The following is a 61,533-nucleotide window of genomic DNA, read 5'->3' as shown; positions in this document are numbered from 1 at the left end:
TACAGAAAAAAAAGCATTTCTTCTGCCTAAAAGCAATCCGTTGGTTGCGAATCGTGAATATTTCACGCGCGCCTGATCTATATAAATATCGAATCAAACTGTACCAACTGTATAGGAAGCCTTGTTAAATGAATTAGAATATATAATTAGAATGCCATTATTTGCGCTTATGGGCTTTAAAAAGATATGGCAATAAAAATGTTTCTGCTTTGTTTAAAAGAAATTTTTACTTCTTACAAAGCCTTTTTACAAAATTTATATATCTTTCATACTTCACAAGTTATTGACGATCAAAACATCGGCGACTGTAGAGATGTATCCGCCATCTTGTCATGATGAAATCAAATTACTTGACATCAAATGATCAAAAGCAGGGTTGAGGATTAAAAAATAACAAGTATAAAAGTTTACGCTCTAGTTTAGAACTCTTAAAATTCATTTGCTATAATTTCAGATACGTGCATGCTATTGTAATACCATAAAGCTATCACTTCGCTGGATCGTTAATTTGAAGTAACAAAGCGAATTTTCACCCAGCTTATGATCTAACGCATATCAGAGCAAGAATATGCATATCCAAAATGAAGAATAGAAGATAATTTCATTCGAAAATATCTTGAGAAGTAATAAAGATAACAAAAATCTGTAAACAAATTTTGTAAATATACATGACCTTTCTTTCAAAATAGTCTAAGATAATTTTATTGCTGTATCCCTTTAAGGTTTAAGGTTTTTGACAGACAATTAACCTTTTTAATTAAGTATATTCGCTCCTATATGAAACATTTTGTGTAAACGTGCCCTTCACTTAGAAACAAAGTGGTTATCTATTTCCACTTCCAACGCATAAATTTTACTCGCGTTAATAAATATCATTCCGAGTGAACAAACTAGCGTCAAAATAAAGTGACCAAACGTCATAGCCAAACTGGATAAAGTGTTGTATTTGTAGTGCGTGATAATTTGGAATGTTTATCCATTCACCATTAAAATTAGGCTACCCGTTGAATCTTCAGCACAACGACATTCGAAAAAATTATAGCAGAATCAATTGTGAAAAAAATAAAATATTTTCGATGAGCGTTTTAAAGAAAGATAATTGGCATCTTTGAAGTCAGCTCTTGAGATTAAGACGTTAGGCGCCGTCTATACGAGATAGCGGATTCGCTTGTCACGACATATCTTTTGCCTTTAAAAGGCAATAGTTAATTTAATAGCAAATGCTCATATTAGTTTGATGGATCTAATATCTTTGCCTTTAAAGGGCTTCTGAGAGCAAAATTATTTACCGCCTTTTTGATATCTTCAATAATATATATTTAAGAAATATTTTAATTGCAAACATGTTTCGACATATAACTATAAATTTATAAGTGTTTTCATCTTCGTGGCGTCCAATGTCGCGTCCTTTGTTAATACCATAAAGAAAATGAACAGCATGACCTGAAACAATTATATATCAAATAGCAAAGTTGAATGAATCAACCGGATTACATCAATTAAAATAGCTGCGACATGCATGCAGAGTTCTAAGAATGCTTTTATCCATGCATTCACCTGACAGTCAGCCAATAAATAATAAATGATATTTTTTATCTTTGTTCTTGAATTCCAATTGGCAATGTAAAATCTCGTTTTTGACGTTAGCTTTATCAGATCGCGTTTGAGTGTTCATTTGATATATCCAACAGAATTTCATGTAAGTACTTGTTTACTGCTGTATTTACTAATATTTAATGCAATACATTTTACTTAAAATTCTCATCATAGAAACTTCTGGCAATATAATATCATTGATTTTGTTATTATATTTACTAATCCACCCAAATTACATATATAACGAAACAGCTTTTTCTATCTAGTTTGATTCAAGTTACCATGAAGTCAGCAGTCATATTTGTCGCCTTTTTCTTGTTTTGATTGTGAACGCAGAGAACAATCGAAAATACATGAAGAGGTATGAAAATCTAGTCGGATTTTTGCTGTGTGCTGAGTTTAATTTTGCTTTATTGCTAATGCATGCATATACATTTCAAATTTCAGTTTGTGTTCAATAAGGCTATAAAGCACTTTGCCTACTAATTTTTGCCAGCCTTTAGCTACATCTATATTTGCAGAAAACTGCACAACGACATGTAAGGACGAGACTCCGTAATGTCAATATCAATATAAAAATCACAGTCGTAAAAATCATAGTCGTTCCAAACTTTGCCTTGTATAGCTCAGACGGTAGAGCATCGTTCTAGAAATGCGAAGGTCACGGGTTCGATTCCCAATAGAATTTTCTGCTTGCCCGTTTGGTTATACTTGTAGAAGAACATATAAAACACATATATATATATATATATATATATATATATATATATATATATATATATATATATATATATATATATATCTATTAGCAGATTGATATAATTAGCAGATTTCAGCAAACCAGCTAAAAGTTGAATTGTATTGCATGTCTATAGATCTCTTGAAATTTAGGAACAATGAGTAAAAAATAAGTACAATCTTTGGAAAGATCTGGAGAACAATGATTTGGCTGCCAGAGTGAATGCATGCATGGCTTGTATTGATTCCTTAAAATTTGTTAATTGATTTGTTGTTTTAATTATTTCGATTAATGCCGATTCATTTATTCTTCTTTATTCGTTCCCATTTGCGACTGAAATTGGGCTATAGGCAATGGAGATGTAGAATTTTCGATCTGCCGAAATGAATGGTATAAAAGTTCATTTCTATTAAGTTTTGAAGATGAAAACATATTTGATGATGGCCATGCACTGTGATAAATTCTGTAGATGAACAATCATGAAACTGGACTCAAGCGTATGCCCTGAATTGAAAAAATTACTTTAAATCATTTTGAAGAAACAAAACAACTGAATTGGCAAAGCCGCGGCACACACAAAAGCTCCATTAACTAAATCTATTCTTACACTTGTATTTATACAGATTTCTACAAAACAATTTTTGATACATTTTAGCGATTTAAAACCTGAACAGAAACCGGAGATCAAAAAAGAAGAATGTATTATTTTTTTGGTGGTGCAAATCATAATCCACATTATATCGATATTATTATCCTGCAAAAGCTGGGCGCAGCGTTGGACGAAGAGGCAGGCATTTTGGTCGTCGCTGATTGACTTAATGTTTAAGCATAACACAATTAAGGTCAGTGACGTAGGAAGCCCGACATTTAGTCATGCTATCCTAATATTTAGCATTTACTGTTCATTTACTTTGAAAACAATGCATTTCTAAGGAAATGAATAATGATATAATTAAAATTTGCATAGCATGACTAAATCGTCAGGCTGGTTGCTGCTATACATTGCCATCGGTGTTATTGGCTCAAAATTTTTGACAATAAAGACCGCATTTGCAAATCACCTGTATATTGCTATTTGCGAAGAATTGTTCACTTTATACTGTTTTATCATGGCATTCAATATTTTGTAAAGATAAAATTATAATAAAAGTTCTCTTTAATTTTTAGGTTCAAACAGCAAGTTTTACATTTTAACTCATTAATTTTACCTATTTTATATAATAACTTCATTAATTTCATGTATTTCAAGTCTGCTTTAGTAATCTGTCAATTTATTTACGTTTTATACAAACTTAAACAATAAATGAGTGTTATATGTGCCCCAAGAGTTTTATTGTCCAAATATTTTGCTATAGCTCGCCTGGTTTTAATTTTGATACTTAATAATTTTTCAAATTTGACTGCACAGATTTTGCAATTGAGCAGTGTGCATAACTTTGTACTGTTTCTCGTTTTAATTCAATTTATATCTCAGAGGGAAGCACTTATAGAGAAAATATATGCAGACCAGTTTTAACGCATTGATTTTCTCTGCAGTGCGTGACAAGCCATAAGTTCGCGTTGTGAATTTTCGATATTAAGTATGTTTATATACAAACCCGAACCATCAAATAGGTGTAAAATATTTAAACTTATTGACTGATCCCGGGAGAAAAATCATGTTCTGTTGACCCAAAACCACTAATGTGGTCGAGGTTCCACAAAATTGTTGTCGAGTGTTCACAAATAATTATGATGTTAAAGAGATCAGTCAATTAGTGTTTTATTATAGCAAGTTTCAAAGGAAACAAGTCAAACAACGGCTGAAAATACGCGACAAAACGTAGGCAAATGAATATAACTGGAACGCTACCTTCTGACAGGAAGTTGAAGCTAAGTCACCCCAGTCTTTACACGCAAAAACAAACACGGCCAAAACAATGTTTTTTTTTGTGATTTCGTAAACTTGATAAAAACTCCCCAAAAATAATTTTTAGGGAGTTAAATAACTGATTTTGTTAGTTCTTACAGCCGGCTGAGACATGTTGGTAGAATGCATTTTATCGACCTATTATTGGAAATGCGGAGTAAGACGGTTCTTTGCTGGGAAAAAGCGTAGAGCCTAGCGTGACAATGCAGGAATATTTGTTTTACTTTACAATTAATACAACTTTTTTGCCATCTAGTCACTTGAAATTAAATAAATATAAACTTATAATATTAAACAATGTCTACCAAGTGTATTTTGCGATGAAATTTTAGCTTTAGGATATCCGTTTCGTACAAATATTGTTGTCAAAATTGCACATCGCTATAAACTTGTTCCGTTTAAGAAAATTTGTTTCCAATCTGATCGGCAACTACAGTTGTAATTCGTAAAACAGCTCACCTGGTTGAATTTAAGAGTAAATTTATTATAATTTCATAAAAAAACAACATTTAAAACCATGAGACAAATAAAAAATCAAATTTCTTTCAAATTCGCTCTGCATCTGCAGTATCTCGCGAGTCACGCGCGAATGAAGCCAAAAATTTTCCAAAATTTGCGAGACTTAACCTCCAGACACGCGTGTCTAGAGGTAAAGTCCCGCAAATTTTGGCTTCACAAAAACAATGAGGAGGTATCGTTCCAGTTATTTATTATAGTTCACTGGGTTCAAGGTCTCATTTTTATTAAAGGCTGTTTTCCACTTACGCGTTTTTCATACGCACGTACACGCATGCACGTAAAAGTCTAAATCCTTATACATGTTACCTTTGAAAAAACTAACTCAAGTAACTAACTCTGCGTATTTTAGTATGCATTAGTTGACCTAGATGTTAAATAATAAAAATTTAAAAACATTTAAAATTTTCCGTACGTGTACGTGCGTATAAAAAACGCGTAAGTGGAAAACAGCTAGCCTTAACTCTCGGTGGTTAAAAGCATTAACCCCTTATCAAACTGGTTCGATCAAACCTGAAAAACAAGATCTTGCGGTCAACATTTGGATTCCCCTCTTTTCACGTATATAATAAAATAATATATCCTCCACATGCAGTTCAAATAGCCGATTTCTCTAGAACGTGATCTTGTAATACGCGTTAATAATGCTCTCATTTTCGGTGACGTATATTCAGCGATGTAACAAGCAATATAGAGGGTACACGATGCAATGAGCACAAACAAACTTACAATTAAAGACTTATACAACATATTAAACTTATAGTTATAGATTTTCGTTTCTTTCAACGTTTGCCGAAATCTGATGGTTTTGGGGTCATGTAGATCCAAAGATCCCTGTTTAAAAATAAGACCAGGGGCCGATTGTATCAAAGCCGGATAGCGCTATCCGCCAGATAGTGATATTTTCAACCGTTCTAAAAATTCTCGAAAAGCGATAAATTTTCAGCTTGGAAGCAACAATTTATAAAGAGGATCCTCGATTTAGGAATAATAAGATTTAATCAAAGTTGTGCCAAATAACTGGCGATTTTGAAGCGATTGAAAAAACCACTATCCGGCGGATAGCGCTATCCGGCTTTCATACAACCGGCCCCAGTACACTATAAACTCTATCATGCACATGCAGGATCCTTCATGTTCATTTTCATTTTACATTTAGAGAAAATCTACAAACGACTGCATGCCCTATTGCAAAATCGAGTGTAAAGTTATAAATACTTCTCTTCCAAAATATACGAAGAAGGAATTCGTGGAAAGAATAACCCTTTCCTTTAAGCAAGTAAAAACTGTTCATATATATAGCATTGGTTCTACTTAAAATAAAGTTTATAATTTTATTTCATCCAGTAAACAAAGTATCTGTCTGTTTGCATTCGCCATTTTTGAATTCCTGGATTGTCATTCTCGATTAAAAAATGTAAAACATAGCGTGGTAATATCTATTGCAATGTGAGTGAGATTTGACCATGAGTATAGATTCTAAAGAAATAATATCTAAAGCGTAACTATATAGATGCTGTTTTCGTTTCCACAAATTTTCCTAAAACATACACCATCACAATTGCTAGAATGATGGCCATGCCTGTGGCTTTTCTTATTATTTCTGCCCTTGAAGTAGTAATTTGTTGTTATTGTATTATAATTAACATTATATGGTTATTTAAAATACATTTATAAAATACGTTATTTTCTTCAAAAGTATTTCTTTAATATACAAAGAACCTCACAAAACTACTTACCGTATGTTCCTGCATGGTATGCTTAAGAAATCATCGTATAAGTCATATATAGTTATATTAAAAAACTTAAACAAAAATGCAGTAAAATTTACAACGTTTGCGTCTTTCTGAATATATCGCGCCTTGAATAAAGTCTCGCGTGGAACGCGTGCTTACCCAAAAGGCAAGCTAAGCCCGTTTTCCGTGACGTAATATTGATGCTCTCGATTGTTTGGGATGCTTTCGATTGCTTACAGAAAAAAAATCCGCCGAGTCGCCATTGAGCTGCCTATGGACGAACGTGATATTTAAGTGACGCGTAGATGTGCAGTCAGGCAATTGCACTGAAAAAGGCCCGGGTTCATGCACCGAAAGCTTTGCAGTATTAAATACTTAGGTGATGTACCTACACGTTAATTTACTTATTGATGTCACCATGCAAACTTATAAGAATATTATCAGCAGACTCGCTCGTAAATTTTTGGTCCTCATATTATGTACACATGCAAGCATACCTAGGCCTGTCCTTCTCTCCTACATTCGGAGTTAGCTTCTGTTACGTAGACTTCGATTCACTCGATCTTTTCATCAAATGGTTTTAATTTACATAAACAAGTATATATTTACAAGGACATTGTCATAACACATCGCTTTTTAAATCCTAAAAAAAAAACACTATCCCACCCTTGCCACGCCTACTTTTCCTACCTCGTCCCAGTGTTTTTACTCGGCCAAAACCGTAATTATATTCTTAAAAAATATAACCTAAATGTTAACTTTAACTTTATGAGTCATTTAAAATATTGTCAGTCTTCTCAACAGCTTCTTTAGAATATTCTGTTTACCAAATTGATTATTCAGATATTTCAACTCGAGCAAACTACTTCAACTATCTCAACGTTCAAGTCAGCCAATCTTCCGCTCTTGTAAAAACTGAATGTTAAAACAAACCGCTCCTGAATTTTAACATTCGTCGTCTGAGATAAATCTTTTTTGATCAATGTAATTTGGTTAAAAAAAAATTGGTTGTTTAACCAATAAAGGCTGGTCCAATAAATTAATCTGAGGCAACGCCTTGGATAAGTTGACGTTACGATAAGAGTTACTAACTTCTGAAATCTCTCTAATCTCTCACAAGTTTTTATCAGAACCATAGATTTGCTAGGCGTCAACAAATGACGTGTCGACATTATTCTGCTCTCGACTCGTCAAACAGCCAGTGGTGTAGCTAGCCCAACGATTTGTCCCAATATGCTAATATTTTGGTATTCGTTGACTGTGAAAACACTGATTTCTAAAGTAACTCAATATTTACATAGCGGGACAAAATCGCCACTGGAAACGGCCATTCCTTATTTGACATTCGCTACCTGATCTTGCAAATTGAATGCCCTCGTCTTTTTCAAATCGTCGTATTCAGTAACAGGGTGCTGCAAAATCATCAGCTGAACCATCGATTCTGTACGATTCTGTACGATTCTGTGTTAACTCCTGCGTGCCGTGCTCGTGCCAGTCTTCAATATCTGATCATAAACAAAACAGTTCATACCAATTTAGATGCTTTGCCAACCTAAATGTTGTTCGATCGCAAAATTCAGAAGCACTTCGTACTTTTAAAAGTATATAGAAGTTCAATTGTTAAAAAATGTAAATAATCCGCATTATACTTTCACTTTGTCTTACACTTTGCCTTTGGAATTCGCGCTTATATCGTTATATAAAATTTTCAATCCTGTGCAAAATGCGACGTGTCATGCATCGCGCCCACACACGACCACTTGTTAAACCGCGAAATAGCAGCGATATTATTAAAAAATAGGACTGAATCTATATGTATTATATATATTCTGACCGCAGTTAAATCTAAACTTAATCGAAAGATCGGTTTATTTGTTCCTCTTTGGGGAATTGTCGTATCATGCGAGCGAAATCAAATTGCGCATCGGAAAATTAGCTAAAGCTGTGCACCACAACTCTTGGGAGACAAAACTGTGACGTAGATAATTACGGTAGCATACACATTTCAAATACTAGTATAATTTGCGCCAAAACACACTTGCGACGACGAATTATAAAAAAAAATATATAAGAAAAACAAAAACAAAACAAAAAAAAAATAAAATTTTCAACTTCGCCGCACACGCAGGAGTAATTTTTCGATATCTTGGGTTTGCATATATTCTTGCTTTGATATTCACGACGTAATAACCTGTGTAAAATATGCTTTGTAACTTGAAGTAGTTCTTTTGGGGTATTACTGACTATTACAATCGCACGTATCCTAATTGTGACTTTTGCATTATAAGAATTCTAAACAATTGCGGATCCAGTATTGAGCAAGATTTATTACACGTGCATGACGGACACTGTTTTGGCCTTATACCAGTCGTCGTCAGCACGAAAAAATCCGCCATGTTTCGAGTTTTGTGAGTCAACAGCACTCCCTCCAGCAATCACTATATAGTTCAGTGGCAACATGAATAATTAAAAATTTAATCGGACCCTAAGATTACTAAAATTTATTATCTAAAATATTCGTTTAGGTACGACGCTGTATCGTGAATCCTTATGATGTTTTATGGTATAAACAATTGAATTGAAGGTACGATATTAATAAATAACGTCGAATAATCAGAGTAATTTGCTTCAGCGCGACAGGACTCAGATGCGACTGTATTATCATGTGCTCATTGTTTAGTGTGAGGCATTGTGTATCGCTACATCGCGTTATTATATTGTATGTTTGAATGCCAAACAGGCCTGACTGCCACAATAAATGGGTTCTTCGTTGGGTAGATTTCATTACCAGAGAGGAAGCTTGTTAATTCAGACATTATTGTCGTGCAGTGCGTTATATTCTGCCGGTTGTTCGTTTAACAGTTCGTATAATATTAATAATGTTACTATGCATTTGTTTATTATGGTCAAAGACGAAGTGTGCAATATTTCAATGTGCAATTTTCGAACATAATTTATTTGTCTGAAAGTATATTGTGCGTTCTCGTTTTATTCCCAAATTGTTCAGTGGAAATTACTCGATCACTTGATATCGATTCTGCCACAAGCTCTGTATAGTTTATATAATCAACAGGAACTCATGTTAAATTATAACGGCTTTTGACTTTAAGTCGATCAGTTCAGAAAAACATGGAAGTTCGAAATTTCGCACTTTAAATTTCTTTATTTTCCACGAAAGTCACTCAGTGTGTAAAATAAACAGTAATATTTATATTCTTTTATTAACATAACTTTTAGATGGGTGATTTTAAGTTTAATCGATTCAACCGAGTCCAAAGCTCCAATATTTTATCAAAAAAGAGCATTTGCATAAGTATAGATACGGTAAATAGCATTTCAATGCCAGTGTAACTAATTTTAGCTATGGGATTTTAAAATACGTTTTTTTCAATGTTATTTGAATGGCCACACAAATTGAGTTAAAATACAAATTACAAATGCTGATAAGTTCGATTGTAAATGGCTCAACTAACCGCAGATCGAGGTCAAAGTTCGATCGCAGTTATCACTAAAATATTATTGTTTGTTTCATGTGACAATTCACTTTATATGTGTTTCGTCGCTACCTCTGCGTTAAAATTACGTTGTTGGAATGACGTGCGCTTGCGTCGCGTGCAGACGCGGAGCTCTGAGCTCTGTATCAGGGGCAATTTTGTACGCATTTGCCTCGAATTTTTGCTACTGTCACTGTGGAAACGGTTTGATAAAGAGTTTGTGTTCCTGAATTGGGAGAATCGTGAATTATTCTAAACATATAAAGTGGTTTTTTACCGCAAAACGTTCTGGTGAGTGGATATTTTGGAAATTTAAGTTACGAGAGCACATATAAGAATCGGTTGATTCTCGCGCAAGCTAACGAACGGTGTACGCCATAAACGATCATCACACGCTAACGCACGCGCTATAACGGTTGTTAGATACATCAGAACAATTTGGAGCCAATTTAGAACTTATTAGAATCAAATCGTATTATAAATGGGCAAGACACATCTGAAAACACGACAAAACAAGTTTAATGGATGGCCCTTCTTACTCGTTATAACTCTCTGGTTATCAATACGTCTGAAACCTATAATAATCCATCTCCATATCAAAACTACTCCTCAAAACATCTGTATTTCCTCTCAACTTACAAGCCTACCGGACAGATTATGTTTTCTTTGGACTTCTACTCGTGATAACAAGTTGCGGAGATCAAACCATGCTATCAATCTCCGCTATGGCCTACAATTCCAAATTAAGCAAAAGGCATTACATGTTGTCCTTCTCATCCTACTCGCTGGCGATATTGCCACCAATCCTGGACCCCAAACCACAACTCAGCGTTGGCTATCATTTAATGCACAAAGTCTTCAAAGCTTCAACAGAAGAGAAGATGGAACATTCTCAAGTAATCTAAGATCGTTTCAAGACCTTGTTTACTCGGAAAATCTCGATGTAATATCAGTCACTGAAACATGGCTTAATGACAGTGTGAGTGATCATGAAATATTACCTTGCTCTGAATACAACATCATCAGAAAAGATCGGCCATCCAACAAACGTGGTGGCGGTGTACTATTAGCTTTACGTGAAGGAATAGAGTACAATAGAGTTACCTCGGGGACTTGGTCTGACCAGTTAGAAATTGTAGCTGTCGAAATTGTCACTCGAGAACAAAAGAAGTGTATTCTGTGTGTTTGCTATAGACCACCGAACTGTGATCATGAAGAATGGCGTATCCTGTTTGAATCATTCTTACAAGACGCTGAGAAATACGAAAAGATTATAATAACGGGAGACTTCAATTTTCCTGAATTAAATTGGAACTATAACACTACCTCCAGCCAAAATGTTTCAGCGAATTCTATAAAGTTCCGAGATCTCGTAAATGACTTTTTCCTTGAACAAACTAACCCATTTCCGACGCGAAAAAGAAACATCCTTGACTTGATCCTGACCAACACTCCTGAGACCGTTACTGGTATATCGTGTATATCGCCAAAGGCTATGGACGTTTTCAGCGACCATAATCTTCTGTTTTTTGAATATAACGTATGTGCCAAGTTATCGTCCTGCGTCACGCGAACGGTTCTAGATTACAGTTCTGCAGACTGGAAGGGTCTATTCAAAACGCTATCATCAATTGACCTTTCCTCGTCAATAGTCTTAGATAAATATAATAGTGACAGTTCCGGAAAACTCCCTAACAACTCCGACAACCTAGAAAATAATTCGAGCGACATTGACGATGATTGGCAACGTTGGTGTGATCGTTATATGAATGCTGTGTATCGTCACATTCCTACCAAAGTCATCAAGAAACGCAAATCTCCACCTTGGTTTGACAGTGACGTTCGACATCTACTGAAGAAAAGGAAACAGCTAGACGAAGAGCGAAAAGAACATCTAACACCTAACACTGGGAATCCTTCCGTGAACTTCGCCGTTGCTGTAAATCCCTACTTTTACAAAAACGTAAAAAATTCTTCCAGAACTTACCCAACTTAACGAGATCTAACCCGAAGAAATTTTGGTCGCTGTTTAAATCCGTGTCAAAAACGTCCACTGTGCCAAGCAAAATGACCTGGAAACGAAGTGAAGAGACTATAACAGCTGAAAACCCAGAGGACATTGCAAACCTTTTAAACAACTACTTCCATTCCATGTTTAATCCTCCCCTTTCCCAGGACGAGTATAATAATCATCCAACTCTGATCACCTCATCCTGTGAACCAATTACAGATATCCACATTTCCTCTGATGCTGTCAGACGTGTTCTCCTCTCGCTTGATGTCAGCAAAGCCACAGGCCCAGATAAAATCCCTGCAAGGTTACTCAAATACAGCGCACCCTATATCTCGTCATCGCTAGTGATCTATTTAATAAGAGCTTACATGCAGGAAGAATACCAGCGGAATGGAAGATATCAAATGTAACACCTATTCCTAAAAGTGGTCAAAAGCATGAAGTCTCAAATTATCGGCCAATCTCTCTGCTTTCCATTGTATCGAAAGTCTTAGAGCGTTGTATCTACGATCAACTAATTAACCATCTATCCTGCCAACTGCATAATCTCCAGTTTGGTTTTCTCAAGGGAAAGTCTACAACATCACAGTTACTTCAAGTTCTTCATGAGATTGGCAAATCGCTAGATAAAAGAGTTCAAACAGACATTCTATACCTAGACTTTGCTAAAGCATTCGACAGAGTCGATCATAAACTACTCATCAAGAAATTACAAAGCGTTGGGGTTGGTGGTAACTTACTGGCCTGGTTTGAAAACTATCTCACTGACCGCTATCAGCAAGTTACAGTTCTAGGCAAAACATCTCAACCAATACCAGTGCTGTCAGGTGTTCCTCAGGGTTCAATCCTTGGTCCATTATTATTCCATGTTTATGTGAACGATCTACCACAAAAGGCGACTTCATCGTCGGTAGCGCTATTTGCTGATGATACCAAGTGTTATCGTGCAATACAAACAACAGAGGACGTTAACAATCTTCAAAGTGATCTAGACGAAATCAACCAGTGGTGCCAGACGTGGCGTATGAGCCTCAACCAGTCTAAGTGCGGTGTTCTCACTGTGACAAGAAATCGAAAGCTAGTTCCATCAAGCTACAACCTGACAAATCACGATCCTACAATCACATCAATGATCAAAAACCGAACTGTGCAAAAGGACCTCGGGGTTTTTAACCTCAGATCTCAAATGGAACCACCAAGTATCAGCTGTATGTACGAAAGCTAACAGAATGCTGGGGTTTGTAAGAAGATCTTCTAACAACCTGAGTGATCCTCGTATCCGCTGCACACTATATAAGACCTTGGTACGAAGTCAATTTGCATACAGCTCGCAAGTCTGGTCACCACAGTCTGTTTCTCTTATCCTTGAAATGGAAAAGGTTCAAAGACGTGCAACAAGAGTCATCTTGTCGTTGCCGTTTGGATCCAAAACAAGCTACAAAAACCGGCTGCTAAAAACAGGGCTACTCCCTTTGAGCTACTGGCATGAGTACCTGGACCTAATTCACTTCTTTAAAGAAATGAGACACAGTCAAAACATAGATGTTAAATTAAGTAATCGTGTCACAAGGAGCGAGACATTGAATAGCGTTAGTATAAACATACCAAGAGTAAACACCTTAACATATCAAAATAGCTATTACAACAGAACTCCTAGAATCTTCAACAGTCTACCGCCACATATACGTAGATCAGATGTTACCATTGGACAATTTAAGTCATACTTATTGGATTATTATAATAAGATGACTGAACTGGTATATAACATTGATGTTCCGCAATCTTTTAAAACTATCTGTGTTAAATGTCATTCATGTCGTCCGTTATGTAAACTTGTTGATAAAATGTGCTGTAGAGGTTGATTCGCTGACCTCAGAATATTTCTAATGAGCTTCTCAGCCTTCACTGTTCAAATTGGTAATATTCTTGAAACATATTACTATATTAGGAAACTAATACAATTTGTTCAATGTCTGGTTGTTTCTATGAGGGCAGCGAAATAACCATTATCTTGTAAATGTTGTTTGTGCATGCATAATGTAATTTTAGGTACCAATAAGCTCTGTAGGGATCACTGGTCAGAATTGACAAAGCATGTAAATAAAAAAATAAATAAAAATTGATAAAAAATGAACCCTGCCAGCTTGATGGTTTAACTTCTTAATCCTGGGCGAAGTGCGAAATAGCGTGACGGATGTGACACAGTTTGTTGTACAAGTAGAATATTTTCTTCGCAGACAAAGGCGATATTGTCACGATAAACGCCGACACTCACCCGACGCGATCCGCCAACGCCACGAGAATTTTACGATTTTAATCTCACGAAGTGGCGAGCAGGGCCGAAACTCGGCGAAACTAGAACGATAATTGGGGGTGCTTGTTCGTATATATTCAGTTCTGCCCGACAGATTTATTTTGTACCTGCATGCAATAGCTTGCAATTAAAATTCGTCCGGCAGAACTAAATATACGAATAAACACCCTCGATGATCGTTCTAGCTCGGCCCTGCTCGCCATTTCGTGAAAATCGTAAAATTCCAACCCAAGCAAACAATTACCTGAACTAGCTGGAACTAAGCTTAATATATTATGGCTACGCAAGGGTTTATTATGATCAGGATATGCATGCATACTGTATTAACATAATTGTAAAATTAGGAGATATCACCTTCCATGCGTGGATGAGTATTTGATTTTTGCCACTGGAACATATGAGTAAATATAATTTTTGGCTTTTCGCAAATATCAAAGACTTTTCCTTCCAAGCTAGACAGTTTCGGTGAATAATTAATGCAGTAATCTTAGTGTCAATCATTTTGTCCATCTGTCGTAAACATGTAAACCTCCTCTGCAGGCCGTCTTCGGGCAAATATGGCGGGTAAAAGTTTGCGTATCTTTATAGCCCGAGCGAAGTTAAATAGGTGCTTTAGGCAACTGCAAGCTCTTATGTCAATCAATTGTGTTTTATATTCCTCGAGGTCGAGCATTTTAGCAATACGTCGAGAAGGCTTAATTCGATTAAAATAGTACTATATGTAGTTAAGTCGTGAAGTGAGGTTCACAGAGGACATGTTTGAAAATTTTATATTTGTTGATAAAAATTTATTTAAGTTATCAACGTCTTAAGTATTGATCGATTGAGCAAAAGACTGTACGACAACGTCTTAAAAAAACAAAATATAAGAGCTGGCGCGAGCTTCTAACGCCAACCTACATTTCTTGCTTACAACGCTGATTGGTTGGATAAGGATCAGCCCACTCTGGTTGATGGTGTGTCCCTCAACCTTCACTTTAAAAAGAAGTGCACAACACCAGAATCTTCAGAGTGGACCAGAATCGGAGTGGACCAACGGAGTAAAAGACATATGAAACGTCGAGGAAGCTTAATAAAACAAAACAGACAGAGAAAACACGAGAGTCACTTTAAATTAGATTAGTTTAATTTTCCTCCCACACATTTAATCCCACAGGGCAATATAAGTCATTAACTTTTCAATTTTCAAAAATTTCCGTCATTTCAATCAGTCAAATTTTTACAAGCAGGTCTAAATTTCCCGCATCACACCATAGGGAATTCCTATTGGCAGACTTAAGGTCACGTGTTACTTTAAATACCATATATGGTATTCCCAGTGGTAACATTACCGTGAGAGAATAGAATGGCTCCCAGGCCTTTTGCAAATACTCCAATTTTTCGGCGAATATCGATTGAAAACATACTGGGAAATAAACTAAGTATTAAAAGGCAGTAAGGCACAAGGCGAAATAATGTGTTTTTAGTATATACAAATGGCCGAGTCAACTGAATTTCGCTGCGATTACTGTAATTTTGTATGTTGCAGCGGACAAAGTAAGCTTTTTTTTGATCACTTGGTTAGAATACACTCAAACGAGCCGAATTTCAAGATATTTTGTAACAGCTGTCCACGGTCGTTTACAAAGATAAACAGTCTCCAAAAACATTATTACAGACAGCATAAGGCTTTAACAGTGGAAGAAGACTTAAATGATGGGGAAAATGAGAACCATTTTCAGGAGATGTTTGACGAGGGAGAAGCACGAAGTCTAATGCAACGCCATGCTGCCAAATTCCTTTTATGTTCCAAAACAAGAGGTATGCTCACCCAGAGTGCCGTGGACTTGGTCAAAGATTCAGCGAAAAATCTACTAACTGAGTATTTGGACATAGTCAAAAAATCGCTTGCCGAAAAGATAAACAGTAATCCTGGTCAAGAATTGCAATTTGACCAAGATGTGGAAAAGTTATTTTCAGCAGAGAGTGTCTTCGACGGAGTTGATTCAGAATACCAACAAAGATCATATTTTAAGCGTCATTTCAATTTGGTGGTAAGTTACCAACCTACCAAACCTGAACCAGCTGCCAGCTTTGTCAGCTTGCTTTATATTTTTTAACTGATTTGCAGGAACCAATAGAAGTTGAGATGGGAAAACAGTGGAGAAGTGATTTTCGACAAGGGAGAAAAATACTTAAACGTGTCACAGTTTTTGGTTATCAAGTTCCATTATTAAAGACTTTGGAGGTATAAATATGTTTTATATGAAAGACTAGCAAATAATTGATGTCACTATTCTGGTGCTAAATGCCATTACTTTGGCTTTTCAAGATTCAAATCACTGGATGCATCCATTTGTTGCTAATATTTTTTTCAAACATTTTTTTGATCATATATTTTAGGCACTTCTTCAAAACCCAGATGTTTTAAAGGAAGTTGAAAATCCACATTTTTCATGTGATGGTGTTCTTCGAGATGTAATGGATGGGGATTTTTTCAAGAGTCATCCAGTATTCTCCCTCCACAGTGATGCCCTGCAGCTGTTGGGCTATTATGATGATCTAGAAATAGCCAATCCTTTAGGTTCAAAAGCAAAGATTCATAAAATTGGTGTGTATGTTATGTGTCTTTATATTATGTCTATGAATCTATGAACAGCTTATTTCATAAGCATGTTAGCTGCCCAATCACATATAAAATTTGTTTTTAGGTGTCTTTTACTTTGTGCTGGGCAATATAAGGCCAATGTTTAGATCAAGCATCCGCAGTATACAACTTATAGCTATTGCTAAAACAAAAGACATCAAGTCATTTGGGATCGATAATCTTTTGATGCCATTCATTGAGGATGTCAATTGTTTGGCGAAGGTATTTTTACTTTATGCATTACAGTATTGTATGTATATAAGAAAAAAAAAAGACAAAATTCCTCTAGTATGCAAATTTGTCCAACATTATAGCTTCCTATATTTTAGGCTAATGGTCACTGTTTTACCATAAATGGTGTTGCCCGTGTGTTTCGAGGTGATCTGTTATTGTGGACTGGAGATACACTTGGTAGCAACTATGTCAGTGGTTTCAAGGAAGGTGTTGGAGGAGCATTGCGAATTTGTAGGCATTGTATGGGAACAAGACTGGAGACCAACAATAAGGTAAATATGCTATAATTTGAAGAAATAGCTTTTTTCCCTGACTGTAATTTGGGAGATATTTTGCTGAGCAATAAGGGCATTTTTACAATTTACACAATGTGCATTTGGATTGCCTTTCTGTTTTAGTTTTTATCTGAAGACTTTTCAGAAAGAGATTTGGATAATCACAGACAAATATGTGCATGTATTGAAGATGAAGATAATGCATTAAACATCCGTGAACAACTTTCCACAACCTATGGGGTAAACAGATTAAGTGTGTTGGATAAGGTGCAACATTTTGATGTTTGCATTTGCATGCCTGAAGATATAATGCATATATTGTTGGAAGGCTTGGTACCCTATGAAACAAAGTTGATGCTGAAGTATCTGATTGATGAAGCAGATGTATCACACTCAAAGAAAGAGTTAAATCGGAGGATTGAAAACTTTGATTATGGATACATGAACAAAAAGAATAAGCTAACTGCAATTACCAGGGAAACAATCAATGGTGTCACTGAAGCTAAGCTTAAACAATCAGGTACATATACTTTTAAAACCCTTTCTTTCACTGCAGTCATTGGGAAAGTATTAACTAATTTATATGTCTTGCTTTATGCAGCCTAATTGTCTTGAACTACCAAATGTAGACTATGTAATGCTATTTTAACCTGAGTCTTTTTGTTGCAGCATCTCAAATGTGGTGTTTATTCAGGTTCTTGCCAATCATGATTGGTGATAAAGTGGATGAGCAACTGGAAAACTGGCATTGTTTGCTGAAACTTTGGAATATTGTTCAAATTTGTACTTCTCCAGGAATAACAAAGGCTGATGCTGCCTATTTGAAAGTTATGATTAATGATCATCACAAAATGTTCAAAAATCTCTACCCTAATGCATCCATAATTCCAAAAATGCATTATCTTATACATATACCTGATGAAATTGTTAGGTAAAAAAATTATTGATGTAAAAGTTACTTCCAAATTATTTTTGAGTGTAGAGAACATCATCCTATTAAATTATTGATGATTATAATTAAATGTTTGCGTTGTAGGTTTGGGCCACCTAGAAATATCTGGACCATGAGATTTGAGGCTAAACACAGTTTCCTGAAAAGTTCAATTACCAAGAACTTTAAAAATGTCCCCAAATCACTTGCATTTTCCCATCAAAGGTATATATTTTTTAAAATCATTGTGCACAATTAGATTGACTTGTATTCCACCCCTCTAAAGTAGCTGTGTTTTATCACTCTAGGCTTATTGAATAATTATATATATTTTGAATAAATGTGTAGATTTGTGTATTTCAATTATACATTTTTTACAGAATTGTGTATTTATCATACTAATCATGGTGTAATTGTTTTTTATTTAGGAACATGTGCTGGAACCTTTTGAGTTCTCCCAAGCAGCCCTTGACTAATTACCTGTATAGTGGTGATGTTGTTGGATTAGGTAAATAATGCATATATAGTTATAAAAATTTGTTATTTTACATATGTATAAATATGCATATACAGCTATTATCCCAATTTAAATCTATTTTTTCATGTGTTTCCTAATGTCTGTTTAAGGCGATCACAATGTTGATTTGCACAGCCATCCATATTTTGGCATGATAGCTCAAGCTGCTAGTGTTGATCAACTGGCACAGCCATGTAAAGGAAGCAGGTAATATTTATCAGTTTAATATTGCCAAGTTGTTTTTAATGTAATTATGAATAAAAATTATATCATTTATATGACATAATAAAGGACTAACTACTACAATATTCAATCTAGTTACTATTTATCAACTGAACTATCTCTTAATATCACTGTGATTTATCAGGCAAAAACTGAATTTGGGATGAGATGAATCATACTATCTTATGTTTATCAAATGAACTATTGCATTGTAATCTAATTTTTTAGGCATGTTAGGCATGTGGAGATTCATGGCATAATTTACAAGCCAGGATGTGCTCTGCGACTGCAGGAAATGGATGAGATTGGTGAGAGAGATTATCCGGTTTATGGTGAAGTGGAAGAAATCGTTGTTTGGGAAGATAGAAAATTTTTTGTTGTTCGAGTTTTGGAGACATCTGCTTTCCACAGACATTTTATGTGCTACCAAGTTCATAAAACTAATGAAAGGCTTGTTGTAGTAATTCAAAACTTACCCTTGCATGGGGTTTTGCATATTATTAAATCTAATGGAAAATTTTATATAGTTGAAAAAGATAGTTCAAATGTAGAAGACTTTGTGATTAATTGTGAATAAAATATTGCCACTGTATGGTAACCAAAAAGGTAAAGCTGTTTCACTCAAGAAGGTGTGTTTCCTAATAGTGTGCTATAGATAGCCAGATAGGTATGTCTTTGTCAAGGTGTGACAATGAAAGGTGAGCATTCTACATGGTGTGTTCTGGAAAAGGTGTGTTTTTCACGAACGTTTGTTGAACACACCTTTTTCTCCAGAAAATGGTGTGATAACTTGTATGGTGTGTCATTGTCAAGTTGTGTCAATGCAAGGTGTGCTCTCTGCATGGTGTGTTCTGAAAAAGGTGTGATTGTTGAACACACCTTTTTCTCTAGAAAATGGTGTGCTCACTTCTATGGTGTGTCACTGTCAAGGTGTGTCAAAGCAAGGTGTGCTCTCTGCATGGTGTGTTCTGAAAAAGGTGTGTTTGCTGAACACACCTTTTTTCCAGAAAAAGGTGTGTTAACATAAGGTGTGTCAGTTGACACGGGCGGGTGTGTTTCTGTACACACCAAGATGTGTTCTGTGACCCAGTAAGGTGTGTTTATCAACCCACCTATGACTCTTTTTTCAAAAAAGTGTGTTTCACAACACACCTTTATGTGTTTGAAAACACACCTTGGTGTGTTTGAAAACACATCTTTTTTTAGAGTGCAAAATGACGGATAGAAGATAATTTCATTCGAAAATATCTTGAGAAGTAATAAAGATAACAAAAATCTGTAAACGAATTTTGTAAATATACATGACCTTCTTTCAAAATAGTCTAAGATAATTTTTATTGCTGTATCCCTTTAAGCTTTAAGGTTTTTGACGGACAATTAACCTTTTTAATTAAGTATATTCCCTCCTATATGAAACATTTTGTGTAAACGTGCCCTTCCCTTAGAAACAACGTGGCTATCTATTTCCACTTCCGACGCATAAATTTTACTCGCGTTAATAAATATCATTCCGAGTGAACAAACTAGCGTCAAAATAAAGTGACCAAACGTCATAGCCAAACTGGATAAAGTGTTGTATTTGTAGTGCGTGATAATTTGGAATGTTTATCCATTCACCATTAAAATTAGGCTACCCGTTGAATCTTCAGCACAACGACACTCGAAAAAATTATAGCAGAATCAATTGTGAAAAAAAATAAAATATTTTCGATGAGCGTTTTAAAGAAAGATAATTGGCATCTTTGAAGTCAGCTCTTGAGATTAAGACGTTAGGCGCCGTCTATACGAGATAGCGGATTCGCTTGTCACGACATATCTTTTGCCTTTAAAAGGCAATAGTTAATTTAATAGCAAATGCTCATATTAGTTTGATGGATCTAATATCTTTGCCTTTAAAGGGCTTCTGAGAGCAAAATTATTTACCGCCTTTTTGATATCTTCAATAATATATATTTTAAGAAATATTTTAATTGCAAACATGTTTCGACATATAACTATAAATTTATAAGTGTTTTCATCTTCGTGGCGTCCAATGTCGCGTCCTTTGTTAATACCATAAAGAAAATGAACAGCATGACCTGAAACAATTATATATCAAATAGCAAAGTTGAATGAATCAAACCGGATTACATCAATTAAAATAGCTGCGACATGCATGCAGAGTTCTAAGAATGCTTTTATCCATGCATTCACCTTGACAGTCAGCCAATAATTATAATAAATGATATTTTTTATCTTTGTTCTTGAATTCCAATTGGCAATGTAAAATCTCGTGTTTGACGTTAGCTTTATCAGATCGCGTTTGAGTGTTCATTTGATGTATCCAACAAAATTTCATGTAAGTACTTGTTTACTGCTGTATTTACTAATATTTTAATGCAATACATTTTACTTAAAATTCTCATCATAGAAACTTCTGGCAATATAATATCATTGATTTTGTTATTATATTTACTAATCCACCCAAATTACATATATAACGAAACAGCTTTTTCTATCTAGTTTGATTCAAGTTACCATGAAGTCAGCAGTCATATTTGTCGCCTTTTTCTTGTTTTTGATTGTGAACGCAAAGAACAATCGAAAATACATGAAGAGGTATTAAAATCTAGTCGAATTTTTGCTGTTTGCTGAGTTTTATTTTGCTTTATTGCTAATGCATGCATATACATTTCAAATTTCAGTATGTGTTCAATAAAGCTATAGAGCACTTTGCCTACTAATTTTTGTCAGGCTTTAGCTACATCTATATTAGAATGGACACATTTCTATACCCTTACTGTTCATGAAAAGAATTTATTTTGCACTACAGCGACAGCGCTTTTACGTTACATCGCTTGCAAACTTTTGCGTCGGACCATAATATTAGTTTTTGTGAAAAAATTATGTTTACGTGTATCCATATTTATAATAAATTGTTATAATGCAATATTTGTTGAGCGTATGCTTATATGCGCATGTATATAAATATATATATATATATATATATATATATATATATATATATATAAAGATAAAATAAAATAAACTTGGTTTACTTCATAAGATTTTATTCACTACAAACTTTATTTTATTTTATCTTATGAAGTAAACCAAGTTTATTTTATTTTATCTTTATACTAGGTCTATACTTTGGTATATCGAGCACTCTACTCATATATGATTCTAAATACATATTTGATATATATATATATATATATATATATATATATATATATATATATATATATATATATATATATATACCCATTTGCAAAAACGTTGGCCACAGATAGATAGATAGATAGATACTCGAAGTCTAATTAACATTGCATATCATGACAATTGCATGTGATTTCTATAATATTACACAACGTATGCAATTCTAATTAGATTTCGAGTAGCTATCTATATATCTATCTGCGGCCAACGTTTTTGCAAATGGGTGTATATATATATATATAATATATTATATATATATATATATATATATATATAATATATATATATATTAGCAGATTTATATAATTATCAGATTTCAGCAAACCAGCTAAAAGTTGAATTGTATTGCATGTCTATAGATCTCTTGGAATTTAGGAACAATGAGTAAAAAATAAGTGCAATCTTTGGAAGATCTGGAGAACAATGATTTGGCTGCCAGAGTAAATGCATGCATGACTTGTATTGATTCCTTAAAATTTGTTGATTGATTTGTTGTTTAAATTATTTCGATTAATGCCGATTCATTTATTCTTCTTTTTTTGTTCTCATTTGCGGCTGAAATTGGGCTAAATGCAATGGAGACGTAGAATTTTCGATCGGCCGAAATGAATGGTATAAAAGCTTATTTCTATCAAGATTGGAAAATGAAAAGATGTTTGATGATAGCTATGCCTTGTGATAAATTCTGTAGATGAACTATCATGAAACTGGACTCAAGCGTATGCTCTGAATTGAAAAAAATTACTCTAAATCATTTTGAAGAAAAAAAACAACTGAATTGGCAAAGACGCGGCACACACATAAGCTGCATTAACTAAATATATTCTTACACTTTGTATTGATACAGTTTTTTACAAAACAATTTTTGATGCATTTTAGCAATTTAAAACCTGAACAGAAACTGATGTTCAGAGGAAAAGGAATGTATTATTTTTTTGGCGGTGCAAATCATAATCCAAATTATTATCCATCTTATTATCCTGCAAAAGCTGGGCGCAGCGTTGGACGAAGAGGCGAGCATTTTGGTCGTCGCTGATTGACTCAATGTTTAAGCATAACACAAATAAGGTCAGTGACGTAGGATGCCAGACAATTTAGTCATGCTATATATCCTAATATTTTGCATTTGGTGTTCATTTACTTTGAAAACAATGCATTTCTAAGGAGATGAATAATGATAATAACATAAAATTTTCATAGCATGAATAAATCGTCTGGCTGGTTGCTGCTTTACATTGCCATCGGTACTATTGGCTCAAAATTATTGACAATAATGACCGCATTTGCAAATCACCTGTTTATTGCTATTTGCGAAGAATAGTTCGCTTTATACTGTTTTATCATGGCATTCAATATTTTGTAAAGAGAAAATTATAATAAAAGTTCTCTTTAATTTTCAGGTTCAAACAGCAAGATTTACATTTTAACTTATTAATTTACCTATATTTTATATAAACAATTACAACTTCATTAATTTCACGTATTTCAAGTCTGCTTTAGTAATCTGTCAATTTATTTACGTTTTATACAAACTTAACAATAAATGTCGAGTGTTATGTGCCCAAAAATAGAGTTTTATTATCTAAATATTTTGCTATGGCTCGCCTGGTTTTTTAGTTTGATACTGAATAATTTTTCAAATTTGACTGCACAGAACTTTAAGCAGTGTGCATAACTTTGTACTGTTTCTCGTTTTAATTCAATTTATATCTCAGAGGAAAGCACTTATAAAGAAAATAAATGCAGACCAGTTTTAACGCATTGATTTTCTCTGCAGTGCGTGACCAGCCATAAGTTCGCGTTGTGAATTTTTGATATTATGTATGCATTTTATATACAAACCCGAACCATCAAATAGGTGTAAAATATTTAAACTTATTGACTGATCCCGGGAGAAACATCATGTTCTGTGGACCCAAGACCATTAATGTTGTCGAGATATATCACGTAGGCAAAACTGAGGTTCAAAGGTGCAGTCTCATTTTTATGAAAGGCTGTTTTCTACTTACGCGTTTTTCATACGCACGTACACGCACGTAAATTTAAAGTCTAAATCCTTATACATGTTACCTTAAAACTAACTCAAGTAACTAACTCTGCGTATTTTAGTATGCATTAGTTGACCTAGATTTTAAATAATAAAAATTTAAAAGCATTTAAAATTTTCCGTACGTGTACGTGCGTATAAAAAACGCGTAAGTGGAACGCAGCTAGCCTTACTCTCGGTGGTTAAAAGTGTTAACCCCTATCAAACTGGTTCGATCAAGCCTGAAAAACAAGATTTTGCGGTCAACATTCGCATTCCCCTCTTCTCACGTATATAATAAAATCATATATCCTCCACATGCAGTTAAATAGCCGCGATTTCTCTAGAACGCGATCTTATAATACGCGTTAATAATGCTCTCAATTTCGGTGACGTATATTCAGCGATGTAACAAGCAATATAGAGGGTACACGATGCAATGAGCACAAACAAACTTACAATTAAAGACTTACAACATATTAAACTTATAGTTCTAGATTTTCGTTTCTTTCAACGTTTGCCGAAATCGGATCGTTTTGGGGTCATGAAGATCCGAAGATGCCTGTTTAAAAAAAAGAATTGCACATGTAGGATCCTTCATTTTTATTTTCATTTTACATTTAGCGAAAATCTACAAAGGACTGCCCTAATGCAAAATCGAGTGCAAAAATTTAAATACTTCTCTTCCAAAATATACGAAGAAGGAATTCGTGGAAAGATCTAGAATAACCCTTTCCTTTAAGCAAGTAAAAACTGTTCATATATATGCATTGGTTCTACTTAAAATAAAGTTTATTATTTTATTTCATCCAGTAAAAAAAGTATCTGACTGTTTGCATTCGCCATTTTTGAATTCCTGGATTGTCATTCTCGATTTAAAATTGTAAAACATGGTTTAGTAATATCTATTGCAATGTTGGTGAGATTCGACCATGAGTATAGATTCTAAAGAAATAATATCTAAAGCATAACTATATGGATCCTGTTTTCGTTTCCACAAATTTTCCTAAAAAACAAACGCCATCACACTTGCTAGAATGATGGCCATGCCTGTGGCCTTTCTTATTATTTCTGCCGTTGAAGTAGCAATTTGTTGGCTATTGATCGATATGGATGAGAAAATTAATTTTCAAAATAACTGTATCCGTGCAAATTCCAAGACATTAGTGAAATTAGGTATTGTTCGAAGTTCGATTTTGATAAGGGAACTATACTTCCGCATTTGCCTGTTGCAAACACGGGCTTCGACCAATAAACCCTTTCGATAATTACGTCACAACATTATCCTTATAAATTTAGAACCATCTTAAATGAGATGGATTTCAACTTTTATTCTCACGAGTGTTACATGATACCGTAATATGATTTAATTATAATTATAATAGCGTTATATACTTACTATAAGTGTATATATGATATATTCGATGAACTTTAGGAAACTTATAAATTTACATCCATGAGTGAGCAAATAGTTATATTTAGGACAGGCTTCTTACATGCATGAATAACCAACTAGCTATCCACACCTTATCCCACAAACGCGTAACAAGGTCTCGACCACAAACCACGATAGCATGTGCTACAACGCACTGTATTGCGCAGCTAGGGAAAATGACTTGTGTTTTTAGTTCTTCCCTTAGCCCAAGCTTAAGCGTATAAAGTCTGAGCACAGCTAGACAATAGAGACGCACAACAATAAGGACACACTGTCGTTTTACGTTTAATTACGTTTACTTTAATTAGTTAGTTTACCCGAGCAACCAGGCGTCTTCCGCCACTTTTCCCAATAGGTGGAAACGAAGAGCACCGATCGTCTACGAAATATTGCTCCAGCTTCAACCACTCTCAAAGCTCTACGAACTCGGAAGTTCAATCCTTGGGAACCATCGCGTTTAATAGCAACAAGCACAAATTTTCTATAGAATCCATAGGAGAAACAATTTAGGTCACTATCAATTTCTTTTGATCAGGAAATTCAGTTTTACCTTTAAGCCTGGTTTACATCACTTCTTATTAATCGGAGAGCTATCGTATTATTTTTCGAAAAATAAGCGTAATTTATAGCGAAATAGTGAACTCAAACATAGCGAAATAGTGAACTCAAACAAGGGAAAATACCTAGTTGAGTGCAAAGAAGTCATACAGGGCACTTGTTCATACTTGTCCTGAGAATCAGAGATTCTTTTCGTCTGAGTTTCTAGTGTGCAATGTGCTTTGTCAGCCGGATGATAATACAATGCATCCCTGATTATAAGAGCCAGTGTGGCCGATGTATAATGTGAAATGGTCTTCGTTTGATGACTTTTATCTTTTTAATTTGTACGTGTATGGTCGGTTTTTCACTACGCCAGAGTTTTTGATCGAACGTAGTTTTTAACCTAATTTTTAAATGGTGAGAATTCAACCGTATTTTCAATCAATGCTACATGGGTTATGATTGGGTGAAGTGATTTTAAATGAAAACTTTTTCATGTCCCAAAACAGCAGGTTTGACTAGTACCAACTTTCAAACGAGCGCTCGTAGCTGTTTCACCAAAAGAACTATACAATATAAAATAAATATAATAGCAATATAACCTAACTAAGTACACTTCCGTTTCATCCCCTATCTGGGGCTATAATTTCGTTCGGATATTTAAACATAACAAAGGTAATTCTGACGGAACAATTTCCATTCAAAAGCCATCTAAGTTCTGCGTTATGCACGTTGGATTTTCCATTGGTTATGCATGCGCACGCGCGAAATTTGGACCAGTAAAACCTGGTAATCAGCAATCTCATGATTGGTTAAGACAAAAAGTTTTTATTTCCCTCCAACATTTAAATATAAGAACGGTATTTTTGTAAATTATTGGAGATAAAATATTTCAGTATATTTAAAATCTGAGGAATACATAGACACACTTCTCACTAAAAGGAGGCAAATATAAGCGACAAAAAATTTCGACGCTACAAATAAAACATTCTCGCCGCCTTTTCCTGTGAATTCTTACCTTATGGTGAGTCTTTGGACGTTTAGTTTTTTCCCTACATGCAACCTCAATCAAATAAGACTAACTCAAAAAATTTCTAGAAGGGTGCGAATAATGAATTCGTAAAAAAACTTAAAAAAAGAGTTAAAATATTTTTAAAATTTTACCCTCTTCAAAACCGTAGCCTTTTTAGCAAACGAACCATGCGAATGGCGGCACAAGAACTTCTGATGCAAATCTGCGCTGTTCAACACACCATATAAAGAAAATAAATGGAAACGGCCTACAATCATACTTATTTTTTTTCCCATATGAAGAAAAACTAAGCAAATACGAGTAATAAATCAGTTGTTGATACATAGGACAAAAAAGAAGGTTTGAAGATAACTTGAAATATCAGTGGATAGAAGTGAAATTGCGAGATTAAGATTACGTACACGTTGGCAAGATCAAATCGCTACCAAATAGTTACTAGCCAGAGCAGAGATGTCACAAGTAGACCAGAAAGTAGAATTAAAAGAAGAAGATAGTTCTTTGGTAAGATTGGATCGCAGGACAGAACAAGCGATGCAAGGGAAAGAGGACGAAGGACAATGCAATGTGACTAAAAAAGGATAGCCATCACTGTTTTCAATTTTCTTAACCTGCATCTTAAAGGGACAACTTTTCTTCTTGAATCTCTTTGCAAGTTTTTCTTCGAGTACTTTAGCAGTATCCTTTGTCCCATGATACCTTGTATTGTGAAGACAGCAGAATGTTTCATTTAGTTCAAATCCACTTTTTGAAGTGAGACTTTTCGAAACAGCAAGTTTCAAAGTCTCATTTGTTTTCCTGTTGTACGAAGATATAAATTTCTCTAAGTTATCTTCTGGTAGAGCACAGTAAAACACAGCAATTTATTTAGGGTACCCTGAACAGCCAATGATCTTATGTTTTCTTGCTGTAGAGGCAACAAATCAAAAACACAAACCCTTAGTCCTCTGTATCAGATAGTCCAGGATAACTGTTGTTCTCAATCTCTTTGGTTGCAGCTGCAAAGATTTCATTAATATCCATCTGTAAAAAATAAAAATCTAATTAGCCAAACAAAACTTTGTTATAAGAGGCAAAATCAATTCTGCCAAACAAGACACGTGATGTAGTAGGAGCACATGTCCTTTTGGACAATGTCCTTTATTTAAAATCTTTCCCTGACCACGTTGCACAATCATTACATATTTTATTTTGATGTTTGTACTCTGGAAATTAGCTCGACCACATGGGGTCAAGCTGAAAAAGTGTTCAAGCTAATTTTTTATCTTGCCTAGTTGGTAACTCAGAGTAGCACTAGCACAATTTAATTACCTTGAGTTACATGCATCATCATTGACATTACCGTACACATCATAAATTTGTCAGCTTAAATGCAGCAGTATTGTTGAATATTTATTCCCTACCCTCTAATTACTATTAATGTTGAGAAGATATTATAATTAACATTATATGGTTATTTAAAATACATTTTTAAAATACGTTATTTTCTTCAGTAGTATTTCTTTAATATACAAAGAACATTACGAAACTACTTACGGTAACTTACCGTATGTTCCTGCATGGTATGCTTAAGAAATCATCGTATAAATCATATATAGTTATATTAAAAAATTAAAACAAAATATGCAGTAAAATTTACAACGTTTGCGTCTTTCCGAATATATCACGCCTAGAATAAAGTCTCGCGTGGAACGCGTGCTTGACCGAAAGGCAAGCTAAGCCCGTTTTCCGTGACGTAATATTGATGCTCTCGATTGTTTGGGATGCTTTCGATTGCTTACGAAAAAAAAATCCGCCGAGTCGCCATTGGGCTGCCTATGGACAAAAGTGATATTTAAGTGACGAGTAGATGAGCAGTCACACAATTGTACTGAAAAAGGCCCAGTTTAATGCACCGAAAGCTTTGCAGTATTAAATACTTACGTGATGTACCTACACGCTAATTTACTTATTGATGTCACCATGCAAACTCATAAGAATATTATCAGCAGACTGCTCGTAAATTTTTCGTCCTCATATTATGTACACATGCATGCCTGTCCTACTCTCCTATATTCTGAGTTAGCTTCTTTGGAATATTTCTGTTTTCCAAATTGATTATTCAGATATTTCAACTTGAGCAATCTACTTCAACTATCTCAACGTTCAAGTCAGTGAATTTTCCGCTCTTGTAAAAACTGAATGTTAAAACTAACCGCTCCTGAATTTTAACATTCGTCGTCTGAGATAAATCTTTTTTGATCAATGTAATTTGGTGAAAAAAACAAAAAATTGTTTGTTTAACCAATAAAGGCTGGTCCAATAAATTAATCTGAGGCATCGCTTGGATAAGTTGAGTTACGATAAGAGTTACTAACTTCTGAAATCTCTCAAGTCTCTAACAAGTTTTTATCAGAACCATAGACCTGCTAGGCGTCAGCACGAAAAAATCCGCTATGTTTCTTGTTTTAGTTTTTCTGAGTCAACAGCACTCCCTCCAGCAATCACTATATAGTTCAGTGGCAACATGAATAATTAAAAATTTAATCGCACCCTAAGATTACTAAAATTTTATTATCAAAAATATTCGTTTAGCTACGACGCTGTATCGTGAATCCTTATGATGTTTTATGGTATAAACAATTGAATTGAAGGTACGATATTAATAAATAACGTCGAATAATCAGAGTAATTTGCTTCAGCGCGACAGAACTCAGATGCGACTGTATTATCATGTGCTCATTGTTTAGTATGAGGCATTGTGTATCGCTACATCGCGTTATTATATTGTATGTTTGAATGCCAAACAGGCCTGACTGTCACAATAAATGGGTTCTTCGTTGGGTAGATTTCATTGCCAGAGAGGAAGCTTGTTAATTCAGACGTTATTGTCGTTATATTCTGCCGGTTGTTCGTTTAACAGTTCGTATAATATTAATAATGTTACTATGCATTTGTTTATTATGGTCAAAGACAAAGTGTGCAATATTTCAATGTGCAACTTTCGAACATAATTTATTTGTCTGAAAGTATTGTGCGTTCTCGTTTTATTCCCAAATTGTTCAGTGGAAATTACTCGATCACTTGATATCGATTCTGCCACAAGCTCTGTATAGTTTATATAATCAACAGGAACTCATGTTAAATTATAACGGCTTTTGACTTTAAGTCGATCAGTTCAGAAAAACATGGAAGTTCGAAATTTCGCACTTTAAATTTCTTTATTTTCCACGAAAGTCACTCAGTGTGTAAAATAAACAGTAATATTTATATTCTTTTATTAACATAACTTTTAGATGGGTGATTTTAAGTTTAATCTTCGATTCAACCGAGTCCAAAGCTCCAATATTTTATCAAAAAAGAGCATTTGCATAAGTATAGATACGGTAAATAGCATTTCAATGCCAGTGTAACTAATTTTAGCTATGGGATTTTAAAATACGTTTTATTCAATGTTATTTGAATGGCCACACAAATTGAGTTAAAATACAAATTACAAATGCTGATAAGTTCGATTGTAAATGGCTCAACTAACCGCAGATCGAGGTCAAAGTTCGATCGCAGTTATCACTAAAATATTATTGTTTGTTTCATGTGACAATTCACTTTATATGTGTTTCGTCGCTACCTCTGCGTTAAAATTGATAAAAAAATGAACCCTGCCAGCTTGATGGTTTAACTTCTTAATCCTGGGCGAAGTGCGAAATAGCGTGACGGATGTGACACAGTTTGTTTTACAAGTAGAATATTTTCTTCGCAGACAAAGGCGATATTGTCACGATAAAAGCCGACACTCACCCGACGCGATCCGCCAACGCGTGACGAGAATTTTATGATTTTAATTTCACGAAGTGGCGAGCAGGGCCGAAACTCGCCGAAACTAGAACGGTAATTGGGGGGTACTTTTCGTATATTCAGTTCTGCCCGACAGATTTCTTTTGTACCTGCATGCAATGGCTTGCAAATAAAATTCGTCCGGCAGAACTAAATATAAGAATAAACACCCTCAATGATCGTTCTAGCTCGGCCCTGCTCGCCATTTCGTGAAAATCGAAAATTTCCAACCAAAGCAAACAATTACCTGAACTAGCTGGACCTAAGCTTAATATATTATGGCTACGCAAGGGTTAATTATGCTCAGGATATGCATGCATATTACCATAATTATAAAAATAGGAGATATCACCTTCCATGCGTGGACGAGTATTTGATTTTTGCCACAAGAAAATATGAGTAAATATAATTTTTGGCTTTTCGCAAATATCAAAAACTTTTCCTTCCAAGCTAGACAGTTTCGGTAAATAATTAATGCAGTAATCTTAGTGTCAATCATTTTGGCCATCTGTCATAAACATGTAAACCTCCTTTGCAGGCCGTCTTCGGGCAAATATGGCGGGCGGTGATATTTTGCGGGTAAAAGTTTGCGTATCTTTATAGCCCGAGCGAAGCTAAATATAGGTGCATTAGGCAACTGCAAGCTCTTATGTCAGTCAACTGTGTTTTATATTTCTCGCGGTCGAGCATTTTAGCAATACGTCGAGAAGGCTTAATTCGATTAAAATAGTACTATATGTAGTTAAGTCGTGAAGTGAGGTTCACAGAGGACATGTTTGAAAATTTTATATTTGTTGATAAAAATTAATTTAAGTTATGAACGTTCTTAAGTATTGATCGATTGAGCAAAAGACCAACTCGACTGTACGACAACATCTTAAAAAAAACAAAATATAACAGCTGGCGCGAGCTTCTAACGCCAACCCACATTTCTTGCTTACAACGCTGATTGGTTGGATAAGGATCAGCCCACTCTGGTTGATGGTGTGTCCCTCAACCTTCACTTTAAAAAGGAGTGCACAACACCAGAATCTTCAGAGTGGACCAGAATCGAAGTGGACCAACGGAGTAAAAGTCATATGAAACGTCGAGGAAGCTCAATAAGACAAAACGGACAGAGAAAACACGAGAGTCACTTTAAATTAGATTAGTTTAATTTTCCTCCCACACATTTAATCCCACAGGGCAATATAGGTCATTAACTTTTCGATTTTCAAAAATTTCCACGAGGCCACACGATATATTGTTCAATAAAATCAAGAAAGTACCTATCAATCCATACACTATAAATTGGATGATTGACTTTTTAAGCAACCGTAAACAGAGAGTGAAAGTTGATGGTGTCACAACTGAATTTTGGGATATTAATCGTGTCGCACTCCAGAGAACTGTACTTGGTCCCGTAATGTTTACCGTAACGGTTAAATGATATTAAGCTGGTGAATCTCTACAATTATTTATCTAAATTTGGTGACGATATCACAATAATCGCCCCAGTTTATGACCACGAAGATTCAGCTGGGGATGAAGTGGATAATATGGAACTATGGTCACAGAAAATGGAATGTCTCTAAACATGAATAAAACCTATGAAATGATAGTTCGTGCAAAGCTAGGTGTCTTTCCCTCCTCCGGAGTAGATTCCATCAATAGTACGGAAAGAATAGCTAAAATTATTGGGTGTCACGATAGAAGAAATACCTGGAAAATGGGATAAACATTTTGAAGAGAAAATGAAAAAGGCTTGTAAAAGAATGAGAGTGTGCAAACGTTATGGGTCTTCTTCGCATCAGATGGAACTTCTCTTCAATAGTCTTATTCTCTCCCTCTTCACTTTTGGAGTTGAAGTCTCGGGTGGGGCATCGTACTATAAATATATCAGCCAGATCCATAAGTTTATTAATCGTGCCTACAGAAATGTTACCAACAAATCAGATTTTAAAGTAGTAATAACAAACAGAGACAAAAAGTTGTGGTCAAGAATTGTGGAAGACGAAAACAATGCTCTACATAAACTATCACCTAGCAAGTTAAAGCGCCTTTTGCGACAGAGAGGCCATGAATTTGAACTCACAATAGCTAAAACAGAGATATTCAAAAAAGCTTTTATAAATAGATGCTTATTTAATTTTATATAAATTATTATAGAACTAGAACTTAGGTTATTCTAGAACTTAGGTTATTACATCATAGTTTCTATTTATTCTTACTTCAGAGATTTTAAATTCTATACTTTTAATTGATGTAAATACTCATAATGATGTATACCCAGGTAAAAATCTATGTAAACTCAAACGTTTGTTTTGAGTATTCTAATAAAGACTTTTGAATTGAATTGAATTGAATTGAATTGAATTGAATTGGATTGAATAACGCATGGTCGATGGCTTCAAGAAAATTTAGTACATTTTGTATATCGTTATTTATTTCCTTCGTCTTGAAATTAGCATGCAAATAAAGCATGCGCTGTGAAACAGGATTTCCAAAAATCTCGGGGCAAATAACGGATTATGCCAGATCCTTCGCCGTTCCTTCCTCCGAGGATCGCGGGCTTTAGGTACGAGATTGTCACACTTCACTCAAAACCTGAGCTTCGCTTGTGTGTGAGTGGTGTCTTTGAACAGTTGGAATGTGAGTGTAGCATTATACTACTGTATGTGAGTGTGGGAGGACATTCATTGATTGGTGAGTTGCGCAGTTGTGAGTTAGCGAGGTCACTCATTGAGTATGAGCGTCCGCTCATTCAGTGTTAGTGTGAGCGAGGTCTTTCATTTTTCAGTTTTCAGAAGCACATAAATTTATTCCATGCAGGCTGATGCAGCCAAATATGGAGTCTATGGGCGCCAATATACAAAAATCGCGCCGCGTTCCCAAATCGCGTACGGTCTGTGTGGACCTTTAAGGCCCGTTTACACCGGCGATTTTTGCTGCGATTTCATGTGCGATTTTCTTCTTTTGATGAATGTGAACGAGTGAATTAGTTACGGACGCTCAAATAAGAGCTCTTATTCATCAGAGCATTCGTAATTAGTCACTCGTTCACATTTCCCAAAAGATGAAACATAAAATCGTACCTAAAATTGCAAGTGGAAACGGGCCTTTGGAAAACAGGCGTTATAGTTTTTTAAAACTATTTTTTAAAAAGAATTTGTAGTTCAGGAAGAAATTTTGGGGCAAGAGTAAACTTTTTAAATCCCTCATAGGTACAGGTACTTCAACGGGCAAGTAAAGTATGAGTGTGCGCGGAGAAGAAAGCAAGCTGCAATTTTGGGATGAGCTGAGACAGCAATTCGAACAAGCAGATACTCGAGGATTGCTCAAAATGGTAAAATATCTAGTTCAAGAGGAAGCTCATTTAAATGAGTTCGATACGGAAGGAGGTGCAGTGTTGCACTATGCCGTTACCTCATGTAGTCTAGAAGTGGTAAAATATCTTGTTGAAAAGGGTGCTGATGTAAATGGCAAGAAAACTAACGGGTGGACTGTGCTGCACTCTGTTGTTACCGAAAGTACGCAGGAAATATTGAAACATCTTGTTGAAAAGGGTGCTGATGTAAATGGCAAGAAAAAAAACGGTGGACTGTGCTGCACTCTGCTGTTACTGAAGGTAGGCTAGAAATAGTGCAATATCTTGTGGAAAATGGCGCCGACGTAAATGGCAAGATGAATAACGGAAGGACTGTGCTGCACTGTGCTATTGTTAAAGGTATGTTGGAAATAGTAAAATATCTTGTTGAAAACAGCGCTGATGTAAATGGCAAGGATACTGATGGGTGGACTGTGCTGCACTTTGCTGTTATTGAAAGCAGTCTGCAAATGGTAAAATATCTTGTTGATATGGGCTCTGATTTTAACGGCAAGGATTCTGACGGCTGGTGTGTGCTGCACTATGCTGTTACTGAAGGTAGGCTAGATATAGTAAAATATCTTGTTGGAAAGGGTGTTGATGTCAATGACAACAAGACTAATGGATGGACTGTTCTGCATTTTGCCGTTACTAAAGGTACACTTGCAATACTAAAATACCTTGTGGAAAAGGGCGGTGATATAAATGCTAAGGATTCGGATGGGCGGACTGTGCTCCATTCTGCTGTTACTAAAGGTGGGCTAGGAAAAGTAAAATATCTTGTTGAAAATGGTGCTGATGTAAATGGCAAGGACACTGACGGGTTGACTGTGCTGCACTCTGCTGTTATTAAAGGTGCACCTAAAATAGTAAAATATCTCGTTGAAAATGGCGCTAATGTAAATGGAAGGAAGACTACAGGGTGGACTGTGCTGCACTCTGCTGTTGCTGAAGGTTCTATGGAAATACTGAAATACCTTGTTGAAAAGGGCGCGGATGTAAATGGCAAAAAGACTAGTGGTTGGACTGTGTTGCACTCTGCCGTTGGTAAAGATACACTGGAAATAATAAAATATCTTGTGGAAAAGGGTGCTGATGTAAACGGCAAGGATACTGACGGGTTGACCGTGCTGCACTATGCTGTTACCAAAGGTACACTGGAAATAGTGCAATATCTTGTGGAAAGTGGTGCTGAGGTGAATGGCAAGGATACTGACGAGTTGACTGTGCTGCACTCTGCCGTTACTGAAGATGTGCTGGAAATAGTAAAATATCTTGTCATAAATTGCGCTGATGTAAATGGCATGGATTCCGACGGGATGACTGTGCTGCACTCTGCTGTTACTGAGGGTACACTGGAAATGGTGGAATATCTTGTGAAAAATGGTGCCGATGTAAATGGCAAAATGACTAACGGAAGAACTGTGCTGCACTGTGCTATTGGTAAAGGTATGTTGGAAATAGTAAAATATCTTGTTGAAAATTGCGCTGATGTAAATGGCAAGGATTCCGATGGGAGGACAGTGTTGCACTCTGCTATTACTGAGGGTACACTGGAAATAGTAAAATATCTTGTAGAAAAGGAAGCTGATGTCAATGGCAAGGGTACTGACGGTTGGACTGTGCTGCACTCTGCTGTTTCTGAAGGTGCGCTAGAAATAGTAAAATGTCTTGTTGAAAAGGGCGCCGATGTTAATAGCAAGAATGCTAACGGATGGACTGTGCTGCATGCTGCTGTTACTGAAGGTACGCTCGAAATAGTGAAATATCTTGTTGAAAAGAGCGCTGATGTAAATGGTGAAGATAGTAAGGGAACAACAGTTTTACACGCTGCTGTCAATACTGGTGGATTAAAAATGATCAAGTATTTTGTCGAACAGGTTGCTGATATAGCTCTTACAAATAAAGTCGGCAGTCATACTCTTGGCGCTATTATTCTAAAGATAGCAATCGTGAAAAATTCGGTCGATTTGGTAAGTCATTTTTTGGAAAGGTGGGACATTTCTTATTGATGGAAGAAATATGAATCTTCTTGAATTGTGTATTCACCTTGGTCATGATGAAATTGCGACTGTTCTCAAAAAGTCCGTAAAACATCGTGAGAAAATTCATGCACTGAGAAGAACGACTTGCAACCAGTTAGAGAAGGTAGTACTTGAAAGATTTTTTATATAAATTTATATAAGGTTCCTTCAATGAATTTGGGCAATTACCAAGACTGTGAACCGACTGGGTCATGATCTTTTGTTCTCATTTGTTTTTGAAATTTCATTTAAGATCTCGTTGTGAAAGTTTGGTGGCGGATTGTGAATATATACAGGGAAGAGAGGGCAGAGGGCTACCCATTCCAGTTTTAAATCTCAAATTCCAAGCCCGTTGTTGATCTTGAATTTCAAATTAAGCCCTCGCCTCGATTGCGAATTTCAAAATTAAAACCGATAAACGTATATGAAAACCTTCTATACCTAAAAACCAAGTAAAGAGATAAAAATTAGCTTCGAAATAAAAACAAGTAAAGAGATAAGTGTCGGAAAGATACTGTCAAAAATTACTTCTAAATAAGAACCAAGAAAAGAAATCACTGTCCGAAAGATACCGTAAAAAATAACTTCTAAGTAAAAACCAAGTAAAGAGATAACCTTTGAAAAGAAACTGTCAAAAATAATTTGTAATAACCTGATGAAAACAAAATAAAATCGGCTTTCTTACAAGTATTCAGCACCTGAGGAGCTTTCAATAAAGCGAAAACGTTTGTGCAAAATGATTAGATTTAGTTTTTTGAATTTTGGTGTTTCAAGCCATTTGAGGCAAAGTGCCTTTCAAAGAGTTAACTAATTCTGTTTCTTATACAGCCTGATGAGCGACCTTAAAAACAGACTTTATTTCAGACAATTACTCATTCAACTACCTTACAGTATTTTTGTTTGTAATAACCCATATTAGAAATATGTAATAATACTTTAGTATGCACATTACTGTATTATATTTGTTAATTTTTCCCCAATGTTGCCCAATATCACCTAAAGTCGCGTTCTTTCTTCACGCCATGTATAAAAAATCTACGATTTTTTTTTCATAGACTGAAATTCCTATGCAGGGTTTTGTCGCCCATGGGCAATTCAGAATTGGCGATGGTGGTTATTCATGTGTCTATGTTGGTCTCATGATGGATGGAAGTGAAGTTGCTGTTAAGAGAATGGTGGTGCAAAAATGCGACAAAATAGCTGAAAATGAAAAAGAAATAATGAGTCTGATAAAAACAGGCAACTCTCCATTTATCGTGAGCTATCGACATTTTCATAACGACGGGAATTTTGCGTATCTAATTGTTGATCTTTGTGAGGAAACCTTGACGGATCTTGTTGATTCTGAGACCATTGAGCAGCTAAAAGAGCATGGTCCACGAATGTTGCAAGAAATTCTTTCCGGACTTGAATTTCTTCATGGTAAAGGAATATTGCACAGAGATCTAAAACCATCAAACATCCTGGTTTGTATCGAAGGTCACATGAAATTGGCAGACTTTGGATTAAGTCGAATTCTAAAGGAAAACGAAACGGCAGTTGAAACAGATGCTAAAGGTACCGAAGGATGGATGTCGCCTGAAGTAATAAAAGCGGGAGAGGAAAAAGAAAAAGGTCTCTTCAAAAAGAAATCGGATGTGCATGTGGCGGGTACACTGTTATTTTCAACGAGTTATTTTAACCCCCAAAATAGGGGTTACAAAAAAAAGTCTAAAATAAGCCCTTTTTGGGGGTTAAAGTGATCCCCCTATGGGTATTAAAATTTAACCCCGATTTTGGGATTAAAGTGACACCTATTTGGGTGTTAAAATGAACCTGTTGGGTATTAAAAATTTAATCCCGTTTAGAGTGTTAAATTTACTTAATACCAATAAGGGATTAAAAGACACAGGTTTTAAAATAATTAATTGTGAACTTTTAAAAGCTCACCTAAAGGTAAATTACTTCGATGGAAAGACATTTTTTGCTTGATTTTCTTTTCAATTGTGATCTATCAAGTGAATCTGCTTCGGTTTAATTTCACAATTGAAAAGAGAATTGAGCGAAATATTCCGTCCCATCGAAGATTTCCACCTCCACCTATATAGTGGAAAACCTTAATAATACCGAATCAACAAACAAGCAGCACAAATATCGTTATTATATATTATTATAATATTGAACACATGAGATCAATTACGTTTCCGTTTGAGTACAGCTAGTTAACTACGCATTAAAGGAATTGCTTCTATAGTATAGTTCTTTAATACTTTTTATTTACATTTTAATACACATGCACATTTGCAAAAAAGTTAAAGAAAACGTTTTTAGGTGGAGTAGCATGCATGCATGAAACACAATGGTATAGTCATTAAGGCACTTGCTGTTCAGTTCTACTAAGCTAAGACTCACTCAACCAAGATGATGATCTGGTTGTAAGCAATTCTGATCCACGTTTCTTCTTTTACAATTTGCCTCGTAGTAAAATTTGCGGAGGTTTTCTGTTGTGCCAATTGCACGAGACGAGTCTTCATTCTACGAACAAATAGAAAAATTGCATGTATATGAGTGTAAATTTGAGTAGTGTACTGTGTATGCATACACTAGAGCACCTTGTTCAACAGACCTGCAAAATCGACATGTTCTACGTGATCCAAAATGCCAACATACTCAAACAAATAAGCAGAAACATGTGAGTATAAGGAAGAAATAATTTCAAGTAATTTAGGCTTAGCAAATATAAAAAAATTCGAAAAAAATATTCCACATACCTAGATTTGCTGCCTCCAGTGTTATCAGTATAAGTTGCTTCGTCCATTGAAAATTGAACAGCTTTTTTTAGAGTTGTTTTCAACATCGTTTTGCTAGGTTAGGGCTTTCTGGAATTGAAATGCATCCCAAATCTTCAGAAATTTTAATAATCCTTCAACCCACTTTGTCTTTGAGTTACCCATTGGCACTGCTTCTTCTACCCTCTATCGGGCTTGTGGACCTCTGTCCTTCTACTGCTTCTAAAGATACGAATGCGAATTGTTATAGACTATTAAAATATCCCAGGAACTTTTAAGGTAAATATCGGAGGCTGGCGATATCATGTATTCATGCTGATCAGAAACACAAAAACACTTCCCTGTCATTTTTGCAACTGAAAAACTATTTTCCCAACAGCCCCACAGGAAAAAATAAATCGACCAGCATCAAAAATTATAGAAACAACTATTTGAAAAACATTTTAGAATCAAACTATCAGAATCTTGCAATAAATTTGTCTTTTTTTGCAGGCCAAGTTAACATAATAAAAAGGCGGGAAAACTAAATGCAAGAATAAGTTTAAATATTTACCTTGAAATAGCTCGCAGTAGTCGCCAAATCCAGCTTTACGCATCCACAGTTGGTAGTCCTCTATTGAGTTTACCATTTTCGAATGAATAGTACCGAGAATGAGCACTTTTCACGGAGCGAGCGAGGGCTTCGTGTGTACTTTGCAAATATTTCGACAAGAAAGACCTGGCCACTGAGCTATATAAAGACCTGAAGTCTTAGCATAGTATCCCTGGCAATTCAACTCACATCATGAGGTTTTCTTTTTCTTGATTAGTTGAGTCAGTTTGTCTTGATTTTTATATAATCAACTGCCAAAATTTGAAAGGAAAGTTAATGTTAAGACACTATCATTAATGTTTTGTACTTTATTAATTTATGAGCATACTCTGTTGTACCTAACAAAACACTTACTTTTTCAGTTTAATCAGAAATCATTTTTAAAATATTTGACCTTTTGAATTAACATTCTTGATGGCTCATGAAAGTTAAATTTTCATATATGAGAAACAATTAATTTATTTGTCTTTTCCAATGTCCCACTTGTAGACCTCAATAACATTTATGCAAAATAACCAGCAACATCAAATCATAGATTAATTAGCCTTGCAATACATATTATGTATAATTATGGCTCTAAATTATCTGCACTGTTCCATGCTTGATTCACATGATCTACACTGTTCAATGCATGGTTCTTTGACAAATAATATGAACAAAAAATTGTATTTATAGCCTGAGGAGAATATAGCTTGTTAACTATATATATACAACATGTTTAAGGGTCAGTTTTGAGAGATGGATTACTTAAAAATTTGTAGCATAAAAGATATCATCAAGGTTTTAAATGCCACTTAACTCTCATATATGTTAAAACTTATCCAAAAATGGAGCAATCAATTTTTTATAGCACTTAAGGTGGCTCCCTACAATTTTTTGAAATATTGAAAACTTGTGGTTTTGATTTAAACTTTTAGCACGAGATTTCTTAGTAAGGAAAAGAAATTTCCCAGATATATTAACCAACACTCTAACAGTCAGAAATTGCCCATAAGCATGACGTCATTACCGTTGTTATGGTAACAATGGCGATTCAATATGGCCGACATTTTACCTATTCATGCATTTTACTCGAAAACAAGTTCGGTTACCCCAATTTTTTATTTTATAAAAAGTTTTTTTACAAAAAAATGGAAAATATGAACCTGTTAAAAAAAATTCTATAGAGCCAAAATTATTAAAAATGAAAAAACGTGATTTTTCGTTATAGAAATTTTTTGGCTCTATAGAATATTTTTAAACTTGCTCACATTTCCCATTTTTTTGTAAGAAAACTTTTTATAAAATAAAAAATTGGGGTAACCGAACTTGTTTTCGAGTAAAATGCGTTAATAGGTAAAATGTCGGCCATATTGAATCGCCATTGTTACCATAACAACGGTAAAGACGTCATGCTTATGGGCAATTTCTGACTGTTAGAATGTTGGTTAATATATATGGGAAATTTCTTATACTTACCAAGAAATCTCGTGCTAAAATTTTAAATCAAAACCACAAGATTTCAATATTCTTAAAACTGTAGGGAGCCACCTTAAATAGCTAATGCATTTGAGCATTACACTCAAATATCAACCAACTTTCAGACAATTAATGTGCAAGAAGTCCAAGCATGCTTGTTCATTCAATAATAAATCAAATACCAAAGATTTTCCTGTTTTTTTGTTAATTATTTTGTAATGAATCTTCCTTTTTTTTAATATCCAGGATCACCCTAAAACAACCATGTAATGTGGGACCTTGTAATATTATAAAACCCATTCCTGGTACTTTTTAAACATAGTTTTTACTGAATAATTCATGAATAAATCATGTTCTAAAGTACCAAATAAAATGTAAACTTGGGCAATTCACATTTCCATGATAATATATCAAGTGAGCTATTTTATATAGTCTGTTGAAAATGTGATTTCGAATTTTTTTGTGATTTAGATGTTAGAGTAATGTGAGATAATGTTTAAGCAACGTATATGCTCCTTTATCGTTATAAACATTGACGTTTTGGTCATTAGAATTCGATATATAATGATCGGTAGTCAATGCTTTATTCCAGCCGATCGACCATGTATTTCGCTATCTAACGGTTGATTCTTTGACATTTATCGTTATAAACTTACCACAACTATCCGAGGCATTCTTTTCATCACGTATTCTGATGTAGTAAATGATTTCAATGCAAAATTTTGTTCAATTTCAATAAAAATTAACATTAACGCGATGTGCATCACCAATCTTCACTCCTTGTTTTCAAATCTCCATTATGAATATATAATGTTAGAACTCGTTACTCCACCGAGGAGTTAATAGCTGGGTTTCAGTCACGTGACAAATTTAGCACTTGGTGGTCAACTCCTGATGGAGAAATATTTATAAAATCAAGTAAAATATTCATTGTAGGTTTTAACCTAATGTTGAGTAGATGTTATGTCCAATTTAACGAAATTTGCTCACTTCCACAAGGCATAATTCGGCAATATTTGTGAAGTTGACCACCAAGTGTTTCTCTATGTATTAATCTTGAGTGAAACCCACCTATATAACTCCAAAAGTGGTGTCAAAATAGCACCAAAATTTAACACCCCAAAAATGAAAGTTTTAACCCCTCAAATAGTGCTAATTTAATCCCAACGAGGTGTTTTTTAACCCCAATATTGGGGTTAAAGTAGTTCAAAATTTTTAATACCCTTAAAAACCCTTTCATAGGGTATTAAAATAACACCTTGAAAATAACAGTGTATGATTGCTTTCTTCATTCTAACTAAAGGTGAACACCCTTTCGGCTTGAAGATAGATCGAATGAAAAATATTTTGAAAGGAAACTCTGTCAATTTGAAGAGGCTTGGTGATCGTAAAGCACGGAAGTTTGTATCATGGCTGATTAGTCACAAGATTGATGATAGACCTTACGCTCACGAAGCGCTGAGGGATAGTTTTGTTAGTAGAGACTGATATAATTCGGATACAGATTAACAAAAGCAGTGTTGAATTATTGCATAAATATTTCTTATTTCGAGTAATACCTGTTGAGCAACGTATATGCAAGGCACATGCAATATTTCATATGTCAGCGCGGTTGCTGAAATAAGTGCTCTGCACGCGTATTTCTTAAAAAAGAACCTTTTACATCTAATTTGGAGATATATCATTCTGGAATCTATTATATAAAGAGTTCGTTCTTAATATTGTTAGAAGATTTAGGAGAAACTAATGGAATAAATCGTGTCTTTTTGTCAAATCATTTTTGGTGAGCGGGGATTTATTTAAAAAAGTCAAAATTACGAACGCGTGGACCAAACGGTTACTTGACACGCAAGCACAGAATAGACATTATACCAGAAGCCTCTTTCTTCGCATTTTGCTAATGTTTTCGGTTCCAAAATTTTTCAGAAGCGCACTTGTCATTCTACGAAATTCTACGCCATCCTGGTGTGTATAGGAACTTTGTACCCCGAAGAAAAGTTCCTGCACACACCAGGATTGTGTGAGCAAGATAAAAATGGATGCTCACCGCCATATTGCTTGCGTATTTGGCTTGCATTAGGTGGCGTCACACTCTCAAAAAAATTCGGACGCCAAATGCAAGGAGTGAGACTTAGCGAGATTTAGCACGAGGACGTAAACGTCAAAGACCAGTTGAAATGCCAAATAAATGGGCGATGCGTCTATATATGGACATTCCACAGCATTTATTCGTTATTTACTTGATAACAACTGAAATATACGCTTTATTTCAACGCTTAATTTATACGACAAAAATTAATCAAAAAATACAAAACAACAAGGTTTAACGGGGGAAACTAGGGGGAAAATAATGTTGACTGTGTAGTTTACATAAACCAGGGGGACATTCTATTGTAGGGGGCTCAGATTTTAGCCTGGTCAGTACCTACCAGGGGCAAAGAGGACCATATGGCGTCAGCATAACTTCTGCGCATTGCGCAGAAGGCGAAGTCCGCCATGTTTTGGTGAAGCCTATTTCAGATATATCAGAGCATCTTGTTTAAAAATACGTTTATTTTGTATATATCAGAAAAAAACTAATCTGAAAATTCTAATCTTTTGTAGAAAATACATGGTTTACTAACTATTTTACTGACCCGTTTTACTAACTGGACACTCTTTACAGCGACTCCAATAACACATGTTTTTGCAAAATAAAATCAAAAAGGGGTTTTAAAATTAAAGTAGTTTTTTCCTTGAAAATAATATAAGGCTAGTTTTTTTACTTCTTTTGTCCTTTCAGTTACATTATTTTTGTTAAAACAGCGTCTTTCTGCATCTTTCACTCTTACAAAACCAACTTGCAGCTCTTGGGCCTTTTTAATAACACTAAAAATAATTATTTTCGCTGTTAACCGCCTAAATTAAGTAATCAAAGTGAAGAAAAGATTATTTTGGATGACATTTCATTGAATTATGCAACAAAGTCAAAGTTTGTGAGTTAGGCGAGGTTTTTTCAAACACGTTACACAATCGATTTCTTCGTGAAAGCTGCTATATTTTTTGTCTGCCACAGGCAAAGGGCACCACAGCCATAGAAAAGAACCACTCCAATTACACTAGAGTCAATTTATTGGCACCATACGGCTAGAAAGGGTATCGTACTCATTTCATATCTGTGCCCGGCATTGCTTTTGGTAGCCTATACTCTAATAAAATTGGGTCCGGGTACTCATTTTAGCTGGGCTATCTTTAAAACTTGAAACGGGAATGAGAATCTCCGGAATCTTTAAAATGCGGAAATAGAATCTCAAGAGTGAAAAACAAGATTTCGCCGGAAACATTTTGATTTCCCTCCACGTAGTTTTAACCAATCAGATTCTGGAACATATGAACTTCGAAACTTGCTATGTAATGAAATAATATATTCCCAACAGTTAAATAGCCGACTTCTCTAGAACGTGATCTAGCAATATGCGATAATAATGTTCTCATTTTCGGTGACATATATTCAGTGATGTAACGGGCAAAATAGCGGGTACACCATAAAATGAATACAAACAAACTTGCAATAAAAAACTTAACAAAAACTTATAGTTTTTAAAGTTAAAAACAATGAAAATAAAAAACCCAGCGTTTCTTTTACCATTTGCCGAAATCGGATCGTTTTCCAGTCATGAAGATCCGAAGATCCCTGTTTAAGAATAAGACCAGTACACTATAAACTCTAAAATGCACATGCAGGATCCTTCATTTTCATTTCATTTTACATTAGAGAAAATCTACAAATGACAAGCCTTTCGCAAAAATCGAGTACAAAATTATAACTATTTCTCGAAATATTCCCAAAATGCAAACAAAGTTTATATTTAATCCAGTAAACAAAGTATCTGTTGGCTTGCATTCGCCATTTTTGAATTCCTCAATTGTCATTCTCGATTAAAAAATTGAAAAACATTGTGTGGTATAATATCTATTGCAATGTGGGTGAGCTTCGATCATGTGTATAGATTCTAAAGAAATAATATCAAAAGTCTCACTATATTGATGCTGTTTTCGTGTTCACAAAATTTCCCAAAACACAAGCCATCACACTTGCTGGACTGATGGCTGCCTCTGAATTTCTTATTATTTCTGCCGTTGTTGGCTATTGATCAATATAGATTAATAAATTAATTGTCATATTAATTTTCATCGGTGCCAATTCCAAGACACTAGTGAAATAGATAAGGTATTGTTCCAAGTTCGATTTCCATATGTGAACTAAATTTCCGTATTTGGCCGGTACACGGGCTTCAACCAATAAACCCTTTCGATAATTACATCACAACATTATGGTTTTAAATTTAGCACCACCTTAAATGAGATGGATTTCAAGTTTACTCTCACGATCACGAGTGTTACATGATACCTTAATATCTTGTAACCACAATTATAATTGCGTTATATACTTACTATAACTATATATTCTATATTCGATGAACATTAGCAAATTTATAGATTTACATGCATGAGTAAGCAAATAGTTATATTAAATACCTTATCCCACAAACGGGTAACAAGATATCAACCACAAACCACGATAGCATGCATGTGCTACAACGCACTGTATTGCGTATGGGAAATGACTTGTAGTTTCAGTTCTTCCCCTAACCAAGCGTAAAAAGTTTGAGCACAGCTAGACAATTCCCTTACGAAAATGTTCTATAGAATCCTATAGAATATGCTATAGCATATTCTAAATCCTATAGAATATTCTATAGGAATTCTTATCCTATAGAATATTCCATTGCCATATTCTATAGAATTTACAGATCCTATAGAATATTCTATAGGACTTCTTATTCTATAGCATATTCCATTGCCATATTCTATAGAATTTACAGATCCTATAGAATATTCTATTGTACATGAATTCACATTAAATATCGAATGATATATTCTATAGAACATGCTGTACACAATAATCTATAAAATGTTATACAGAATGTGACTTTATGTAATAATTAAGGCAATTTAAAATATAGCAATTTTAGTACACGATTGATATTGGTCGAGAAATGTGTTTTCATCTGTCTAGAAACACAAAAGTTGAATAGCATCATATTCGTATTTTGTGTGAGGTCCTCTCGACATACTTTTTAATCTTAATGTTAAAATTTTCCGCAAAAATCATTCGTTTTGTAAGGACAAATTACAAGTATTTTAGACATATCTGTTTCATAATATGCCTGTTCGCAGGTTAGATGGCGGGCTTTTGCCCAAAACAAGGCCGCAAAGTTATGTGGGACTTGTGTAACTGACACGCATAACGCATTATTTTCAAATTGTGAGCGCGTCTTTGTCATTCGTTCAACTGATACTGGTAGAATTTAGCGAGTTTTTCTTTCGTATTTGAACATAAAATACGCAGTACTTGAATTTGTCGATGAGGAGTATAGAAGGTTGGTGAAACGCGCTGGATTATGTGAGAAGAATCAGAAGATTCGGATAATTTTGTGAATGGTACATGACTATAGACTAGGATCGTGAGAAAGAAATTGTGTCAAGGCCATCAGAAGATTTCTGAAAGGTTCCATTGACCCATCTACAATTTCAACAATAACATGTGAAGCTAAAGTATTGGAATTAAGTGGTGAGTGTGTTTGTAGTTATATGCTATAGCCTATATGTTTGTGCAGGCAATTAACAAATATTCTCTGTACCCTTTATATTGTATATAGAATACTTAATTTTTAATATATCATTCTAAGAGGGAATATAATGTCTCAAGTGTTTAATTTTGCATTTACAATTAAATTTGCAGATTTGCTTATGTCCAAACATCATACTATAAACCAAAGGTCAAAATGGTATAATTATATTTGTAGGTGCCCTTATGTCCCAGTGTCTCAATAACAAAGACTCAACAGAAGGTTTTAAAAGGAAAAGGCAATTAATTTTAAAGGATTTTGTGTACTCAATATTATGGGTATATTGTGGAGCCGGGAGGTTCTGTCCACACACTCCATGACAGGAAAGATCTCCAATGCATTAAAGGAGAAGGATGCCAAGCCACAACTTGACAAGGAAAAAGTCAATGGCATATGTGGTAAGCTGATAACTTATTTCAGTTAGCTAAATATATATTGTATACTATTTCATCACTCACAGCATGGTAAGACAAGTCCTGCATTTTTAAATAATTTTTCAATCATATTCCTTAATGTAGAGTATACTTCAAAAAGATATGGTTGTCCTGCATCTGAAGTGTGACAAGTAATGCTAAGAAAATGCTAAAAAGAAGTCCTGCGAAAAATAATGAACTGAGCTACTGGTCAGACAAACACTTTAAAAATATCCAACATATAGAATAATAGACAATAATTAATATTACCAAAATACATTACAAACAAAAGTATTCAATGTTGCACAACTTTTGATGTACTGATACATATACTAATATTTCTAATATATATCTTTTTATTCTTGAAGTGATTTTCATCATTGATGTTTTCTCATGGCTAAACATAATATATTGGTAATATTGCACAGAAGAGTGAATAGCACTTCTTAATTGTGTAATATTGCAATTGCATGTTCTGTAGAATATGCTACTGTATGTAGCATATCCTATAGCATTCTATAGGATCTTCTATAGCATCTTCTATAGAATCTTCTATAGGATCTTCTATAGAATCTTCTATAGCATCTTCTATAGCATCTTCTATAGAATCTTCTATTGAATGTTCCATAGAATATCCTATACAATATTCTATATAGAATATTCAATAGAATAGGAACACACAAATGCTGAAGAGAAAGAATAAGGCTAAACTTATAGAGCCATACACCTGACGATGCTGATTTAGGCTGACAACACAGATCAACATGGATTTCCAACTACAGAGCTATTCGCTGTCCAAGTTACCATTCAAGTGAGTCAACCTGTCGAACTATGTTACTCAGACCAGATAAGTTATTATTAAGAAATAGGATCTGGTTAATCTAAATTACAATAATTAAATTACAAAAAGTTTTAAAATGCTCAACACTGTTCTCATTTTTGCTCGTTCTTAACGGCGAACGTAACACGAGCCGCGTGCAAAGATATAAAACATCCTTCTTACCATTAAATGTGAAAATAAGTCATAACACTAAAACGATGCTACCGGGCCATAACCGACAGCCTCGTTTTTGTGTTATGGCTTATTTTCACACTCCTTTGTCGAAATAAAAAAATATTTTTCGTCCATACGTTGAAGAAGGATGATTCACATCTTTCCACATAGATTGTTAGAGTAAAACTTGAAATTCCTCTCAGTTAAGGTGGTTCTAAATTTAAAACGATAATATTGTGACGTAATTATCGAATAGGCTGTTAGAACACGCGTTATACACAGTCATGTTATTTTATAATTATACCAGAGTGATGCATGTGCGTGTACTACACCTATGCTATTAATTACGTTTCGTTGGTACTGGAACAAGATTCAGTACTCGACTACTCGCCGAAATTCGAAATTCAATGATGCGTTACTATTCTGCTACTTAAATTTTCCAATAATTGGACCAATTTTACAGTCGAGATTTTTTGATACGAAAAGCAATATAGCCAATACTATTTCCATTAACTGAGGATACGTCACACGTAGCTCATATTTATTTCAGGGACATCCCACACGCGTTTCCTCTTTCTGCCTTAATGTCGCTTCGGAAATCAAGCATACATTTGTCCCAGAATTGATGATTCCAATATGACGCTCAACCATGCATGCACATTCAATAATTGAATGTTTAATATTAAAAAAAAAATCAGGACACATCAAGTTCACGTACCTGCTCTATTTAATACAGCAAAATTACATGCGTTTTAAAATAAAATGCAGCAATAAATTTTAATGAATTGTATTCATTTTTCTTCTGCTTCTTTTCCTAAGCATAAAAGAGAAAAAACTGCATCAATCTTCTAATTAGGTACCTTTGAAATACCCGCGATTACACAGGGTGTAAAAAAGATAACACATATGATTATTTTCGTGCGGTCGGAATTCATATTTTAGCGTTTCCTGCAATCTGATTGTCTCCCGAGCGGTCCGTATGAGGCCGTATGGACCGCGCGAAATATATTCATGAATATTTGCGAAAGACATATATGAACATATTGCCTAAATTGCAAAAGGCAAATAAACCCGGAACCCGGAAGAACATAGCGGAATTCAAAGTTGTCAAATAAACCAAACATACCTTTTTCTCTTAACGCTGCAAATAAATGTACCGGGAAATGACGCTCGGCCCCCTCCATCTTCCACGTTGAACCTATATAAAAAATCATAAAAAATTATTACACAACTAAGGGCATATGAGTATGAATCTTGCTAAAAACGAGTGCATGCAAGCATAACAGGTGTCCCTAAAAAGAATCTCCTACAATGAAATCAGACTATTTGTTTGGGCAGAGCTGAACAGTTTAGGGCACTGTCGTTTTATGTTTACGTTTACTTTAATTAGTTAGTTTACCTGAGCAACCAGGCCTCTTCCGCCACTTCTCTCAATAAGGGCAAACGAAGAGCATTGGCTACGAAATATTGCTCCAGCTCCAATCCCTCTCAAAGCTCTACGAACACGAAAGTTCAATCCTTGGGAACCATCGCGTTGAATAGCAACAAGCACAAATTTTCTAGAAAACATAAAAGGTCAGTATCAATTTCTTTTGATCAGGAAATTCAATTTGGTTTTACTTTAGGCCTGGTTTACATCAGTTTTTATCAATCGGAGTGCTATCGTATTATTTTTTGAATAAAGAGCATCTTTTATAGCGAAATAGTGAACTCAATCAAGGGAAAACCCAAATTTTCAGTTCAGTGTAAAGCAGCCTTTGAGGGTGGTTCATACTTGTCCCTGAGAATCGGAGATTCCTTTCGTCCGAGTCTCCAGTGTGCAATGTGCTTTGTCACTGAAAAGTCCCAATGGGGAGCGATCAATTAAAATATTTTTTTCTCTGCCGGATAATAATACAATTGTTAGGAGCCAGTATTGACTAAATCTAATGTGAAATGCTCTTCGTTTGATGACTTTGATCTTTTATGTTGTACGTGTTCGATTTCCACTTCGCCAGAGTTTTTGATCGAACGAAATTTTTAACCTAATTTTTAAATTGTGAAAATTCAACCGTATTTTAAATCGATGCTGCATGGGTTATGATCTTGTGCAGTGATTTTAAATGAAAAATTTTTCTTGTCTCAAAAAAGTACTCAGGTTTGATTTGTAACAACTTTCAAACGAGTGCTGGCAGCTGTCGCACTGAAATAGACATTGGCTAGCAATTATTAATTAAGTGTGCAATTTCAAATTAAAAGGCATCTAAATTCAATAACATGGACGTCGGATTCTCCATTGGTTATGCGCACGTGCGAAATTTGGACCAGTAAAACCTGGTTATCAGCAACCTCATCATTGGTTGAGACAAAAAAGTTTGTATTTTGCTCCAACGTTTACATTTTTTGCGAACAATATTTTTGTAAATTATTGGAAATAAAATATTTCAATAAAAATTATATAAAATCCGAGGAATATACATGGACATATAATTCAAGAATCACGGATGTCTAATCTTTTCACTAAAAAGAGGCAAGTTTAAGCGAAAAAAATTTGGAGGCGACAGATAAAGCATTTTCGTAAAAAATTCCGAAAAATAAGACTAAAAATATTTTTTAAATCTTACCCCCGGTGAAAGCGTAGGCTTTTGAGAAAATCAACCATGCGATTGGCAGCAAAATTACTTCTGGTGAAAAACGATCTGCGCTGTTCAACACGCCCTACACAGAAAATAAATAGAAACTTGCAATTATACCTAATTTTCTTTCCATATAAAAGAAAACTAAGCAAATACGAGTAGTAGATACATCAGTAGTAGCTATATACATCGGGAAAAAAACGTAGCTTTGAAGGTAACCTGAAATGTCAGTGGAAAGAATTAAAAATATTCCAAAGAACTACCATATATGCTTGCGGGTAATTATTGTGCGTCCCTTGTAGATTAGGATTACTCCACGTTGGCAAGATCAAATCACTATACCAAAGAGTTACTGCCAGGGCAGAGAGGTCACAAGTGGATCAAAAATTAAAGAGAAGAAGATGGTAGCTCTTTGGCAATATTCTAAGGCAGAACAGAATGAGCGATGCAAGGGCGGCGTTAAGTTGGAGACCGGAAGGGAAAAGAAAAAGGTGAAGGTCAACGTTGATTAGCATCGCAGAGATGGAGATGAAAGAAAGAGAAGCAAAAGATGGGACTCACAATTTTATACAGTTTTTAAAATAGTTTTATCGTTTACGAAAAATGTAAAAATAAACATCGGAATGAAACGGTTGACGAAGTTTCTAAACACTAGCAGACTACTCGTAAATTTTTAGTCCACATATTAAATACACATACCTGTCCTCCCGTTGATAACAACGATATTGTAGCCATTTGAATGCCTGGAATAATCAATTCCGTTGATTCGAATAAATGCGCGACCAGAGCCGGTTCTTCGTCGATCTCTACAACCTTCACTTCTTATGTAGATCCGGATACGTCTTGATGTCCCTCCACCTGAAATAAGGTGAAATATTACTATCATGGCGAGAAAATGTGGATGTAAGCGGGAGGAGTTAAGCGTTTGACTCTCAAGGAGCATACACAAAATATTCAGTAGTTCAGCGAAAAATTTCCAAGATGGCGGCTAGCTAAACGATGCGCGCATAGCCCTGGACGGATTCATCGGGTATTATCTCGTTGAGAAAGTCTATGTAATTTTCCTGCTTAGATTATGCGTTATGCCATTGTAGCAAAACACTATTGCGAATAGCCATACAGTACATAACTTGATTATGTAATATTCCAGCCATAGACGGCAATGTTTATGAATTTATTAAGATTACTTAGAGACCAAAGCTTGGTCACAAAGCTGGTACTAAAAACAAGCCAAATGGATGCATATTCGAACAAGAAAGACCGATATTTAGTTTGTTCTGCTTGCCATTTCTGTGAGTTTTTCCTCGGGAAGTCAGATTTCACGGCTGGAATATACCAATTTTGCACTAAAGTTAGTTCAAAATACCAAACTACGTAAAAATCCTACAGATTTGGGAAGAATCACCCATGGTTCATAGTTAAATGTCGTGATACCGAATGAAATTTCTATATCGCTATATTAAAAATTTTTCGTCGATGAAAGTTGTCACCAGGATCTAGCAATTTTAGGTCCGACATTTTAAGCTTCCTTTAAAGGGTTAAACTTTAAACACAATTTTATTCCTAACTCCAATACAATTCTTTAATAACGCGTCGCCATTTTGTTTACCAAAAAAATTTAAAGTCTACACGATTAACACGCATGCGTGTCCACATTTTCTCGCTATGGGAATATCCGAAATAATTAAAATACGAATTACGAATTTTCGCCGAAATATTGCTTAGTTTGTTATGAGCTGAATTCATGCGCAGAGACTTCACATCTTGGAAGAAGAAGAAAATGGGTTGCAAGTTATTTGATTTTTCAAGTCAGATTTATATTTTTTGTCGATTGTGACTTGAACAAACGTTAAGAAATGGCCAAACAAGGGCGCTTGGAAAACTTGAAATGTGCACGTGGTTATAAGAAAGGCATGACACAATTACTCAATTTCAAGTTCAAAGTTTCGATTCTATTTGAGATTCGTTGTCAAACGAGACATTCTAATTTAAGCATTGTTGTCCTGTCTGGACGAGAACTGACGTTTGACAAAATTAAAAACATGAAACCCTCAATTGCTGGTCTGGTTTCACAATGATTCTGAAATAAAGCTAAAATAGAGCCTGTCTTATAACTCTTATATCGTGGTTGAAAATTTCTTTGTTTCTCGGAGTGTGTTTATGAGTTAGTAAATTTATAACTAAAAAGAGATTCAGGGTTTTCTGGGACACCCTGATATTTTTTTTACTTCGAACTCCATGGTGTATAAAAACCAAAGACCGTTCGAATAGCCTCTTAATTTTTTTGTTCATTATCGTCTAACTGGTTTAGTTCGCGCATTTTTAGACAAACTAGTTTTGTAATAAAATTATATGATGTAACATGATGTGTATATATGACCACGAATAGATACATACTTCTCCAGGCTCTGAGATTCATACGAGGTATTCCGGCACACTCTACACGACGAACGTTTCTGTTTCCGGCGAAGAATGCATTTCTTTGGACTGACACGATATTCTTCAAATTATCGCACATAATTCTCGACATTGTAGCCTTGTTAATCTCCCTCAACTGCCAAGGTGTGAACACTCCACTTTTTTTGTAGAAGAATCTGTCGCCATCCCTTAATCGTCTGAATTGCTCCCGAATGATGCACCCAAACGTCGCCCCAACAATTCCACCATTTGCCGGTGCTTCTCCTAGACCAGCAACAAATAAATCTGCGTTTTTAGGACTCCCGTACAGCCTTCGCAGACAAATTCTATTAAGTCGGCTTTGAATTTCTCTGCGTGTACTCCAGAAACTTGTGGCACTTTTCAATCCACAAACATGTCGGTATGCGTTATAACCAGGTAGCCCGTGATCTCTACTGCGCTGGATGTTCAAGGCAGCAAGGTTTAATCCTGGAGAATCTGGACGTTCGAATAACTGTTTCAGCAAAGGAGTGGCAAGTTTCTGATCGAAATTCTCAGATGAATTAGCAAGCAAACCAAGGAGAAGTCCATCTATGCCGTTATCACGTAAGAAGCTGGTGTTGAAAAAAAGATGGGCTAATGGTAAGGGGCTCACTCCTTGCTTAGGATTGAAATTTTTATCAAGGACATCAAACGTGGGCCGGATTAAAGTGTGTCCAAATCTAAACGCAGCGGTGGAGAATGCGTTCAAAAGGTCAGGGTTGACATTTGGGTTGTAGCCTCGATAGCGAGGAAGCGTGTTTCCTATGATAATTGGCAGAAAGTCCTGGTATGTAATTTTCTGCAGCACAGCACCAACAATCTTTCTCGTTTCCTGATAAATTTTTTCACCGTCCCAGCCGGGATTCAGTCTTCCTAATGCACGAGCAATTCTGTTATGTTCCCGAACAAACAATGTATGCATAGAGGTCAGTACTAATTGTTCATTCGTTCGACTGTCACCAGCTAAGAAACATCCACGTCCCCCATTCATTTTATGGCAAAAACGGGCTGGACCCTCTCTTTCGATGCTATCCTCGGGGAGAAATTTGCCATTTACGCCAGGGTTGTTTTCAAAAGCCCTTTGCCTGTAACAAATGAATTCATGTCAGATCACATATACGATAGCATAAACCAGCATTTATTGTGAACACGAAAGGAAATTTCTAATGTCATAAAATTAGGAGGTAAATTCTGTGGAATATTTCTGTTTTCGTTCGCACTAGATTTTCAGATAATTCAACTTTACCGAACTGATTCAAGCATCTCAAAATTCAAGTCCCGCACTAGTGAAAACAGAACGCTAAAACTAACCGCTAACTAATTCGTCGTCTGAGATAAATCTCTTTTTGATCAATCTAATTTTAATTTAAGTAAAAAAATGACAAAAAATTGGTTGTTTAACAATAAAGTTTGGTCCAATAAATGAGGCAACCAAATATAGAATTTAATACAGTTTTCACAATGTTAATACTTTTGCTAAACGCCTGCGATAAGTTAACTTAACGATAAGGGTTACTAACTTCTCAAATCTCTCAAATCTCTCGCAAGTGTTTTACCGGATCCATAGACCTGCGAGGCATCAACAAATGACGTGTCAACATTAATCTGCTCTCGTTTTGTGAAACGGCCATTCTTTATTTGACATTCACTAGCTGATCTTGCAAAATGAATGCCCTCGGCATTTCCAAACGGTTGGATGGAATAACAGGGTGCTGCAAAATCATCTGCTGAACCGTCGATTCTGTAAGAAATGGAAAAACACTAAACTTTGTCATTTCATAAGAGGAATATTCTATTTCATCAATATAATAATAAATATGTCGGATTAAATTACTCTCTTATGATTGATCAGTTAAGAGGTCAATTTTCCTCAATTAGTTCATGGCAAGTTACGCAGCAAAATCACTTGACCCTGATTAAAAAAACTTTCACTTGTGTTTAACAACAACCCGCTCACCTACATGGAACGAAAACTTTTGCTATGTTTGCAATGTTTGCAACGTCAAAGTCGGCATTGCTCGTGACAAAAATATGATGCTTGCGTAGAAAAATTATGCCTTAGAATGCATAATGCAGCCCTTCAAAAATTTTATTACGCCAAAATAAAAAAAAATCATCATGTTTGGTAATGACTATGGTAGAAATTTTCTAAAAATAAACAACAACAACAACAAAAACAGCAATAACAACAACAACAACAACAAAACATTATACACAGTAGGAAAGACCAGAGAAAAACCCCCAGCAACATTAACAACACAAATTTAAAAACAATTGTAATGTATATAACAACTATAAAAACACATTTCAGGTGGTTTTTTTTAGATAGATTTTAGTATCTGTGGTTCACAATTTACATCTATTCTTTAACTCGTCGGGTGCATTCCTAGTGTTGTCTAAAGCCAATTTATCAATAAATTTCAATGCAATGAGAAAACGAAGCACATCAAGAGAAATGGCGGCGACCGAAAAAAGTAGTGACAATTGCAAGCACAAATGTGCTTAACACAATTAAAACAAAAAAAAGAGTATCGCGTTGACAAAAAAATTCTGATTATCCTGGTTCAACTATAGGAGATGTGATAAGTCGAATAATAACTTACGTTATGCCTTGGCAATTGTCCGAACACTGACTTTCCGGTGAAAGACCAACGTCATGATCCAAAAATTGACCGAACTGCATGAGTAAGTGAGAGTGAGGCAATGGCCTCCTTGAAGGCTGATTTTGTTGAATAATAAATCGTTGAACTACTTTGAGCGTCGCAGGAATATTAGGGACGTTCACTTGACCTGGGAAACCGATAGGTTCGTCAAGGCCATCGAAGTCAAAATATTTTGCAGGAACAAGGCGATTGAGAGGACCAGGGGCGGAACCAAATAAAGGATTACGAATATTGTTGCATGTACCATCAATCGTGCGAAATGTAAAAGTTGAACGTGGACAGTGTTCGACTTTCCTTTGTTCGCAGCTATGTCTTCTTGCCAAATTCCTCAGTGCTCCTTGCGAAAATAGGGTGTTGATTCTCCAAGCAAGGAAAAATTTTTCTCCTCCTAGAGTTGTGAAATTATCATTTTGCATTTATTTTTACTCCGTCGCTTAAAACAAATGCATATTTAAGTACATTCAGTCTGTGACAGAACCTGAACTTATATATGAAAACTGACTTTTCAAACACTTCCACTTAGAGCGATAGGGCAATAAAAATTATCTCTATCGCCTTAAAAGTAACATCACGCTTATTTTTGTTAACTTTATTACTTCTCAAAATATTTTAGAAATAAATTATTTTCTATCTTTGATTTGCATATATTCTTGCTTTGATATCCATGACATTCAGTTCGGCCCGACAGATTTATTTAGTAAGTGCGATAGCTTACAGTAGAAATTTTGGGCAGAAATAAATATATGAATGTTCAAAACCCCCCTTCAATCATCGTTCCAGGTACGTCCCTGGCTACAGATGTATTCTTCATGAAAGCAAACAACGTTTTGATCTCAAAATTATGGACGGAAGGGAATGTACAATTGGCGCAACTAGCTCGACATGAGCATTAAGTCAAGCAGTCGCTAAATACATGCAGTCTTACAAATGAAACGGCAATTCGTTTAAAATCACTGAGATGTGTGTGACTGGACGTTTGGTTCAGTCAAAATCATTCACGTGCATTGTGCTAAGATAACTTACCGCGATTGTAAACCTTCAAGATTCTATTCATTGCGCACTTAAGATACTTCTCGACTTTGACTGCCGCCATCATTTCTTCGCGCGCTTCCCCAGCCTCGTGATTATTGAGTCTGAGCAGAGCGTCTGAATCACGCCCGCCATGCTTTCCACCAAGATCACTTGAACGGTCGTTAATGTTGCAACCGGAATTCAAAAATCGATCACCAGAATTTCTTCGAATAATAACCAATCTCAACCACAGTTTCCCTAAAAACTTAGACAGTCGACCACATTTCAGAAAAACTCTGGCAAGTGCGTTATTGCCGTAAATGCGGACGATCCTGAGTAGCTTTTGACATCCTCCTCGACGATGTGAAAGGAGATTTGCGGTTATTCCAATAGGACGCACATCTTCTGTCAGAAAAATTTTATATCGATGGCGCCGAAAACCTCTTTTACCTGAGGGAGAATGTATTAAAAAGAAGAGAATAAATTTAGCAAAAAATTATCTTGTATCTTAACTGGAATCCGGAATAAAAGTTGACCAAACAAACCCCAAACTTCAAATTCTGGGAACTAAATATTTGTGCATGGCAAAGGAGAATACATGCAGTTATCTAAATTAAAGTTGCCTGTGACATGCAATTGTAGAATGTGAAATGTGAATGTTGGTGCGAATAATCATTATCTTCAAGGTTTAGCATATCAGTAGCCTCTTAGGGAATATTTTTTACCAAAACTCGCAATGCAAATGCCAGGTTTATTGAAAACTATTTTTCTTATCTTTGTCCCCACGTTTTGTGAACACGAAAATGTCTTCTAAAGTCTGCTTGTAATTGCAAGTTCCTGATTCTCGCATCATGTGTGGAACGTCACCCTGATTGACTTTCAGGACCCAGCGAGCACTGCCTCGAATTAGGCTCTAGGAATTGTTCCCAAACATGCATATACCCAATGATTTTACTGTCTTGAACCTTATAACTGATACGATAAGTATACTATACAACAACTCGATAGCTCTTAATTTATTTTATCAGTGCGACATTTCGTCGACAAGCTGTTCACCTTCGTTATGGTACATTCCTGTACGATTTTAGTTCCCTTCCACGAAAATAATTCTTACAGGCCCCTAATAACCTATTAGCTAGAGAAACTGGAAATGAATATTCTTGTATGAGTTTGTTTCGAAGCTGTGTGTACTTATTGCATTCATATTTCAGGTAATGCAAATATCTATAGAGTTTCAGATTTTAATTTAAGATTGCGCATTCAAAAAACACTGATTTACAGCGTAAATTAATAACCTTTAACGCTGAACAGTTTTGTAGAATTAAATCGTTTTAAAAGCTGATGTGTTTTAAACCGCTACATCTCATTTTGTACCTCTGATAATAAATCATGCAATCACTAGCGTCTAGTCATAGAAACATGATGAAATTCATGCAACCTAATTCAAAGTGACGGAAGTTGGGTTTATTCCCCGTTCTTAGTCGTTTTCAAAAATTGCATGCGGATGACCCCGATAAGTTTTTATGTTCATTCAACTGCCATACTCGTCTTATATCCACTCCCAACCCCCACCACACTCACCAGCTGGTTCGTCTTCTTCTGTCTCTGAATCTTCTGACTCTTCATCAAAATCCTCTTCTGAAAAAGAAATGAATGCAGCTTGTTTCATTCTTACATTACAGATAGCCACATCAATTTATTTTATTTTGTTATATGTCTTATATTTATTGGTCAGTTTGCCTATTTGAGATACTACATGCAATATTTAAAAATTTGGTGAATGCCCGGTAAGCGTTTACCGGCGTTCAGCCTTAGTTACTCACTTACCAAAAGGTTCGTTACATCTTACTTTGATAATATTTTTGTACTTTTGCATGGTGACATCAAATAAGTTAATTCGCTTGTAGGTACACCACGTAAGTATTTATTCATACAAAGCTTTCGGTCCGTTAACCAGGGCCTTCGTCATTGCAATAATGAAGAAGAACTGATGCAATCAATCAATTGTACTGATGAAAGCCCGCGTTAACGCACCGATAACGTTACAGTAATAAATACTTACGCGATATACCTAACAAACAGCTAGTTGATTTATATTTTACAATGTTTAGTAATTTATAGGACACCTTGGCATGAGATGATGTTCTTTTAACCATAGGCAGCAACTTACCAGTAGGTTCTTCTTCTTCTTCCACTTCTGATTCATCTTCGAAATCCTCCTCTAAAATAACAGTGATACAATTTAACAGTGATACAGTTTTAGTCGCACAATTCTAGTCACAGGAGTTTTAAATTTTTTGTTAGGGTAATATATTCTTAAGAGAACTTCTTATACAATATAAAGATATATTTCATTTCAGTTTCATTTTCATGTGATACATAGCAATAACCATTTGTTTTTTAAAATTCCTATAAAGCGTAAGTACGCATAGTATTACCATTGCCAGCAAATGGTATACCTGTGGGTTCGTTCTCTTCAAATTCTGAATCCGGATAATCGTCTGATCCCAAGGCAATATCGTCTTCTAAGATTGATCGTGATACAACTTGCATTATAGTTGCACAATAATTCAATGTTTCTACAATTATTTCATTTGCGGTAAATCTCATACAGCTCTGTCGCGAGTATTTTTACGCGGTTGCAACATTCATCATAACTTTATGACAGCGACTATGCATTAACTTCATTCAGATCATATTGCCCAAAATATTTACACTCTATTTGGCATGTGACCAAAATATCGCTGTGCAATATATCAACTCGGTAATTAGTCATGAATCAGCCTCTTACCACTAGGTTCATCCTCTTCTTCTTCTGAGTCCGAAGATTCGCCCGATACCCCTTTAGGATTTCCTTCTAAGTTGACACAATATGGTTATTGATGTTGGTGATAATTTTATACTACTGAATGACTTTATTCATAGTTTCACACAGTCTTAAGTACGAGTTTAAGTTTACTCAATGTAACTGGTAACTTGCCAGTAGTGTCGTCTTCTTTTTCTGCTTCTTCTTCGCTTGGAGAATCTTTTGATTCTTCAATCGAATCTCTTTCTAAAATTTACGTTAAAACAGCATGAATTCGTCTCATATTTCTGACTATGTAATAGTTACATAGAGACTTTATAAGTTTTAGCCCGTTCAACTGGCATACCCCAATCTTCGTCTTCTTCGGCTTCAGAGTTCGGAGAATCTTCTGATTCTTCATTAGAATTCACCACTAAAACGATATGACGCACGTTAGTCTCACAATACCGCATAGCTATTTTTCTAATTACAAAGAAATGTAACAGAGCCTATTGTTTTCTAAGATTTCAAGTCGTGGACTTTGGTTTATTTACCTACCTTGCCTTCAACCCATTTGAATCAAGAGAAAATACACTTGCCTGTGTCTAACCTGTATATTTGTATATTTCGTAGCGTTCAGGTACAGATTTAATTAGATTAATCACTTACACATTAGCTTATTCACGCCCGATGATGAAAACGTTTTTGAGGAACTCGTTGGGAGTTCTCTCGCTCCCATCCTTTGAAAGTAAGAAAAGGCCAAAATCACGAGAAAATCTGTTTCAAAACCTAGAACATTACACTACACATAGATAAAAAGTCTTACCACTGTAATTCGTAAATCAAAATAGTTGAAATGACCAAAAAGAACATTTCTCGATTCGACATTTTGTTAGGCGTTTGTTCTCGGAAGGCTACTCGATGAACTGATGACCTGATTTACTCTTCACGTATCTTTATACACACTAGCTACCTGTAACTTTACTTGTGACCAAAAATTTTGATTACTATATACCTTGGTTAGTATCTACGTTTTGGGGAGCGAAATTGCTATATCAGTGAAACTAGTACTACAGTGGTATTTAATGCGCAAGAAAAAAATTATCATGTTCCAATATACTTTCACCACCTTTTAACTCCGTGATCAAAATCGTAAAGAAATCAGTTTTGAGTAAACATAATAGAAATTTATTTAAAAAAGTACTTTTTTTCGGGCCACATGAAAGAACAACGGCAGTTTATGAAAAAAATTAAAACGCGTTAACGTTATTAATCATTAATGCATAGGTCGAAATTAAGCGCGTTAAATTACATGTACCTTTGTCTACTATTTGGTTCTCGTGTAAAAAAACAGAGATTACTTTACATCTTCAAGTCATTTTCCCATTTCATTTGAATCAATGTAGTCGTTTTTAAAAGTGCCTATAGAAAACATTTTTTTCTTGGAGCTATATTTTTTGCACTCCATTTACGACTTTTGTATGTACTAAAATGGATTCTGAAGACCGATTGACTTCTGAATTATCACTCATGATTTTCCCAGAAATTTGGCATTGTTCGAAACAGGTGACTTTGCACGCGTGAT

General features: G+C 35.2%; 5 protein-coding genes and 2 long non-coding RNA genes across 9 annotated transcripts; 5 read left to right on the top strand and 2 right to left on the bottom strand.

Annotated features, from left to right (window-relative positions):
* The first annotated feature begins 1,636 nt into the window (after positions 1–1,636).
* On the top strand, positions 1,637–3,642 carry LOC114542041. The gene is made up of 4 exons (XR_003689463.1): positions 1,637–1,699; positions 1,863–1,957; positions 2,991–3,177; positions 3,503–3,642. It is a non-coding gene; the product is annotated as an uncharacterized LOC114542041 (long non-coding RNA).
* An 11,449-nt stretch (positions 3,643–15,091) lies between these two features.
* LOC114542040 lies at positions 15,092–19,743 on the top strand. Of its 2 annotated transcripts, none has more exons than XM_028561791.1 (11): positions 15,092–16,351; positions 16,429–16,545; positions 16,701–16,908; positions 17,009–17,166; positions 17,274–17,450; positions 17,577–17,973; positions 18,123–18,384; positions 18,490–18,609; positions 18,813–18,892; positions 19,012–19,108; positions 19,352–19,743. In XM_028561791.1, exons 1-11 carry the CDS (start codon positions 15,794–15,796, stop codon positions 19,698–19,700), a joined length of 2,523 nt encoding a protein of 840 aa, XP_028417592.1. In that variant the 5' UTR covers positions 15,092–15,793; the 3' UTR covers positions 19,701–19,743. The 2 variants fall into 2 exon arrangements, with proteins under 2 accessions (XP_028417592.1, XP_028417593.1); XM_028561792.1 differs by having other exon boundaries at positions 15,980–16,118.
* Positions 19,744–21,631: 1,888 nt separating this feature from the next.
* On the top strand, positions 21,632–23,827 carry LOC114542043. Its single transcript, XR_003689464.1, has 3 exons — positions 21,632–21,721; positions 23,204–23,392; positions 23,725–23,827. It is a non-coding gene; the product is annotated as an uncharacterized LOC114542043 (long non-coding RNA).
* Positions 23,828–29,897: 6,070 nt separating this feature from the next.
* Positions 29,898–36,538, top strand: LOC114542046 (putative ankyrin repeat protein RF_0381). The gene is made up of 2 exons (XM_028561795.1): positions 29,898–29,988; positions 34,372–36,538. The coding sequence occupies exon 2, from the start codon at positions 34,832–34,834 to the stop codon at positions 36,524–36,526; it is 1,695 nt and encodes a 564-aa protein (XP_028417596.1). The 5' UTR covers positions 29,898–29,988; positions 34,372–34,831; the 3' UTR covers positions 36,527–36,538.
* LOC114542039 (serine/threonine-protein kinase/endoribonuclease IRE1-like) lies at positions 36,511–42,844 on the top strand. Its single transcript, XM_028561790.1, has 3 exons — positions 36,511–36,662; positions 37,594–38,188; positions 42,660–42,844. Exons 1-3 carry the CDS (start codon positions 36,537–36,539, stop codon positions 42,842–42,844), a joined length of 906 nt encoding a protein of 301 aa, XP_028417591.1. The 5' UTR covers positions 36,511–36,536.
* A 6,314-nt stretch (positions 42,845–49,158) lies between these two features.
* Positions 49,159–54,546, bottom strand: LOC114542044 (eosinophil peroxidase-like). 2 transcript variants are annotated; one of them, XM_028561793.1, is made up of 6 exons: positions 53,448–54,546; positions 51,750–51,908; positions 51,039–51,132; positions 49,835–49,994; positions 49,562–49,633; positions 49,159–49,249 (listed from the first exon to the last, which is right to left on the bottom strand). In XM_028561793.1, the coding sequence occupies exons 1-5, from the start codon at positions 54,478–54,480 to the stop codon at positions 49,571–49,573; spliced, it is 1,509 nt and encodes a 502-aa protein (XP_028417594.1). In that variant the 5' UTR covers positions 54,481–54,546; the 3' UTR covers positions 49,159–49,249; positions 49,562–49,570. The 2 variants fall into 2 exon arrangements, with proteins under 2 accessions (XP_028417594.1, XP_028417595.1); XM_028561794.1 differs by lacking the exon at positions 49,159–49,249 and having other exon boundaries at positions 49,561–49,633.
* Positions 54,543–60,851, bottom strand: LOC114542038. The gene is made up of 12 exons (XM_028561789.1): positions 60,775–60,851; positions 60,618–60,688; positions 60,316–60,381; positions 60,144–60,215; positions 59,955–60,020; positions 59,623–59,688; positions 59,334–59,384; positions 58,745–58,801; positions 57,176–57,613; positions 56,093–56,540; positions 55,010–55,230; positions 54,543–54,574 (listed from the first exon to the last, which is right to left on the bottom strand). The coding sequence occupies exons 1-12, from the start codon at positions 60,834–60,836 to the stop codon at positions 54,543–54,545; spliced, it is 1,650 nt and encodes a 549-aa protein (XP_028417590.1). The 5' UTR covers positions 60,837–60,851.
* Between the last annotated feature and the right edge of the window lie 682 nt (positions 60,852–61,533).

Source organism: Dendronephthya gigantea, unplaced genomic scaffold, assembly GCF_004324835.1.
Source record: "Dendronephthya gigantea isolate DGI-Jeju-01 unplaced genomic scaffold, DenGig_1.0 000329F, whole genome shotgun sequence".
Taxonomy (NCBI): Eukaryota; Metazoa; Cnidaria; class Anthozoa; order Malacalcyonacea; family Nephtheidae; genus Dendronephthya; species Dendronephthya gigantea.
This window is presented reverse-complemented; position numbering and strand designations above follow the sequence as displayed.

Coding starts and splice junctions, on each gene's coding strand:
- LOC114542040 (XM_028561791.1), top strand. CDS start 15,794: ATGGCCGAGTCAACTGAATTTCGCTGCGATTACTGTAATTTTGTATGT. Junction 18,610..18,812: donor CTTGCATTTTCCCATCAAAG/GTATATATTTTT, acceptor TTTTTTATTTAG/GAACATGTGCTGGAACCTTT. Junction 19,109..19,351: donor CAGCCATGTAAAGGAAGCAG/GTAATATTTATC, acceptor CTAATTTTTTAG/GCATGTTAGGCATGTGGAGA.
- LOC114542046 (XM_028561795.1), top strand. CDS start 34,832: ATGAATAACGGAAGGACTGTGCTGCACTGTGCTATTGTTAAAGGTATG.
- LOC114542039 (XM_028561790.1), top strand. CDS start 36,537: ATGAATCTTCTTGAATTGTGTATTCACCTTGGTCATGATGAAATTGCG. Junction 36,663..37,593: donor CTTGCAACCAGTTAGAGAAG/GTAGTACTTGAA, acceptor TTTTTTTCATAG/ACTGAAATTCCTATGCAGGG. Junction 38,189..42,659: donor ATCGGATGTGCATGTGGCGG/GTACACTGTTAT, acceptor TTCTAACTAAAG/GTGAACACCCTTTCGGCTTG.
- LOC114542044 (XM_028561793.1), bottom strand. CDS start 54,480: ATGAATGGGGGACGTGGATGTTTCTTAGCTGGTGACAGTCGAACGAAT. Junction 51,133..51,749: donor TGTTATCAACGGGAGGACAG/GTATGTGTATTT, acceptor TTTTCTGTGTAG/GGCGTGTTGAACAGCGCAGA. Junction 49,634..49,834: donor GAAGAGGCCTGGTTGCTCAG/GTAAACTAACTA, acceptor TTTTTTATATAG/GTTCAACGTGGAAGATGGAG.
- LOC114542038 (XM_028561789.1), bottom strand. CDS start 60,836: ATGTCGAATCGAGAAATGTTCTTTTTGGTCATTTCAACTATTTTGATT. Junction 59,689..59,954: donor AGAAGAGGATGAACCTAGTG/GTAAGAGGCTGA, acceptor GATCAATCTTAG/AAGACGATATTGCCTTGGGA. Junction 59,385..59,622: donor TGAAGAGAACGAACCCACAG/GTATACCATTTG, acceptor CTGTTATTTTAG/AGGAGGATTTCGAAGATGAA.